This window comes from Sturnira hondurensis, unplaced genomic scaffold (genome assembly GCF_014824575.4).
Source record: "Sturnira hondurensis isolate 20B ecotype Veracruz unplaced genomic scaffold, ASM1482457v3 Scaffold0020119, whole genome shotgun sequence".
Lineage (NCBI taxonomy): Eukaryota > Metazoa > Chordata > Mammalia > Chiroptera > Phyllostomidae > Sturnira > Sturnira hondurensis.
In genome coordinates, this window is record NW_028092750.1 from 3,615,307 (window position 1) to 3,685,289 (window position 69,983).

The 69,983-nt window shown below is 55.1% G+C and overlaps 1 protein-coding gene across 1 annotated transcript; it reads left to right on the top strand.

Annotated features, from left to right (window-relative positions):
* Nucleotides 1-5,061: 5,061 nt before the first annotated feature.
* Nucleotides 5,062-57,102, top strand: LZTS1 (leucine zipper tumor suppressor 1). The gene is made up of 4 exons (XM_037028852.1): nucleotides 5,062-5,257; nucleotides 48,786-49,262; nucleotides 50,323-51,123; nucleotides 53,512-57,102. Exons 2-4 carry the CDS (start codon nucleotides 48,918-48,920, stop codon nucleotides 54,166-54,168), a joined length of 1,803 nt encoding a protein of 600 aa, XP_036884747.1. The 5' UTR covers nucleotides 5,062-5,257; nucleotides 48,786-48,917; the 3' UTR covers nucleotides 54,169-57,102.
* Nucleotides 57,103-69,983: the final 12,881 nt, after the last annotated feature.

Here is a 69,983-nt window from a genome sequence, read left to right on the forward strand (position 1 = left end):
CGACAGACAGCCAGGAAACCACCACCCTGGGGGCAAAGCCTGTGCTCCCGGGGCGTCAGAACAAGAAACAGAAAGACCGGATCTCTGATGACATTGTGAAGCCAAGGTATGAAGTAACCTGGGGGTTGATCTGTTAATTTATTAATTCATGAGATTTTTTTTTCTATTGTTAAGTCAGATCGATTAGGCTTATTTGTTAGCTGTAAACAGAAGCATCTTTCCGATTCATAGCTTTACACAAACTAGCCCAAATCGTGGGAGAGGTGGATCCCAGAGCAGGTGCCGGGCCAGGACCTCCAGAGCTAGGATGGTGAATTACAGACAGCCCGTCGCGCCCTTGTGAAAGCGTGTTTGGGGGTGGGAGAGTCACGTTAGAATACTTCCTTCTCATTCTCTGCCATCTAGTTCAACTCCGCCTTGACATCGAAGGGCTTGCTAAACGGTGATCACATGAGCCCGGTCAACTGGTGGCTACACGAAGTCCATCCGCACTAGAAGCTAGTGAGTGCCACTGGTGTCCTGGCTGTGTGACAGCCAATGCGTCCGGTTCACAGTTCTCTGCTCAGGGGAGAGCTGCCGGCCTACGGTCTGCGCCACCCAAACCAAACCACGTCACGGCACTGCGTCAGTCACACGGTTTCCGAGGCAGATATAGGTAGGACACAGGCTTAGAACCTTGGGGTCCCAGCTCCAGGGAACCTGGGCCCATTTCTTTTCTTGCTCTTGGACTCAGTTTTCCTCACTCAGTAAAAGAGTGAGGTGGATGTATTTCCTAAGGTAACTTGAGCATGTTAGTTGGGATGAGTCATCCTTGGACAGGAATTCTGAAGTCAGTGAGTTTTCCCCAGGGCACCTAAGAATTTGCTCCCTGCACCAATTCCCTGGTCGCCTGAACCTGAATACAGGTTAAGTACTTAGCATACCTTTATAGATAATCATGCTACTGATGAGAAGGATAATGGCAATGATAAACAATTCCTTGAAGTCAGGTAGTACTTTCTAGGAAAGCAGAGATACTGCTTGAATTTTATCTCATTTGAAACCCAGAGAAGTGAGGGAAGAGACGTACTTCCCAGGGCAGAGGAGAGTTTGCGGAAGCCCAGAGATAAGAGGGGAGGTGGCCTGGGACTTACGGGCAAGAAAGGTGAATTCTGGTTCCTAGAGCTACACCTCCAGGGCAGCTCCTGGAGAACTGTTCTGTACCCTGGAGAGAGGCAGGACCCTGACGGGAATCTCAAAGGTCAGAAGGCATCGCCGTGACCTGCAAGCGAAGCAGCCTTTCTGTACTTTCTCAGGGGAGTCGGGACAGAACGTGCAGCAATGGCAGCCTATTGCGAAAGCTTTTCTCGATGACCTAGCATTATAATAATTTCTCACCTACTTTTGAAGAGAGTTCAGCCTCACTTAACTGTAGTCAGCCTTTCTTATCTCCCAACACAAGGCTCTGGAATTTCAGACTTACAATAAATTAAACAATTATTTAACCTTTTTTACTTGTCTTATCACCTTCAACTTTATTAATTCTTTGTATCTGTATGTCGTCGCCACAAGACAGGGCAAATGTTTTGGGGGTCGTCTTACCAATGAGTCTCCAAAAGGTTGTGACAAGAGCATATGTTTCAAGAGGGGTGAGCACGTGTGGGTCATCTGTGTGAGTCCATTCCTCTCTGAAACGTCACCCTGTCCCCGCCATAGAATTCACTCAGGTATTTTTTGAGTGTTTGCCAACCATTTGCTGGGGATTTAATGCTAAAAAAGAAACAAGTGGTCTTCGCCCTGGCTGGTATAGCTCAGTGGATTGAGCACGGGCCTTGGAACCAGAGTATCGCGGTTCAATTCCCAGTCAGGGCCCATGCCTGGGTTGCAGGCCAGTTCCCAGCGGGGGACCCACGAGAGGCAACCATACATTGATATTCTCTCCCTCTCTCCTTTCCTTCCCCTCTCAAGATAAATAAAGTCTTAAAAAAGGAAAGAAAGAAACAGTGGTCTTGAATGAGAAACTGGCAGAAGAGTTGAAGGTGAACAAGGAGACAGCCGGTTATTTAAATCGCGATGGTGGAAGTCCATTGCAAAGGCAGAGGTGTTTCTAGTCCCGACCAGCTGCTGGGTTGACTGGCCCATGGGCCTGGGCCTCCTACATGGCCAATCATAGGTTCTGGAGATGAAGGACAGAATGATAAGCCAGGACAGCAAGCTACTTGACTCTCGGGTGGTGAGTAGATGAGGATGGCAGGGAACTTTTTATGAGAGCATGCTTTCTGAGCCAGCTTTCTAGACTCAGCTCAGACACCAGAGAGCCTGACCAAGGCTAGACCAAGGAAGAGGAGCCACACTGAGACTCCCCCAGGGCTTTGAGGGGTAGACAGACACACCCAGCCATGGCAGTACCGTACTCAACAGCTGAATCAGGGAGCTAATTATGGCTTGGTACTTCTGGAGACCACATTCCTGAGGCTTTTATGAGCACGCACACATTATGCCATCACAGGTCTCCTCTCCCCAACTTACTTCCTTACTTCCACCTCCACTGTCAACACGCCCTTTATCCCTGAAGCACCCCCCTTGCATGTGTGTTTCTGTTGTTCCATATCAGATCCGGGTTCCACCCCTCATACCACGCCAAAACACTGCCCGTACCCTCTGCCTCACTCAGTCATTATAAGAGGGCTGCCTGTCGGGCCCTGTCTTCTATCTCGAACACCTCTGGCAGAGAAGCACACAACTCCAGTGCTGGAGGGCCCTTTGAGAGTCTCATTCAAACTACCCACTTTGCAGATGAGAAAACTGAGGCCTATCCAGAGACATGGCTCTTCCAATGGTATTTAATAGTCATTGGCAGGGTTGGAAACAGGAGCACCAGGCCTCCAGAAGCCTTTTGCCCCTGCATGGAATTCCACACCTGAAGGCACACAAATGAGTTTGAAGTCTGGAGCCCCCTGATCCCTTATTCCACCTTTCAAGAGCCTACTCTTTGTTTAAGGATCTGGGATGTTTGATCGATATCCACCCATTTAGCAAATATTCCTGAAAACTCTCAGCTGGGAGGCACCACATTTGTCTCTGGAGAGAGGTGTAGGACCCCGTCCCTGACCCCAGACCACTCACACTCTAAGGAAGCAGATCTACTGCCACAGCCACCACACGAGCAAGAATGCACAAGCTGTGTCGGTGAACGGGCCGCAGGAAGCACAGGGCTTCAGAGACAGGAGCCGTCCTTCTGCCTGCGATCACCAGAGAAATAAGGGTTGCATGTGAATGAGGACTGCATTTCAGGTCTCAGATTGTGACAGGTAGAGAAAGGTTTTCAAGCTAAGGGACAAGTACATACAAAGATGGGTAAGAGGAGGTGAAGTTCAGAGGACGCTGAGTAGTCTTTGGGGTTGATACAGAGTTGCTGTGTTACTTGTAATAGCTACCACATGTAGGTACTTACCACATGCCAGGTATTCTTACTTAATCCTCTCAGCAAACTATAAACTGTGAATTCATTATTTAACAATATTTATTGAGTGCCTACTACAAGCCAGGAAAATTGTAGGTGTTGGGGATGCATCTGTGAAGAAACAAGGCCAAGAATCGCAGCCATAAACACAAGAGAACAAGGTCCTTGCCCTCAGGAGTTGGCACTCTAGGAACTGTCACCCCCATTTTATACGTAAAAAAGCTGAGATGTAAGGCAGTTAAAACACTGCTCAGAGTCACACAGATAATGAGTAGAAGAGCCTGTCTGTGCTTTCAAACGCTGTGCTATGCTGCCTTCCTGGATGCCTAGCATTGAGAGTTGGGAGTCTTCGGTTTCAGTACCTGGTAGTGAGGATCTGCTACCAGATATAGTGAGGTTTTGAGCAGAGGGTGGCAGAAACAAAGGGATTTGCTTCCGTTAGGGCTGCTTCCCTCCATTCTGCTTATAATCAGAGGTCAGCCACCTCAATCTTCCCACTACAGACACACACACACACACACCCCTTTTGTCTGATGCTGCCTAGCCAGAGCCACACCTGGGTTTTAGAGGTTTAGCCACACTGCACCCTCAGGACCAGAGCATCATGTAACACCTGGCACCGTGTTTAACTGTCCAACCAAAGCTTATAAGCTTGATTTTCCTCCTAGCTCAATTGCTGAAAGTTGAAAGTGAGCATAGCAGAGAAAATAATAGTGTTAGAAAGGTGCAGGGCAAGATTAACAGCTATAAACTTGAAACAGGCCTCAGCTTTTCCCTGAAACTCAGTCCCTGGGAGGGAACTGAAAAAGTTTGCCTTTGAAATGTCTTGGGAGTAGGAGTGCCAGTGTTCTGCATCCTGATCTATAATCCTGTCATGGGGAAACAATGCCCCTCACTAGGTAGCTGGTCAAGTGTTTGAATCTAGAAATCCAGCCTTTTTGCACGGTTTGGGGACTGGAGTGAGATAACGTAAAAGGAAAAAGGACACTGGTGGAAAAAAGGGAAGAAGGAGAAGAAGAGGAGGAGGAAGAAGGGGAAGGGGAAGAGGAAGAGGAAGTAATAAGGAAGGGGGCAAATACGGAAAGAAAAAGAAAGAGAAGGAACCCCAAAGGAATAAGAACAAAGTGCTTTATAAAAGAAAAAAGGGAGGGGATAACAGTAAGATGGGAACAATCGAGAAAGGGAGAAAGGAGAAAGACCGAGCAGGCAGGGCCGTTCGACGGACTTTGCTGGAAGTGAGAACGGAGAAATGGGGGCTCTGGAACTCTGTGACCACAGCGGAGGAGCGGCGAGGTCGAGAGCAGCCCCAGCTGTCAGCCAGAAACAAAGGCCGCCGAACAGCTAGGGTCGAGGCTGCCGGCTGCTCTTGAGCCAATGAACGACGCCGGCCCTGGCCCCGCCCCACCCCGCCCTGCCCCGACCAATGATAAGCCACGCCACGCCACGCCCGTCGCAGCTCTGCCCCGCCCCTGCCAATGAGAGGCTCTGACACCAGCCCCTCCCAGTCCCTCTCGCGGCTCCGCCCCCGTCCAGCCGGACCAATGAGAGACGTTGGCCCCTCCCCTCCCCGCCCTCCCTTGGCCCCACCCGCTTGCCTGCCAGTGGCTCTGAGACCGCGCGCAGGCTGGCTTGCTGAGAGCGAGCGAGCGAGCGGGCGAGCGGTGGGCAGCGCGCGGGTGGAGCGGCTGAAGTTTCTCTGCCTGCCTCGTCCGGCGAGCCAGAGCCACGCCGCAGCTCTAGGAAAAAACAGACGAGAACAAACTGCAAGACACACTGAAAAATAATTCTCAAGTCAGCCCGAGGCGCAGGAGGCAGGTACGGTGCGATGAACGAGGGTCTCGCTCCCTTTCGTAAGGGTCTGCAGCCGCGGAGGACTCCCAGGCTCTGGGGACACCAAGCTCCCTGCGGCGTGCAGCGCGTCGGCGCGTCCGTCGATCTTTGTCTGTCTGTGCCAGGTCTTTCTAGGTGTCTTTGTCTCTGCACGTAACTGTCAGGGTCCCCCCTCTGCCAGGGTGGGTGCTGCTGGCTGATCCCAACCCGGAAGATAGAATGGTACTTCTGTCCTGTCTTCGTCGCTGTCTCCTGCAGACCGGGTTTATCTACTCCCAGCCCGAATCTGATCTTGATAGACATAAGTGTTGGGTGACACTGGTGTCAGAGATTGAGGAAGCCAAAGGCAACCGTGAGGCCCGAGGGGCCCTGGCTCTAGACAGAGGGTTTGACAGCTGGAACCTGGCCACTGAACTTGGCCATCTGGAACTTTGGTAATAGGCTGTGTCCACCCGGGTGGCAGGGACAGTGGTGCGGTTAGGGGCTTGGAATATTTCACTGAAGGAGGATGCCACACTGGATGAGGTGGGTAGAGGGGTTAGTGATGAACCCCAGAATTTAAGTGGCCGCCTGGTGCTGCCAATCCTGAACATACAATTCAGCCAAAGTAACACACACACCCCACATTCATTTCTTGTTCTCACCCACTGCAGGCAGCCAGCTCCTACTCTCCCCACCCCTACACTCACACACACAACCTTCCACATGCTGAAGGCACCAAAACACCAAGAGCCACCAAGCGATCTTTCTCTTTCCTGTTCCAGGCGGAAAGGATTTGAACTGTGGAGCAAATGAGTGTTCAACTCGCCCACGAGTGTGTCAGCCCTATAAGAGCGCCTCAGACTTGTTAGCCTTAGAGCCCTCAATTTCCCAGGAACAAGGAGTGTTTAGGGATGTGAGCATCTGAAGTTCCCAGGTCCTTTTCCTCCCCTCCACCGCACTCTCCTGCTGCCCTCGGCCCCTCTGCTCTGGTCCTGGGTGCTGGCAAAGAACTGAGGAGGCACTGAGTTCTGAGGAGCTCTCGGCAGGAGCTGGGCCAGATAAGGGTCTCCTGCTCTGCTGAAGTGCAGCCTAATTACAATCATGGGAGCAGAGGAGCCCAGCCACAGCGAGATGAGCTCTCTGCTTGGCAGTTCTTGAGAGACCCTTGAGAACAGTCTGTGGGTGGGAGCAAGAGTGTTTGTAACCTGAGCTTCCTTGAAGTTCAAAAACAATTTTCCGTGGCCATGCTGGGGAAAATACAGGTGCTGGAAGAATGTATGTATATGTGTGCATGTGAAAATGGCTATTAGAGACAACGTTTGCAGAGGGGAGGGTGTTGGGGCTCTAGGGTGGAGAAGAGCCAAGTCTGTGGGTTGAAGTCTGTGGGCAGCCGCACACATATTATCCAGGCGTGGCGCCTGCACCTTGTATTTATCCAGCACCTTTCTTCTGAGGCACTTTCTGCACATCGCAGACATTATCTCCTTTGGTATCTCCATCGTCCTCACAACATAACTACCAGGTTGGCATGAAGCACGGTTAACTCTCTGTGTTTACCAGTGACGAAACTGAGGCAGCAGAGGGACAGGCTTTCCCCGAGGTCCACAGCTAACATGAGCAAAGGTAGACTCAGCAACTGGGAGTTCAAGTACAAGGTCTCAGCTGGATACATGTGAGTGCAGGACACTCACTCTGCTTGAGGTGAGGAGAAACTCAGATGGAGAAAGAAGGATGCCTCTCAGAGGTGTCCGTGAGCGAGCAAGAGGGAGGACGGGATGTTTGAGATGGTTGTCTTTCAACAGGTATGATAGCCTCTGCGTGCCTCTCAAGGTACCCCGTTTCATCCATTCAGCTGGTGCATGTGTGTCTGTGTGTGTGCCTCTGTTGACGTGGGGTGGCTGCCATCAAGGGTGCGCTGCTATGTAACTAACGTGTGTGTTGGGAGAGCCCGGGCTCTGGGCCTGTATCAAGAGGAACTTTTGCCAGGCAGTTTGAGAAACCATGTGTCTGCCTGCATGGGTCAAGAGGTAGATGGGCTCAAGCCATAAAAATGGCTTTCTAATCCCCCAAATTGATTTATATGCCTTTGCACTTATTCAGCATTCATTTAATAGATATTAATTGGGTGTCTACAAAATGCAAGGCTCTGGGCCAGGCAGTGAGTCTTCAAAGATGAGTAAATTAATGATGGCAAACCTGTCATTAAGCAGCTTACAGACAGCATAATGGGAAAGAGTTCAGAACGTCTAATAACATTCACTATATACAGTGTGTGCCCAGTACTTTCTGTGCATTATCTCATTTAATTCTCAGTGCAGCCCTGCAGGGTGGGTATGATGACTGGAGTAGGAGACTTAAATAATGTAGCTGGGACAGCAAGTGGAGGAGGGAGTGAGGATTTGAACTCTGCTCAGCCCCTGGCTCTTCCATTTTCTCCTACTGCCTTTGAACATGGAAATATGTTTCTTCTCTGTGAAGTGTCTTTGCCCACTCCCTCTCCTTAGCTAACCCCCACTTGCACTTCTGGTTTTAACCATGAGAATCAACTCCTCCAAGACATCATCCCCTCCCCTGTCCTTAAGTGCAGGTCACGGGCCATCCTCTGAGTTCCTGCCGTCATTACATACTATCCCACCTTTACCCATTGGCTCCTGAAGAGCCAGCAACGTTCTTAAGGGCAGATTGTATTATAAATTCCAGCTCAAAGGACAGTGTCTGTCTACTCTGCATAGGCCTTAATAGATGCTTGTTTAATACAGTGATGGGAGAGAAAGAACTGTCAGAGGCCCTCGGCAAGCAGCATGTTTCCCGAAGGTGGATTTGTGCAGGGGGCACGCTTTGCTGGCCTGGCCTCTGATGCTCCTGCCTCTGCTATTGGGCCAGCTCCTTCACAGGCTCTACCCAGAAACGGGCTTCTTCATCCCAGCTCCACCTGCAACCGTTTGGGAGCCTGAGGAAAACCTAGCCCCCACCCGCCCACTCTATCTGCTCACCCACCCAATCTCCAGCTCCATCAAATGACAAGTAAAATGATGAAGTAGGAGGTGCTGGGTGTGATCTAGACTTGGGGTTTTTTAATTGTGCACCATCCAGGGCAAAGATGAGGTCTTTCTGGGACTTCGCCAACAGAGAAGTGTCCAACAGCCTGGGGAATCATTAGGCAATTTACATGGTAGGTCTTTGAGTTTGCTTTTGAATAGATCTTTGTGTTGCTGCAGTTTGAAAACCGCAGCTGTAAATTGGACACTCTTGCCCTGCTGGTGGGAGTGTGAATTGCTACCATGTTTGGGGAGGTAATCTGGCCAGGATTTGCCCAAGGTCACAGGGTCACAGCCTGGTGGCTCCCTTCCCAAGCCCTTTGGACCACCCCACTATTTCTCATACCAGGGTGACCACATGCCTCGTCAGGGAATGTGATGATTCTAGTTTTCCTTTCAAAGATTATCACTCAAGTTTGAAAAACTCTGCGTTTCATCTGCATTTCACTGTTCGTTAAAAGTCTTATCCATGCAAGGCACCGGGTTGATGGGAAGATACTTTAAAAAATGGCTAAATAATGGTTTGAGATTAAAACTTGGTGATGAAAATTGGGAAGGGGATGCAGCACCTGTGAATCAGTGACGAGGACACCTGAATTGTACTAACTTTGAACACAACAGCTGCCCAGCAGGAGGGAGGTGAGCTCCAGCCAGGGAGGAGGAAGTCTCAGACAAACCTAGAGAAGGTGTAAGAGAGTAGGTGTGGCAGCAGCCCAGCCACAGCTCCAGGATGCGAGCTGAGAGCTGAGGGGAGGGGGCTTTCTCTTCCAGGGAGGGACCCTGCGTGAGCCTTGTGACCTCCTCCCCTGCCTCAGCCAGTCACCCTGACCAGACAGAGCAGGGAGCAAAGGGTGGGAGAGCTCACCTCTTACAAGCGCCCCCAGCCAGATAAGTGTGCAGACTGGCCTTGACCTTGCCTGCAAGGGTTTAGAGCGATGCGTGGGGATGTGTGGACCCCAAGCAGAGCTGACCTGGGCTGCGGGCGAGCTGCTGCCTGGCACTGCTGCCTGGTGTCTGCGATCTCCATCCTGCGTCTCTCACTCTCCTGCTTCCTGCCAGACAGCGACTTCCACCAGACGATGAACACCATCCCTAGACTTCCTTTAATAATGATTTTAATAGCCTTTTTTATCTGTCCAGGACTTTACACTTTAAAAGAGACATCATTATTACCAACTTTGTAGAACGATTTCTTCTACAATTTGACAGATGAGAAAACTGAGTGAGCCTGTCAGAGGTAAAAAAGCTTACCCCAGATTTTAAGTGGAACACAGGGATTTGAACCAGCTGTCCTGACTCCCAGTCTGAGGTTACCGCCACCCCACCGTCGGGACTCACCAATCAAACAGATTTAGGTTCGCTGAATTATTCACTGGTGTTTAATGTGCAGGGAAAAAAAGAGAGAGATTTTTAAAATTAGTATAAAAACTCAGGCACTTTTGTAATTATTGTAATTCAAGCATGATGAGAGTCAGAGTTTTCTCACTTTTTCTATGCCTCCTCTTCTCCCTAAGTGCTTGTTATGCACATATGTTAAATCCATACATAAGAAACCAGGGAGTGTCTGTCTAGCATAATGGAATGTCTACTTGAGACTTACTTAAAGAAATGAACTTTATCCCATGTTGGTTCTTTATAGCTAGTCAATTCATAAGGTTTAGTCCCCTCCACATTGAAATTGTAGCAAACTTTGCCCTCATAGAACCTGAACGAATGAACCAATTTCATTGGAATACCAAACGTTATCCCATTATTTGTTTCAGCGTTTCCACCTCTTCAGGGGCAAGTAAGTTCCCACCTGAAGTGGGCCAGCAGTCTCTCCCCTGTGATGGGAGCGGCGTGTGGAAACCAGATGTGGGAGGCAAACACGGGGGCTGCTTCCCACAAGGAGAGATTTCGATGCGGGTGGGGCGAGGGGGGTGCAGCCGGTGCAGAAGGCGATGGAAGAGACGGGACAAACAGTGCGTGTGTCCACGGGTGCACTCCCTGACAGCCAGGACTAATTGTTCTTGTAATTAATCCAGCAGGGAGGTGATTTTCTTACTAAGTGACAGGCCAAGGTGGTGTTTGAGCAGATGTGATGTGGGTTATATCTAGTACCTGGAACAAAGGCAGGGAATAGCCACCCCTTCCGGATCACCCATAGGTTTGCTCCCTTGTCAGTTAGTCACTGTGGGAAAAGGTAACTGTCCTCAGGGTGGCTGCCAGCGCGGCTCACACACACCACATTCATTCATCCAGCCTTGTCACTTCTCCCGCTGAGACGTGCTCTCCTCTGATACCACACTCACAGTCATGTCCTGTAATGGGAACCCCAGGGACCCCAGATGGTGGCACCTGGAAGGCCCACACCCTCGGGCCTCCCTGGGTGGGCCTCCCTGTGGCTTGAGCTGAAGTGTGCTCGGGCAGCCCCCCCCTGCCCCCCGATGCTCCAGAACCTCCGTTTCGGCCATGCCCAGTCGGTGGTCGGGTCGCCCTCAGCCCTTTAGAGCTGCAGATGCCTGCAGGCCGAAGCAGAGGGGGAAATGTCTCAGTGAAACTCCCAGCCCAGGAGGCGTACCAGAAAACAGCCCCTCAAGGGTGTCAAAAGTGGAGCAAAGATCAGGGTGGGGGGTTATTGCTCTGGAAATCCACTCATGTCTAAGGACAAACCCAGCCCTGCCGGCGAATCTGGCCTTGTGCACCTGGCCTCGTGCCCCTGGCCTCGTGCACAAGCTGCGGGTGGCCAGAGAGGCAGTGCCTGCTGCCCAGCCAGGCAGTGCACTCAACCCGCTGGCTTCGGGGCATCTGCACTCTCCTTGCTGAGGCAAAGCCATGTGCTGCTCAATCAGCCCCCTCCTGGCACCCTGGACTGCTAAATTGGTCTCAACTTGCTGTACTTCCACCCACCACCTTAGTCATTATTCACTGGCAGCGTTCAGAGAGTGGGTGTGAGGCAGCCGAACATTATATTCCTGTTGCAAAGAGAGAGAGCTGAGTGTGGCAGGCAAGGAAAGGAGAGAGGGAAGGAGCCCAGAGAAAGAAGGAGGCAGGGAAACAGAGCTTGGATTTGCCAGCACTTCCCCCCCATGACCCCGATTACCCTGGATGGTGGGGCAGGTGGATGATAGGTGTGTGGGTCCTGGCTCAGCAGGGGGAGAGGCAGGGTTCTCGGGGTACACTCACTACTGAGGGCCAGCAGCTGCCTGGTCTAGAGGGAGGGAAAGACCTCACCTTCCCTCAGCTCCCTGTTCCTTAAATTCTCCAGTAGGCGCTGTCACGCCCAGTGAGCATCTGTTCCCTCCCTCCTTCCTCCCTGCCTGTGGATAAGCCCCTTGACAGAGAAAGTGTGTCATCCCTGGACATAGTCAGGGCTCCTTCCCACCCCACCACTTTGTGCTGTCACTGGGCCTGGGAACCAAGGCAGCCAAGGGTGGAAGGAAGGACAAGGGAGCTTCCGGGACTTCAGGGAGGGAAGAGTTCCACCACAGAAGAACAGGCCGGCTAGGGAAGCAGACCCTCAGAGGCCTCCGACCTGGGGCTGGCAGGAGGTGGGGGAGAGTGGCTCTCCTAGCAGACAGGAGAGATGCATCAGGCAAGGGCAGAGTGACCTTGACAGGGGTTGTCTGAGTCACTGATAACATTTGTTTGGGCTCCCAGGGAGAGGGTGGAAGGGGAGCACAGCAACAAGCCAAGCTAGCTTGGAACCTGGTGTCCCCCCTCCCTGCCCTGCACCTCCAACCCTGTTTCTTCCCTCCAACCCTCTTGTCCAGCAAGATAAGGGGAAAACCCTGAGAACAAAAGCTGCCACACAGCTAAGGAGGCAGGGACACTGGGGAACTGCACTCCAAATGTCAAGGGTCAGAAGTCTAGGGAGTGAGCCCTGGAGCAGCTCTTGACCTCCTGCCAGCCACTGACAGGCAGACTGTCTGAGTCTCAAGGATGCCTGTGCAGTCTGCCCTCCACCTGAGCAGGGAGGTCCAGGCTGCAGGGTTTCCGAAGGACACTTGAAGCATTCGGGAGCCCCCCCCCCACCTTTTATTTATAGCAAACTTCAGACTCTGCAGCTTGGGCTCCCTTCTGCTCTCCCCTACCAAAGGGCGTTTCAGCAGTGCAAGAGGAGGAGGGACGGATTAGACTGGGCTCACATCTTGGGGAGACAGCCTCCCCCTCCTTGCTGATCAAATTCCCCCAGCCCCAACGTCTGGGTGGCGCCAGTAGACAAACCGCACTGCAAGCAGGTGGGGGGAAAGAGAGCCCCAGGCAGCCCCCAGCTTCCACCTGCCCTGTAAAGGGAGCTGCGCACAAGGCCAGGAGGGCTTCCAGCTGCCTGCCTCCTCCCTGGCTGGGCTGCAGCTTCGCCTCTCCAAGGCTCTGCACCAGCTGGGGGGGCACGGTGGGGGGCGGGGAGGGTGCGGGCGCGGGGGACAGGATGCTGGGCTTTTCCTGACGCGACATTTCCTCATCGACCTGGAAGCACCAGGCTTTCGGCTTCCCCGGGCCCCCTGGCATCGCCTGAGCCATCTGTGGACTTAGAAACTTTCCCTTGATGATGGAGTTACTTAGATGCTAGAGCCGGCTTTGAAGAAATGACGATACTCTGCAGAGAAACACAAAATCTCAGGGTTGAAAGGATGTTTAAATCCCATTCTATCTGCCTCAATCCACCCTGCCGCACCCCAAAGTTCTCCCCCAAGTTGTTGTTCTTTCCCTACTTACCTCCGAGAACTGCTGTTCTGGACCCAGGAACCCAGCTCTTTGTCTTTTAGTTCAATTTCTTAAAGTCATAGAATGCTGTGTGCCCGTCAGGCTCTGCACTGCTCCTGGAGGAGACCCTTCCACGAGGCGCAGCTGGGCTGGAACTGGGAGGGAGGTAGAACCTTGCAAAGTGTGTCGCTGTCGTGCTGGCCCGTGTGGCTCAGTCTGTTGGGTCCCGCAATGCAGGGCGCGTACGGGAGGCAGCCGATCCATGTTTCTCCCTCACACAGATGTTTTTCTTCCTCTTTTTCTCCTTCCCGTCCCCTTTCTCTAAAAGTAAATCAATAAAGTAATTTTTTAAAAATCACTGTGCAAAGCTAAATTGGTCTAAAAAGTCTTTATGGAAGATATAGACTTTGAGAAGGACTTTGTGGACTGGGTGTGATTTTAAGAGATGGAGGGAGAGGGTAGCAAAGGTGGGGACAGTAAGTGGCCGGGAAACAAAGGCAAGTGGAGTCAAATGGAGGACAGCCCTGCCCGTCCAGTGCGGGGTTCTCGTGCTGCTGGTGGTCAGCGGGCGACAGGGACTCATAACAGAGGACTGGCGCGTAGCAGGCCTGGGTTTCGGGAAGTGCACCTGGCAATGGAGTACAGAATGGCGGTGAGGGTGGCGAGACTTTCTAGAGATCACATGACTTATTAGAACACCTTTCTAGCTGCCCTGTCTGCTAGTTGATAGCACGTGCTCCTCGAGACCCCGTGCAGCCTGGAAACGTGGGGGCGCCGAGGCCCCAAGGAAAGGGGAGTTCCTAGTCCGAGGTCAAAGATCAGGTTAATGTGCCGTGTGGGGGACTTATTTACAACAGGACACGTGGCTAACACCTGGCTTTGGACCTGGAATGAATCACAGGAGGCTTGCGGTTTTTGTTGTTGTTGTCAGTTTTTTGTTTGCTTGTTTGTTTGTTTTTACGGAGGAAGACACAGAGGCCAGACTGGGAGACCCTAGCTCAGGTCCCAAAGCCGGTCAGCGGCACAGCCAGAGCCGTGCTCCCACGTCGGGACTCTTTCCTCTCACGCCCTGGAATCGTGGACGGGGGGCTGCAGGGCGGGCAGAATCCATCAGACCCTCAGCCCTGAGTGCTGAGCAGGTGTGCCCGGGGTCACACGAGGGCGTGTCGGTAGTGGGCGCTCTCAGTCTGTGGACCTCGCCCCACCCGGTCAAGGGATGCCTGGACATCGGGAACAGCTGATGAACATGACCTCCATTTTCCTCTCCTGTCTTCTTTCTCGTTCCCTAGCTGTCTCACACCTTGTATTTCCCTCTGTCCCTCCGCCTTCTCCTTTGTTCTGGGGGCTCTGAGAAGTTCCCAGCAACTGTGACCGTGAAGATTTACTATGTTAGTGGCAGTTGCCATGAATTGGCGCCTTTCAGAAGTGAAAAACCAGTTCTCTGGCTCTGTCTCTTAAACCTGCCTGGTTTAAACCAAATCCAAACCAAATGCAAAGGCCGTGGGTGCCGGTCAGCCTCGCTCACCGCCCGGGACACAGATGTCACATCAGGAGAGGTTCCCGGACAGGAGGCAGATCTCGCCGAGCAGGGCCCTCCTTTACTGTCAGGAACCCATGGTGCCAGGGGTCGCCTGCCTGTAGCCATGAAGCTCTCAGAACACCGTTCCCATCTTCTTCTGGAAGGTTCCTCAGCCTGGCACCCGCCCAAGAGCTTCCTGTCTGCCTGCTAACAACCTTTGTAGTAAAGGGGTAGGGGGCCGCGGCAGGGCAGTGTCCTGTGAAGTCTCTGGTGAGGTGACACCTGGACACAGCACCTTCCTCCAGAAATAATGCAGCCCCTGCCATGTTCCTGGCAACTCAGAGCCCTGGCAAAGAGAGCAGGCACGTCCTAAAGGTGAGGCATGGGCTTCTTCGTGCACGCCAATCCCATGAAACTAGTGTGGGCGAGTTTGGGTGCAGACAGCGGAAAGAACGTGGTTTTGGGAACCCGAGAGTCCAGCATTTGGATCTCAGCTCTATTACAGATTAGCTGTGTGGCATTGGGCAAGTCACTTAGCCTCTCTGAGCCTCGTGTTTCTCATCTGTAAAATGTATTGTGTCCCATACAGAATTTTTATGAATTTCCATGAGCCAGTATAAGTAAAAGGAGCTCCATTCATGTTGCCTCAGCCCCTCCCCATCAGCTCCAGTGGAAGGAAACTGGGCATGAGAGTTCTCTGCTCAGGAGACTCCAGAGCCCATGGTCCAGGGCCATGTCTGGGGGTCAGAGAGGGACGTCTTTGGCGCCAGGCAGGGCTCTCTGTGACAGCTACCTTCTTATCTGCTTACTCTGCAAAGGGAGACCATCGTAACTGAAAACAGTTTCTGACCTGGGCCAGTTCACCCCTCCTTAGGCAACCTGGTGCCCCCCCACTCCCGGGAGGTCACCATAACGACGCCGAATGTAGTGCGGACACCCGACCGGCAGAGCGCACTACAGCCCAGAACTCCTGGGCTCGAACCATCCTCCTGCCTCAGCCTCCCGAGTAGCTGGGACTACAGTTGCGTGCCACCGCGCCGGCAACACAACTGAAAACAGTATGAGAGGGAACCAGTCCACTTTTGTCACTGTGGGTGTCCATCCTCCTTGTCAATGTGACAGAATTAAAATTGACGTATGATATTCTGTAGAATCAGTGTGTGAGACATCATCAAATGTCCCAGGTGGAGACTTGGGCTCCTGCCATGTGGGTGAGGAGAGGAGGAGGCGAGAGGTGGGCTGGGAGGCCAGGGCTCAGCCGGCTGCTCGTTGGGCCTCAGGGAGCAGCCTACAACGTTAGCTCCAGGGCTTGTGTGGAGCAGAGTTTAGGGAGGACAGTCCCTCCCCAGGGTGAAGGGCTGGATGGAAGAGGTGTGTGCTGCGTCTCTTTCTTCCTTCCTCCTGCCTCTTGCTTCCAAGCCAATGTCTTTCGCGTCTGGATCGTTTTCTGGATTATGTAGCACATAAGGTCAGGAAAGAGGGGGAAAGAAAAACAAATAAAATGAAGTTTCTCTGTGCATTCGGTGCAGGGGGATGCGCAGATGTGAGCGGGCCCAGGTCCAGCTGCATCCCATCGATGTAAACGGCTGAAACCGACTCTGCACTGGGAAATTGGAAGGTCATCTATCCCGTCTGATGGTGTTCAGCCAGGCTCGGGCAGGAGCGTGGTGGGCCAAGAGGAAGCTGCTTCCCTTGTGTGTGACACACAGTCCCCACCAGGGACACGATCACGGATCCTCCCCCGTGAAACAAGTAGGCTGATGTTGGATGCACCTTCCACCTGCCTTCTCCTCTTTCTCTGGATTCTTTTTTTTTTTTTTTAAGTGGAGGAAACTTTAATGGTGAGGCCCAGACAGCGGAAGTGATTTCCTCTAAGCACACAGCACACAGCCGTTAGGTTTCTGACCAGACGAGCCCAGCAATTTCTCCATCCTAGCAAGTCGGTATCTATTGGGGAGAAGGCAGTGCCTCTACGGACACGGCATTTAGGACTGCCTGGGAGAGGGGATGCCAGCCCAGCTGCAACAGCCTCCATTGTAGGAGCAGGGGAGTTTGAAGAGATAACCAGGAACAAAGAAGTCATGGGCCCAGGGCAATAGCTGTGCAGCACCCCCACCCCACACCCTTAAATCAGGGGGGATGGTCCCACCTCCCACCTGTAGGCCTGAGACAGCCTTCAAAAGACTGCCACTGTCCCTGGGACTGTCCCTGTGAACCTCCTCTTGGCTGTGCTCTGTGGACCCAGTAGCTGACAGAGATGTGGAAGTTGTTAAAGGAACACAGGACCAGTAGGTCCCTCTAGAGGTGCACCCCAGGACAGGGAGACAGGGCCCCATTCCCCCCATGTGCACACTTCTTCCACCAGCAGCTGAGGACTGGGCTCCACTACACGAACCCCAAGCAGCTGAGGGACAGGAACAGGGAGGCAGGCAGGGATTTGGGGAGCAGTCAGTGGCAGATCTGGACTCAGCACTGTGCTGCCCCTGCCTTGCCCCGACCTGTGCCGGCTGTACAATGCTCCCGAGGCAGCCAGGATGGCGGTCTGCAGGGCACAGCGGCAAGGATTCCTGCAAACGAATCAGCTCCTTTTCCTGAGGACCAGATGGGCCTTATTATAGGATCTCAGCCTTTGCAGGCGAATGTGTGTCCCCACTGAGTCCCAGAGGAGTGCCGGCAGAAGGCAGAGTCTGGCTTCAGAGTGTGGTTGGTGACTCTGATGGTTTCTTTTGCCAGAAACCCACAGGGTGGTCAGTGTGCACCAGCCCCTGGGCAAGACCAAGCCTCCTCAGGCAAACCAGCCCAGCTGCTGAGATGAGATGACACCCTGGAGCCCCCGCACCCTATCCTCTCCTGGTCCCTCCCTGGACTCAGGTGAGAGGACCCCAACAAGAGCTCCTGTTCCGTTTTTCCCCTGAGGACACAGTGGTGAAAATGTGGGCCAAACAGCAGAGACAAGAGACAGGGCTGCAGCCCAAGAGGCTGGCAGGGCTGAGACCCACAGACATGCCTCCAGGCTGGGGTGCCATTAGCCACCTGTGGGCGGAGCACAGGGCACGGCAGGTCCTGCCGATGGCTGTCACTAAACACACCCCAGCCTCTAACCCTGTTTCAGCAAGGCCGAGGGCCAGGACTGCCCACTCCTGCTCCGCTGAGCCTCTGACTGTCGGCTCCCCTCCTGAGTGTCCAGAGAGTCCTCCTGGCGGGTGGCTTTGTGCCATGCTGCAGGACACCCATGTCCTCGGGGGCTTCCCTCTCTGCCCATTCAACTGTTTCTAAGCACTTTGAGAGTGATCCCTATAACCAGTGGATAGGTGATTACTCATCTTTATAAAAATCTAATCTCTAAAGGTCCCAAATGGAAATGCCCCCAGTTCTTCAGACAGTGAATGAAGAACAACAGAGCACAGGGACCCACCAAGTCCGAAACAATATATCAGGAGTTTGAGCCTAGCCTTAGAGCCCAGCAATGCCTTGAGTCCCCAAATCCCATATGTTCAAAAACAAAACAAAACAAAAAGCTAGCTGCCATTTATTAAGCTCTTAATTGTATCCCTTACAAGTGCCTTCACAACTAAAATTTCACCCCACATGTACAGAAGTCCTATGAGGTAGGTGCTGCTGTTAGCTCCAATCGGCAGAAGGAGGCAGAAGCTTGGAGAGGCTGCACCAGTGGCCCAAGCCTGGGGCAAACCCACAGCACAGGAGACAGTGAAGGAGGGGCCTGGCCACAGGGTGCAGTTAGGGTGAGGTCTGGAGGAATGGCAGGCCAGGTGTGGGGGCCAGGTAGTCAGATGGGGGTGCAGGGGGCCTACCACCAGTGGTGAGGTCTGCACTGATGCCACTGGAGGTAAAGAACCACAGGGATGTTGACCACAACTCGGGTTCAAAGCCAGGCACTGTGCTTGCCAAGTGCAAAACCTAAGGCCTCCTTCACTGCACCTGTCAGGCGAGGATAACAGCAGTGCCTCCCTCTTGGGGGCCCTTGGAGTGCTGCTTGCCCCAGGTGGTGTGTGTACAGTGCTCAGACCGGTACCTACGGAGCTTAAGAGGAAGCTCTTTCTTCACTCAACATCACCAGTCTCTGCTGTCCAGCAGGGACATCCTCCTCTGGCCAGAGGAGATGGAGGGAAGGGCAGCTATCCCCCACAGCCTCTCCAGGGCAGCAGGACCCCATTCCTGAGCTGTGGGAGGATGGCAATCAGCTTTCTCAGAGGAGGCTCCTGACAGCCTCCAGGTCCTGATTCCTTGGGGAGACAGAGACTTCAGAATCCCCAGCTGTGTGGGGGAGGGAGGGAAAGAGGCAGGGAAGCTTTGGGAAGGAAGCCCTGCTCAGTGCTCTGCCAACACAGCTTCCCTCCCTCTTCTATTGGAGAAAAGAGCTATAAGGCTGAGGGGGAGGGGGAGGAGACAGGACTACGCCCTCGGCACAGGAGAGGGGAGAGCTGAGCAGATGTGGGGTCTGGTGCCCTGGGAGGACCCCATGAGCATCTCTCAGGAGCAGCTGAGTACAGGAGCCCCCATGTCCCGGGAGCATGCCGAGGCCACCCTGCTACCCCCTCCTAGGGATGGCATCATTCTGCCAAGTTGGAGGCTGAGTCGGGAGCCAGGCCCGCTCAGAAACACTTATTGAAGATAAGAGTGGAGCAAGAAAAAGGGCAAGTGGGTGAGTTTATAGATTTAGCTTCCAGTCTTCCCTCCTTGAGTTGTCTTAGTCAGCGAGGGCTACTATAACAAAATAGCATAGACGGGGTGACTGAAATGGTAAACGTTCAGCTCTCACAGCTCTGGGGGCTGGGAAGGCTAAGGTCAAGGTGCCAGCAGATTCAGTGTCTGCTGAGAGCCCACCTCCTGACTTGCAGATGGCCGCCTTCTTGCTGTGTCCTCACGGTGGAGACAGAGGGCGTGGCCCTTCCTCAGCTTGTAGGGTCACGAATCGAGTCATGGGGCTCCGCCCTCATGACCTCACCTAAACCTGCTCACCCCCAAAGACTGCACCTCCAAATACCATCCCACTGGAGGTTGGGGCTTCAACATGTGAATTTGGGGTGACAGAAACATCCAGTCTGCAGTCCCGTGCCCGTTGGGCTGTAAGGCTCAGCCCTGTGCTGACAGCAATGGGAGTGCAAAGCACGGGGGAGTCAGGGCTCCTGGCTCCGAGGGTGCGAAGCCCCCTGCGGAACCGAGCTCCCTGAGGGACAGAGAAGAGCACAGTTGGCCAGTCCGGAGGCTGTGCTCGGGAACCCAGCCGGCGTGTGTGTCTGAATCCTTCCCTCCGCTTCTCCCCCAGTGGCCTCAGGCCAGCTCCTTGTTCCCTCTGAGCCCAGTCTGAATTAAGTGAATAAGGTCGAAAAAAAGAAAAAAACCCCACCTGGTGGGTTATTGCGAGAATTTTTTTAGGCGAAAATTATGTTGAAGCGTAATATACATACAGAAATACGCACACATCACGGATGAACAAACAGCCGGGTGATTTGTCACAGTTCTCATATAAATAGAACCGTGGGCAAAAGGGTCCAGAAGGGTCCAAAAGGGAAGCGAAAGGGCCCCGCCCCCAGACACCAGTATGTTTGCCTCTCCGTCAACACCTCCTTAAGAGAATCCCACACGTACACACATTTTAGGAGGGGCCCGTCCATGTGGCCGTGCGTGGCAACAGTTCTGTCATTGTCGTCGCTGTGCTGCAGCACCAGTGGTCCTGGATGGGCAGGGCTGCGGTTCTCAGGCAGCTCCCGGTCGGGTCTGTCGCACAGGATGCTGCTGGGTCTCACGGGAAGCACACGTGCGCACGTCTGCCGAGCGCACTCCTAGAGGAGGCGTTGCCAGGCACCGGGCCCACGCCAGCCTCGGTGCAGTCGAGGGCGCCGGCACCGCCCCCGCACCGTGTGGCGGCCTCACTGCCGCACCGCCTCGCCAGGCTTGAGGTCCTCGGCCTTTCCCCCTTAGCCCCTGTACTGGTTGTTTGGTTATTCAATCGTGGTTTTAAGCTGCATTTTCCTGATGACAAATCGTGGCGAGCACCTGCTTGTACATTTTTTGCTATTTGCATATCCTATTTTATGAAGCGGCTAATTTAAATCTTTTGTTCATTTGTGATTTGGTTTCTGTCTTTTCATTAGAGATTTACAAGTCCTTCTTTGCATGCTGATGGGAGTCCTTTGTCAGACAAGTGTCTGAGAAATGCCTCCTTCCACGCTAAGCTTTGCCTTTCAACTCTGATGGGAGACCTCGGAGGAAGAGAGATTCTTAATTTGTCAATATTTTTCCTTTATGGTTAGTATTTTTTTATGTCCTCATTAAGACATGTTTGCTTATCCAAAGGCCAAGAAGGGGTTCTTCCATGTTTTCTTCTAGAAGCTTTGGTGTTTTGCCTTTCATATTTATAACTTCAACTCCTCTGGAATTACTTGTGTATAGTGTGAAGTCGGGGTCAAATTTTACTTTTTTATTAATGGACACCAGCTGATCAGCAGCAATTAATAAAAATAACTCTTTTTCTCTGCTCCGCGCAGTCCCCTCTGTCATAAATCAAGTGAACATATATGCACAGGGCTGTTTCGGGCCTCTATTCTGTCCCATCGGTCAGTTTCTCTAGCTTTATGCGAGTGCCCCGTTGTCTTAATTACTCTTGCTCCATGAGTCGTGGAATCTGGTAACATACCCCCTGCAGCTCTGCTCCTCTTCAGGAGGCCCCCGGTGTTCTTTTCCCTCTGCATTCTAATGGGATTGGGGTAGGAACTGTGTTGACGGTTCAGACTGGTTTCAACAGGCTGCCCATCTTTGGAATATGAAGTCTTCTGAATCCACACACCTGACATATGTCTGCATTGGGGTAAGTTTTCCTTAATTTATTATAATAATACTTCACAGTTTGCAGTGTAGAGAGCATGTACAATGTCAGTTGTTCCCAGGCACATACGTTTTCCAAAATGGTGTGTTTTCTCATTTTTTTATTTATTTCTTGCTAGTAGATAGAAATGCAGTGACTTTTGTATATGGGCCTGGAATCCAGACACTTTGCTAAATGTATTGGGAGCATTAAATGAGATCATGGATTAACCCCAGGCATACTGCCGGGGGCTCACTCACTCTCCTCTGTGGGCAAAAGAACCGGGGCGGGACGGGGACTCAGTGCTGAATGTGCGGCCAGTGAAGGAGGGCGTCGGCGTGGGAGGGTCCGTGAGCCCCTGAGGGCAGGGTTTGCCCGGCCAGTGGAGGGAGGGAGAATCCCCTGGAGGGAAACAGCACCTTGGGTGGACCTTGAAAGAGCTTGCAGAGACCCGAACGGACTGTGGTGTGGGCACTGCTCTGGACGGTTTGTAAAGCCCCACCACACCCCCTCGGCCGAGGGTCCTCACCACACAGCTGTGAGGCTGCACGGAAGGTCTTCTGCCATTTTCAGAGATGTGGCAAGGGCTAGGGGAGGTGGGAGGCCTGGTGGGAGTCTCTCTGGGGCGAAGTAAGTGGTTGGAAAGGTTTTACCACTTAAGGCAGAGGTTTTCTCTTTTTCATTGTTTTTTCATTTTTCAGTTACAGTTGACATACAATATTATGTTAGTTTCAAGTGTACACCCCAGTGATCTTCCCAAACGATCTCATGTCCGTCTGACATCACACTTAGCTCTGAGAATACAATTGCCTGTATCCCCTGTGATGTGCTTCCCATCCCCAGGACTCTTCTGTGACAACCAGTCTGTGCTTCCCAATTCCTTCACCTTCCTCACCCAGACCCCCCCTCCCATCTGGCAACCATCTGAATGTTCTCTGTATCTATGAATCTGTTTCTCTTCTACTTGCGTATTTATTTTGTTTTTTAGATTCAGTTGTTGATAGATACGTATTTATTGCCATTTTATTGTTCATATTTTTTTCTCTTCTTTTTAAAGAAGACACTTCAGCATTTCATGTGATACTGGCTTGGTGGTCACAGACTCCTTTAGCTTTTTCTTGTGTGGAAAGCTCTTTATCTGCCCTTCGATTCTAAATGATAACTTTGCTGGGTAGAATAATTTTGGTTGTAGGTCCTTGTTCTTCATCACTTTGACTATTTCTTGCCAGTCCCTCTGGCCTGCAAAGTTTCTGATGTGAAATCAGCTGAACGGCGAGGTTTTCTAACACTGTCAGATGGTGGCGTCGGTCTTGATAAGATTGGCTATCGCAGCGGAAAAGGTTATCAGGAAGGTAACCTGGTTATCAGGAAGGTGAGCAATGAGAGTGTTGAAATCTGTGTTTGGAAGACCTTTGTGCGGAATGAGAGGCAGTAGGCCATCCTGAAGGCCTTGGCCGCAGACTGCGCCTGGGGTGGTGCAGGCTCAGGGAGGAAGGGGGAGCAGAGCAGAGAAAGGAGCCACAGAACAGGCCAGGCGCCCATGGGGTCAGGCTCATGGTCCCCCAAGTACAATGCATGCAGGTGAAGTACGTGCCTTGGGGCCCCTGGATCCCAACTTCCCATTTAAAACAAAAAAAATATGAAACTTTTGTGGCTTTACCTTTTCTCAGCTCATCTCATGATGAAACACAAAACCAAAATAAACAACAAACCACCCCCTGCATCTGCCTGTCTGGGCCCCTTCTTCCAGAGCCGTGGGCTCCCGGCCCTGTTGCACACTGACCTCGTTTGTCTCCAGCGGCCACTCCCTTTGGGCTCCCAGAGACAATGGCCTCCCAGAGACGACCAGCCTGGCTCGCACTCAACCTGTTAGCTCAGTCCCTTCAGCCCGCGACCCCCGTTTAAATGGCTCTGCTGCACTCGGGCTCCCTCAGCACGAGGCTGAACTTGGTGGCCGTGGCACCAGTAACCCTTTTCTCTCCAAGCCTGTGTGGTTGCCGACCTCACCAGATCCTGCCCAAGTGTCTGTGCCTAAGAGAGCAGTCCTGCCACCACCGGAGAGTGGGGGAAGGGGGCCCAGGAGAGGACCACTCGCTCTAGACCACACAACTACTCAGTGGTCTAGAGGAGCAAATTCAAGCCCCTAGTCCATTGTCATTTCCATTCCACCATTCGAAACAAAACAAAGCAAAACAGAGGAGGTGGGGTGTCTATAGCCTGCACAACTCTAAGATGGCCTGTGTTGGGTTAGTTTGCCTCCCTGGCCATCCAGTTGTGGACGTGGAAGTTTCCCATGGAGCCCAGCCCTAAAGGAAGTACCGCCTCCAAGTACACCCTCCTGCTTCTGTCTTCCCACCCCAGTGGAGGGGCCTGGAGCTGGGCAGGCAGGACGTGGCAGCTTCGAAGGTAGGATGTGATGAAGGAAAGGTGGGCAGGCGGCCTGTCCTCTGGGGCCTGTGGTTACAGCCGGTGTTTTGGTCCCACCTTCCTGCACCCCAGCCATGTGAGCATCTCAGCAGTGGCCCCCACACTCTCCTTGCCAGCATGAACTCTTCGTAAATTGGAGTCCTTTGTCCAGAAAGGACCATGTGTCCCCCCAGAATAGCCGGGTGGGGAGGAGGGATCAAAGCAGGAGCAGGCTGACCTTTCCGGACCTCCAGCATACCCGCCGTTTCCCACCAGACCCTTCCGAGGCACACTGAGACGTCCTCTCTGCGACCAGGGGAGCCACCGGGGAGACCATGGGCTTAGACACCTCCCACTGCATCTTCTCCGGAGCTGCTCCCGCTCCACCCACCCTGAGGCCCAGGGACCTGCAGGTGAGGACGGGCGGAAAACGGCCAGATTTTACCTAAAGTACCAAATGGAGCTAACGTTCGCTGAGCACTACCCTCTGTGTCAGACGCTTCACACGTGCTGCCCCATCATCCAGTCTTGAGAACCACCCAGGGCGTACACATGTGTGCTTTTCTACCACAAAAGATTTGTCTCCAGGGATCATTTGCAATGTCTAAGCCACGTTTAACTCCCCCAGCTAGGTGGGAGAGGGGCAAACAGTGGGTACAGGGGACATCTGGTATCTAGAGGCCTTGGATGCTGCTAGACTTCGTACAGTACACAGGACAGCCCCTTCCAGCAGAGAGCCACCTAGGCCAACCTATCAATGTGCCAAGGCTGAGAAACCCAAGTGCAATTTACAAATGCACAAAGAAATGCTGGGGTTCAAAGCCAAACAGCTTTTCTGACACCTCACAGCTGCACAGTGGCCAAGCTGCGTGCCCTGCACATCTGTCTGACCCGAAAGCCTGCGTGTACTTCTTTGGTTACAAAATGCCCTATTCGAGAGCAGCTGCCCACCAGGTCCCATCTGTCCTGGGAGAGAACAAACGTCATTGTTTCTCACTCCGCAAGCAAGCAGGCAGGCATCTGCACCCGCCGACCGGAAGCCCATGAGCACAGAAGCAGCGGCTCAGGGGCAGGCTTGGCCCTCCAGTGCTCTCGAGGGTCGCCTCTTCCCTCCAGACATTTGGGATCTCACCCGAGTGGCTGCAGTGTGTACACGTGGAGGGGCCTGGTCAGTGTCTGTTGAGGGTGTTGCCCAGAAGCCCAGAGGCATCCAAAGGACTGTGGGCTTCGGTGGGGATCAGGAATGTCACCATGGATGTCGCCGTAAGGGAGAGCGAGACTAGAGTCAGTTTGGGGAGCCTCCAGAGGGGCCTCAGTTCTGAGGGGTCCTGGCACCAGGGAGAATGAGCCTGGTTCTGAGGCCAGGCTGGGGACGCCGGAAGCAGGCCTCTAGTTTGGCAGGTGGGTCATAGAAGAGACCAGTCACTCTCTCCTGTGTCTCCTGCTTCACGGTCTGACATCTGCTTGGCTTCTTCTAGTGACTTCACCACCCTAACAGCCATCCTGTGGATCATTACCCTAAAAAATGTCAAGAGACACCGTTTCCTCTACATTGCTGAGTCAGAGCATCTCTCCTTCCATTGTGCCCGCCAGGCCCCTCAGCAGTGATTCAGAGGAGACAGAGGCAGATCACAGAAGCAAACCTGCTGGAGGGGGTAGGGATCCGTGCAGGGAGGAGACAGCAGATAAGCCTGGAAGCTACAACACTTGAGAGGCGGCTTCTGGAGAACCTTGAACGCCAGGCTAATGGCTAGGAGGAAGGCAGAGGCTGGATTCCCCAGAGCTCGCTGGTCCTGGGAGGCAGTGTCTGTCTGGAGCGATGTTGCTGCCAGTGTTTAGAGAAGGGAGCTGTCGGGATGCCCCCGCCCCTTCCTGCCTGCTCTGCGGAGGCCTCCCATTCTCCCTGTGCTTCTTGAAATAACATTAGCGCAGCAGACGCCCCAGCTATTAGGGGGGAGGGCGGACCCGCATTCAGGCAGCGCTGCCCTTTATCTCGAGTGTCCTCACTGCTCAGGGAACACGGGTCTGAACACATGCACACGCGCCTCCACGCCTGTGGCCCGGGAAGAATGATCCCAATGAATGTCAGCGAATGTAGAGGAACAATGAGGCCCAGTGAATGAACAAGTTGTAAGGGGCCTTTCATGGGGCCTGAATGACAGCTGGATTCCCAAGGAAGGGTGCCAGCCCGAGCAGTACCCACATCCCGAAAGCGAGAGGCCTTGCACGCCGGCCCGCGGCAGGAGCCGAGGGCCCTCCGGGAGCGGTTCCTGGGCGGACTACAGCGGCAGGGAGGTGTGCCCTGCCCTGCGGTGGGCGGCTCTCAGACCAGGGCCCGTTCTTGGAAGGAAAGAACTGAGAAGGGAGGCAAACCCAGCCTCATCTTTTCTCCGGTGACACTTGGTGGTGGCGTGGGTTGGGTTGGGGGTTTGGGAGTTTGAGGGGGGAGCTGGACTGGGAAAAGGAAGTTCATGCCAATAACAGCGATTTCTAAGGCAAATAGCTAGGTGTCTGCTGTTTTTTATTGTCCTAACATCAATCCATTAACGTCTCTTCTTCTAAGCTCTTTAAGTCTCTCTGGTTTCTCTCCCTCCTTCCTCCAGAGGCATTGAGCTGAGTATGTGGAGATGAATAAAACAGTGTTAGTCCTCAGGAAGCCAAAGACTGGTGTGGGGTGGCAGGTGAGGAACGAGCACTTCAAGAGAGAGGTTGGGGTTGCTGCTGCCATAGCTTCAGGCCCCCTGATATGAGACAACAGATGAAGAAGCAGGGGAGGGCTTCATGGAGGAAGTGGTATTTGGGTGGGACTTTGAAGAGTGGGTTATCATAGGCTGGGGTCATGGGGCCAGTTGTGAAAGAGATTCTTCTAGGTTGAGCCAAGAGCCTGAGCAAGGCAATAGGGTTATATACTGAGTGGTATTGAGCAAAATGGTGAAGAACCATCGGAGGGTGAATGGTGGAGCAGAACTGGAAAGAGAGGTGGGGACTCAGGTCATGCAGAGTCATGAACGCCCTGGGGGCACAGGTGTCTGAGGAAGGAAACTAGGACCCTTATTCCAGAGGGGAGAGGCTGAGACAGACCTCAGGCTGAAGTCAGCATGGGGCCGTGTTTGGAAAGGCGGTCGCACTGCTGCTGTGTGGAAGCTCTGTCTGCACTAGGAGAGACTGAGGCAGGAAGTTTGTTCGTTCATTCATTCAGCAAACATTCCCCAAGCTGCATCCCCATGCCAGGCCCTGTGCCAGGGTAGACTCCCAGCCAGTGGGGCTGTTCCCGAAGGTCTCCCGGGACGCACTGGGGACGCACTGGAGCGCTCCGGGCTGCATGGGAGGCTGGCTCACACACTGTCGTCCCGCCAGCTTCCCTGCAGCCCCAGGGTTCCCCAGCTGCACCCAGTCAGAATTGGCAATAGACACAGATAGCCCCTCTGGGGGGTTTCCAAGACGCTGACAAATCCTGTCCTTGTTGCTCTTGGGGGAAGTTCTTGGCTCTACAGTGGGTGAAAGCAGAGAAAAGGGTGCTTTTAGGGCAGTTCTGCCCAGGGTCGCTGGGGGTTTCTGGCATTCTCCCCACTTCGCTCCACTCAGAGTGACCGCCAGCACGAAAATGCCCAGTGAAAAGTCCAATTCTTTTTTTATTTATTAGGGTGACTTTGGTTTGTAGGGCGCACATTTCTGCAATTCATGACCTGCAGGCTGCACTGAGTGCCCAGCACCCGAAGTCAAAGCATCTTCCATCACCATAGGTTTCAAAGTCCAGTTCCTAACCTAAGCCATTCTTTTCTTGTTTTTGTCCTCTTAAAATTAATATCAGCCTTACATACTTTCCTTCACTCCTGGGGCTACCTTCAATAAATATCCACTCTTCGAGCCATCGTACTTTAAATTGAATGACATAAAACAAATCTACTCCAGAATTATATTATCTGTTGAAAACCTGCAGGCCTCTTTTACTTATTTTACTTTCTGTGCGGATAGTGGTGCTGATGTGGGGGAGTCGGTGGCTCCGAGTTTACAGAGGTCTCTTCCCGTTATTGTAAAGGGTGCCGCCTTCTGTTCTGCGGTCCCACCTTCTGTTCTGTGGTCCCAAGATGCCTTCCACCGCGCTAAACTGCACTCCGCCCCGCACCGCCCTGCTACTAAGCCCTGACTTAATCAGAGGTCAGCAACAAGCAGCTGATATAACCTCTGCCTTTATCTCCACCCCGTTTCGCTGTTTCCAAGTTTCCGAAGGGACCCTCACCCTCCGCACTCAGCTCCCTCCCTTTCCCCCAGCGCTGTGTTTACATCACAATGAAGGCAGTCCGTCTTCCTCTCCCCCCCTTCCTCCTCCGTACCCCCCCTTTTCTCTCCATTCTCCTCTCCACCCCCACCCCAGATTTCCCTTCACCCTTTGGGGTCCCCCCTCTCCCACATCCGGTGGACCTCCTCCTGCTCAGGCGCTACCCCCACTCCCCTGTCTCTGGGTCTTTGGGAAAGCTCCATCCGGGAAGGAGAGGGGATGGGGGCTAGCCCGTGTGCTCCTCCACTCTTCCTTTTCCTTTTTACCCCCAACTTAAAGATTCACCTACCCTCTCCACGCGGCTCCCCTGCCCCAACTCCCGGCTTACAGACGCCGCCCTCCAGGAGCCCCTCCCAGCCTGAGGGGCAACACACAGACAGGCACAGAGAGACAGACACTCTGTTTTCTATCACATCACCTCCCAGGGAGCCACTCAGCCAGGGGCCAAGGGTCAGGTCAGGAGGTCACTGGGGCTAATTCAATCTTCTTTTGTACTAACTCCAGCTTCCTACTACCCATGGCCACCCACTCCTCCCAGTTTTCCTGGACTTTCCCTGTTTTAGTACTGAAGTCTCACATGCCAGCAACTCCCACCATCCCGAGCTAATCTGGGTGGCTGGTCACTCTGTGGGTCCCAGACTCTTGGCACAAAATGCAGCTCAGAGCACAGATGACTTAGAAAAGCCCATGTCCAAACGTGCACCCCCGCAGGTCCAGTCATTTAGCTGTGTTCCTACGGCACAAGTAAGGTCCTGCACAGGCCTGCGGACCCCAGCACCACCAGCCCCTGACCAGACGCTCAGACGCTCAGATGTTCAGACCAGGGTGCCAGGGAGGCGCAAGTGCCGCACCAGGAAGGTTTTCCAGGGGGCTTCTCCCTGGAAGAAGTAGTGGTTCTCCAGGCTACCTAGGTGGCTCAGGGAGGCCCCTGGGGTGGGGGCCAGGGCCAGAAAAGTTTGCAAACACCCATTATATCGTGTTGAGCTAAGAAAGGGTGCTGCTCCTGGAACCCACGGGCCACAGGACAGAATGTGAGCTTTAAAAACGTGCTTATCCATTCCTTTCACAGACATTTACTGACCTCTGGGCCACGCACAGTGCTGGAAGTCAGGGATGCAGCGTGGAGCAAAACACTCCCTCCCGGCATGTTGGGAGCCAGAGTAGACTGGAGAGGGCCTGTGCTGCGCCCTGGTTCGCGCTGGCGCAGGAGCAAGCGGAGGGTGTGCAGAAGGCACATGGGAAGGCCTCCCACGGAAGCCCTTCTGAGCAGAGCCCCAGCGGGCAGGCCGAGGGAGCAGCAGGCACCCGGGAGAGGGCCCGTGGGGACCACTGCGCATTCACAGAGCCCCCATGGGTCAGCAGGGCGGAGGCGGTGTGGGGGGAAGGTATGGCGCCAGGCAACAGGAAGACACGTAGACAAACAGGGAATCTGGGGAGAGCTCAGAACAAAGCAAACAACAGGCCTATCAATATCCGAAGGGAATATGGTGGAACTTAGACTAAGGCAGCGGCAGCAGAGTTGTAGGGAAATGCTGGTTTTGAGAAACGTCAGCCATGAGACAGAACTGAGTGCTTGCCGGGGTGTGGGGGTGAGGGAGCCGAAGGAGTCGAGGCACCATGGCCTGGTCACATTCCCTTTGTTTTCCCATTACAGTTGACATACACTATTATATTAGCTTCAGGTGTACATCTTCGTGATCAGACATTTATATAACCTGTGAAGTGAACACCCCGATAAGCCTAATGCCCAACCGTTGGTCAGATTTCTAGATTTCTGGCTCGGCTGCACCACTCACTAAGCCTCAGAGCCAGGAGCCAGAACGTGCGGGGGGAGGACAGGGCAGGGCAGGGAAGGTGTGTTCCGTTTTGGACATGTCAAGTATGAGACGAGGTGGCCCATTTGAGGGCAGATGGCCAGCAGGCAGGCAGCTGTCAAGGTCTGAGCTGCAGACTCAGACCAAAAATTGTCACCATGTGGATGCAGCTGAAACTAAGGGAAAGGACGGGCCACCCAGGCACAGAGGACAGACGCAGGATGGAACTGGGAAGAGAACCAACACTTCCGGGTGACAGGGGTAAAAGTGACGGAGAAGGAGAGGCCAAGGGGAGACTGTCTCAGAAAGGACGGAGTTGAAAAAAATACGGAGCCAATAAGAGGTCAAGTTTGAAAACAATGCTGGACATAAGTTCTAGTGGGTTGGTAGGGACAGCCGTCAGGCCTTTGTGGGCTGAGGACAAATGAGGAAGGAGCAGGTGGCAACAGTGAGTCTAGCTGCTGTCTCAAGAAGTGTGGCTAGGAACAGGAGAGAAGAGGGCTGTTCGGGGGCGGGGGGTGGTGGTGGAGTTTAGGAGTTGGTACGTTGCTTTCAAGTTGGCAGACTTGTGCACATTGAGTGCTCATGGGAGAGAGTAAGAGATGCCGAGACCTTGAAACAGAAGGAGGAGAGCGTAGTTCTTGGAGCAAGACCCTGGGAAGGTCGGAGCCCAGCCGACAGAGTCACAGTGTGGCTGGCAGGATGACCAGAGCAAGGACACATGCGGCTGTGAGAGGCACGGGAGAGGGGCGCTTCTGCTGCCTTCAGGAGCTGAGAGAGTCTCTTGCAGCATTTGCAGTTACCCGTGTGGGGACAAAGCCACCCACGGGCAGGCAAGTGCACAGGTGGGCGCGGCCTTGCAGCGTGGCGAAGGTAATGGATTTGCCTTGAGAAATACAAAGGCGGCAGTAAGAGCCCAGGCTTGCTGGGACATCGTGGTTCTCTGGTATGCCCAGCAGACTCTGGGCTCCAAAGGAGTTGACTTTTTAGGTGAGAAAAGCAATGCAGAGTCTTCTGAGCAGCAGAAACCAGGAGCAATGGATCTGGAAGAGGGCGAGGGGTGGTGCAGATGGGAGGAGGTGGTGGAACAACAGTGTGGAGAAGGGAAAGAGCTCGGTGGGCCCCTGAGAGCACGCAGGGTGCTGGCAAGGAGGTCACGCTAGGTGTCGGACGCCACCCTGAATGTCAGTGACCCTGTGTCCTGGACCCACTGGGAAGCATGCCTAGTTGGCATAGCTTGCGATAGTGGCGGGTGAGGTGAGAGGGAAGTGTGGGGTTGGACTGTGCAGGGCCTGGAATGCAAGCTGGGATAGTCACTTCCGGAGACAGCGGTCCGTGTCGATAGGAGCAGGCTCTGCCCTGCTCACTGCTCCGCCCGTGGGCCCTGACGGTGACCACAGGCAGTAAACGCTCGCCAAACACTCAGGAACAGGGAACAGAGGCACGCGTGCTCCAGCAGCTCACCCTACAGTGACAGGTCTCTCTACCTGTCCAAGCAACTACTGACATGTGTCCTGGGAGGTGACACACAGCTGTGCCTGCCCCACCAGGCACATCAGTCCTGCTTTCGCCTTGCTTCCCCCTTGCTTCCCCCATGCTTCCCCCATGACTGCACGGTGCAGGCCATGGATGAGCTCTGGCCAAGGAGCCAGAAGCCCTGGGCTCCAGAACCAGCTCTTCTAGCTGTGACCCTGGATCTCTGTTACCATACTTGTCCAGGGTTGTGGGGAGGACAGAGGACATAAGGACCCAGTGTGAAGGTGCGTGCAGTACAAGGTGCCACAGCATCTTATGTATCCCCGTAGGCAGAGTACCTGGTAAGTAGTCCGTGTAGCTGGACTCCCTAGTTCCTAGTTGCTTTCCATTCCTTGTCCCATGTAGTCAACTGAATGCTAAGTGGCTGAGGGAAGTGGGTAGGGGACTAAGAGACCCCATACCTCCTTCCTCAACATCCTCATTCCTGGCCTGGACCTCGTGGGAAGAAACATGGCTGATAGGTAAGGTGACCACATGTCCCAGTTTGTGTTGGCTGTCCTGGTGTAATTAATACCAGTGCTCCCCATTCACTCTTTAAAGCATCCAAATTATGTGGTCCCCTGACTGATAGTCTGTGCTGCGTTCAGAGAGTCTGCATCCCGGGGAACACTGCTGTTCACAAACCAGTGGCTTTGGTCGGGCGCAGGGAGAACCAAGAGTGGCTGGCAGCTTAGCCAAACCTCGCCTTATGCTGCGTGTATGTCTCCTTGGCCACGGTCACCCCCATCGTTTCGTTATTCTGCCCACAGGACATGGGGACAGAGCCCCATAGCCAGCCCAGTGGCAGCAGGGAAGGTATCAAAGGGGGTTCTCGCACCCTTGGCTCTCTGCCACCTGGCTGTGATGCCATGGGTTACAACAAGCAGGCTGCTGGGGTCCTGGAAGGCGTCAGCGTACAGGGGGATTAGGACCAGACTCCCTGGCCCTGCTTTTGCATTTTGAGAGGACAGCTCCCTATCTTATACACCTGATCCCAATTTTTTAAAGATTTTATTTATTTATTTATTTATTTATTTATTTATTTATCTCTAGAGGGGAAGGAGAGAGAGAGAGAAACATCAATGTATGTTGCCTTTTGTGCATCCCCTGCTGGGAGTTGGCCTGCAGGGAACCCGCCTGCAACCCAGGCATGTGCCCTGACTGGGAATCGAACCGCGATCCTCTGGTTCGCAGGCCTGTGCTCAATCCACTGAACTACACCAGCCAGGGCCCAACTTAAATATTAAGAGTTGCCTGACACTCCAGAAGTGCCCTCCACCCTTAGTCCACATTGTCATTTTCATGAGCCCTGAGTGGCTATCTTGGAAGAAGGGAGGGAGGAAAGAAGGAAGGGAATCTTCCTGAGAGAGGGTAAGGTTTTCCCCAGGACGATGGGTGGATGGGAAGGTTGAAGGGATGGGGGTGGGGGGCAACCTTAGGAATTATTCAAGTGAATTCTATTTAAAGTGTTCATCAAACTCAAAGTCACAAGCGTTTACCCAACATTTCCTCAGAATGTATGACAAGGTCTACCTCTCAAGGAGCTTATAATAATTTGGGTCAGGCTATGATCAATACAATGATAACACACAAGGAAAATGCCAAAAACAGTGATTTTCAAGCTCTACCCTGCGTCAGAATCCTCTGGAGGGCTATGAAAACCCAGACTGTCAGGCCCCGGGAGTCTGGATTGGGTGGGCCTGAGCATGTGCGTGTCTCACAAGGTCCCTGGGGACACTGCTGCCACAGGCCTCAGGGTCATACCTTGAGGATTGTTGCCTATGAGGATCTAGAGGCCGAAATGCCTCGAATTCACATGGGAAGCTCCATAGAGGAGGCAGCATTTGAGGTGGGTCTGGGCAGCCGACTGGGTTCCAGGCACCAAATGGGGAAGCTGACAGCTCTGAGTGCTAATGATGTGCCGCACGCCGATGCCCGTATCAACCAGCATTATTCACTTCATCCTCGTAGAAACTGGAAGAAGTAGATATGGTTATTGTCCACACAGACACCGATTAGAGGACTCATTGTGCCATGCCAGCTCCAAACAGCATTGAGGGCACAGAGCACAGGAGGTGTTGCTGAGGGCCGCTTAAGACACCCCCCCCCCCCCCCAGCTAGAGAGGTCCCTGCTTCTTCCCAGATCTCGCTTCTGCCCCAGATCTCCAGCTGCTGTCATGTGCCCAGTCCAGACTTCAAGGAATGGGTGGGTATCTGTGGCCTTGGATTTGATTTACTAAAGGGCATGGGACTGGCATTGATTCCTTCAGACACAGTGGAGAGAGGAGAGGTGCTGGCATACCTTTTCCTGAGAAGCGGCCAAGGTCAAGGGAGGTCCTTCCTGGCAGAGGGCAGACCGCACGGAAAAGTGCCGAGAGGCAATTGGGTGAACCAGGCGCCAGTGAGCATCCCTGGAGCATGAGGCACAGGGAGGGGCAGGAGTGAAGCTGGTGGGACCTTCCAGTCCCAGCATTTCCATGCGGCTCTCCAGAGCCTCTCATGCAACTCTGGTTGTGTCAGAGGGTAACTCCTACCGGTTAAAGTATCACAGAGGTTAAGGGGACGGTATTGAGGGACTGCAAGGGCAGCTGTTGGCCAGCTGCATGGGATCCCTGGGCTTTGCAGTAATTATCTCACTGACTGCTTTGCTAAACCCAAGGCTTCCAGTTCCCTGACAGGACCGTGCCCTGGAGGAGGAAGCAGTGAGGGTAAGATATCCGGGCAGAGGTGACACAGAAGTCAAAATTCCCTGGGCAGACACATGGGAGAGGATTAACTCAGGACCTGCAGAGACTCGTCTGGGAGAGTCATGGGTTCCCGTGTTGTGCACACAGATTCCATCAGTCAGGCCGTGACTTTGAGCACAAAATACACTCAGGCACACACGGACGACTCTAGACACCAAAAGCCACACCCGCTATGGGACCAGCTAAACTCTTTAAGTCATTCTAGGTCACTTCCAGAGTCCAGAGTCAAGAGCCTGAGCTTTGCCCTCTGCCAGGGCCTCTCCAGCCCCAACCCCTCTCCTAGTACTGTCAGCTGGTGGTCACTGGTGCCAGTCGACACCAACAGGAATCTCCAGTTTAAAGTGTGGAAGAAGGAGACTTGGTTCATTCGAAATAGCTCAACTGTGATACAGCAAGGCTGTGAAAGCAGCACAACTTTTAGGTGGACTTTGGGCCAGGTGGCCCTAGGGCAAAGCCCCTAGACAGCTCGGCTGTGCTCCACTCCACTCCACTTTTCTCTGCTCCCATCAGGCCAAACGTCTTTGGTGGGGAAGTGCAGCCTTCACTGTGGAAAGGAAAGGGAAAGTGCCCTGGGGAGCCAGAGGGGAGCTGGCTTACATAGACAGATAATCCCAACCCCTGGTTTCTGATTGGTCCATCCTCATGCAAATGAGGACCCCCCAAATCCTCATAGTTTCGTTTGTCCAAAAGGCACTGTCCTGATTGGTCAGAATGGAGCTACTCTGATTGGTCAGCAAAGATGCAGATGGGGGAAATATAGCTAGGCAGCTCCGATTGGATGGAGGAAAGCTCCAGTCCCATTGGTTGAAATACAATTCCAGGAACTCCTTTGTAAGAGCTGGCTCAGATGGCAGAAACACAGTGTAGGTGGGCAGTTCAGTGCAGAGGCCAGTAGTTCTGTGCAGACTTCTCCCCAACGTGCAGTTTGCAAGTAGAAGTGGCTGCTAGGCTCTGGGGGTTTTTTTTGTTTGTTTTTGTGTTTTATTTGAGCCCAGTCAGCCATCAGGAGCCCTTCTTAGTAGGTATCTTCCTTCTCTGGGTCCACAGTTCCAAAAACCACCAGGACACTACCGCAATACACACACTCACACATACTGGACATACTCAGGGGATACAAAAGCCAGCCTGTGGTGGGAATGAGGGACAGGCAAGGAGCAAAGCGGGGCTCTTTAGGACAAGCACTCTCTCTCCCATACTTCACCTACCCGCCATCCTTCCACACCTGCCCACCCTCTGGACTAGTCAGCGCCCTCTGTTGTGAGACCTCCCTGTTCTGTTCCAGAAGCAGAGCTCTCCCAGGGATAGAGGGCTTTCTACTCCACCTGCTTCTTTCCACTCTGTCTTGTTGCTTCTGTCCCTTGTCACACTCTCACACCAACCAAACTTATGAGCTCCACCTCCCACTGGAAAAAAATACCACTTACCACCTGGCCTCAGCCCGGTCAAGGCTGGTGATGACAATGCAGTCACAGGCTGCTGGGATGTGGAGTGGGGACTCAGCGGGGACTTTAGTCTAGCTACTTCAGTCTGAGTGACTTTAAAGCTGTGCCTCCCGGCTTAGAGTAACATGGTCACTGTGCCCTTCTTTGCCTCCTGTTGAAGGAAGACAGACGTGGGGAGAAGGCTGTCTAGGGAGCCGGGAGGAGAGGCTTCTGCCCCAGCTCTGCTCCCGCCTTGTGTGGGCCTTGGACAAGTCAGCTCTTTGGGCCTCAGTGGTCTCTTATCACAGAACATTGAAGCAACACCACCTCCGGTTTTAAAAGCCTTTCTCCTTCCTCTGGCCCATCTGTGATCTTGTGTCACCTTGTTTCTCATCCCACTGACTGCCCAGGGCTCCTGCCCTCTTAGGATGGGCCTCATGCACAGCTGGGGTGATTAGATGGGTGTCACTGTGATGCCCTCAAAGGGGCCTGAGACCCCTTTCACTGTCCAGGTGGTGCACCATCAGTGAGAGACTCTTTCCTGGGACCAAATGGAATGGGAGGCAACACGCCCATTGTGCTTTCTTCTGACCGAGGCACTCGTTCTACCCAGTGAAGAGGACAGGAATGTGAAGCTGGGGACAGGTGAAGGAAGGTCAGAATTTTGGACAGATGGAGCCACAAAATCATTCCGCAGAGTCAGAGAGACCCTGAAGCAGCTTGAGACACCTCCCATCCAATGTGAGATGATGGATTGTTTGATTTTCCAAAGGCTAACTAGGTACCAACTTTGGTACTTGAACCAGGGAGGACATGTCGCTGTGTGCCATTCCCTTCCCCCTTCCCCAAGACCATGGCCCACATCGCTTCTCTGCTGACCCTGAACCTGACCTCAGAATACTGTAGGTAGTCATGAAGATGGTGAGCAGGTAAAAACCTATTGGTTCTGGCTGTCAGTTACTCAGACACAGACCTGGTGTCTTCACATCCATCCACCCAGGGTGTACCACTCAGTTTGTACTCTAGGGTAGTGAGGGTTTGACAAGCAGGGGGCCATCTGTCCCCTGCTTTCTGGTCTCCAAAGCCCTAACTGGTCCTGGGCTCCTCACTCTGACCAGCTGAGATAGGAAGGAGTCCAGCCAGATCCTCAGCCCTGCTCTGGACATCACGCGTGTACACACACACATACACACACACACACCTTGAAAACCATTCTCCAGAAGCTAAAGCAGGAGAAGTGGGCCCTCGTGCCCTGTGGCACCCTTGGCTTGGGCACGGATGAGGCTCACCGTTGTCTCACATGGGAGCAGCCGCTGCACTAACAACTGCAGGGGTGAAATTTGCATGAGATTCCCATGTAACTGTGGCTTAAATTTGGAAAGGAGAAGGGCAGGTCTGGATTGGTGGGTAATCATGCTCCTAAGGAGAACCGTCAATCAGCCCTGTTAAGACATCTACTGCCCACTGGGGACAAGGAAGTCTCAGCCACCATTGACCGCTGAGAGCTGCATACAAAAGGCAGCCAGGAAGAATGGCTTTGACTCCTCCCAGCAGTGGGAAGCAGAATTGCTTCCGATTGTTCTCACCCATGGAATGACTCAGCCTGCCAGTGATTTCCCTTTCACTTTCTGCCTTTCCAAGGAACCCCAGTGCACTTAACTGAAGCTGCGTGGGCCGCTGCTCCCAGCCCACCTGCAACCTGCTCCCCCCAACCCCCCTCAGCCTCTCCAAGCTGCCCACGCTCCCCTACCTCCTTCCTCCTCCATCCTCACTTCTTTTTCATTCATCCATTCACTCAGAAAATGTGTATTGAGCTTTGCACTTGGAGCCCTCCAGGCCTCAGCAAAGCAAGCATGGGGAGGGTTGCAGACTGGGCTGAGATGATTAACCAGCTCCCAGGCTCACCCCCACCCCAGCCCTGGCCCCACATCCCATCCTCATTCAGAGTAGCAAAGGCAGAAGAGGTCAAGGATGGTAATAAAAACACTGGAATTCCAGATAAGGAAAGCTGAGTCGGGCAGTGTACTGGGGCAGGGGGCAGAGGGTCAGGAGGAGAGTCACTTCCATAGGAGAGTGGCACCGTACCCCATTGAGCCCCATCCAGGGCCCCCCACCCGGAGCCCAGGCAGGCTCTCACACTCTGCTGGCCCCACCTCTGCCTCCTGCCGGTAGACAGGCAGGCCTGGCCCAGCCAGGGAAATGGGTGGGACGAAGAGGGTGAGAGGTGGTAATCCTTTCTTAAAGACCCGTTGCTTTAATTTCAAGACATCAGATCTAGTTCTAGCGTCCTTCCACACCGCTTACAACTAACTTCACAAGCACTTTGGTGTGAATTCATCCCACGTATACCATTATTACTGTGGTCAAGCATTTTCATTTATATATACTTCATCTAATCATGTGACTACCTCCTCTCCAAGGTCGGCATCAGGCGAGCTTATCTGACACAGAAAGAAATAGAGATGTGGGAAAATTAAACCTTGTGGCAGGTGACAAACAGACCCGCCAATCTGTGAGCCTTTGTCAAAGGCCTAAGGCCATCATGCAGGTGGCACAGGCATCACGAAGGGGCCCGTGAATGGGGCCCGATGACGCCCTCCTGTGGACCTATAGCTCTACGGGCACAGGCCCTGCCCTCAGGGGGCCTGCCTGAGGGGCCAACAAGTCACCGAGGGCAGGACGAGAAGCTGAACTTCTTGCTGCATGTCCCAGAGCTGGAGCAGGGAGAACCAGAAGTAGAGCTGAGCTCCTCTGACCTCTGCTGAGCATCCGGTTCCATCGCAGGACTGTCCCCAAACAACAGCAGGTCTGAGTACTTTGGGGCAATCAGCACTGTGTAGGCAGAGAAGCAGGAGGAAGATTATAGGGGCAGTGGCAGAAATAGGGTGACCTGGGCAGCGCCTTCTGCCAGGGTGTCTTGTGAGGGGAGGGGGCAGCATCTTAGCAGGGCTGCTCCAACAAAATACCATGGATGGGACTCAAACACCACACATTTACTTCCCACCGTTCTGGAGGCTGGAAGTCCAGAATCAAGGCCCTAGAGGGTTCTGGCCCTGGTGAGACCTCCCTCCCTGGCTTGTAGGTTGCACCATCTTGCTGTGTCCCCACATGGTGGGAGGAGAGGCAGAGGAAGAGAGAGAGAGAGAGACTGAGCGGGCCGGGGCTCTCTGGTCTCCTAAGGGCACTGACCCCACCACGAGGATCCACCCATGTGAATCTCACCTTCATCCGGCCCAGGCCCTGCCTCCTGATACCACCCGTTGGGTGCGGGGCTTCAACACATGAATTGTAGAGGGGCAGAGACATTCAATCCATAACTGGCAGACAATAGAGAGAGAACCTTTACCTTACTCTGTCTGAAAGGAAGCATTTAAAACCACTCGTGTGCTGGGGGCAGAGAGAGCTAGCGATGGTCCTCAGTTCAGCGGATGCTGGTTTTTAAAACGCTTTGTACTGGGGGGGGGGGGGCACCTGTCTAGTCTCTCCGCCATCCCCTGCAAAACAGAGGCTCTGCCTTGTGTTGGGAGTTTTTTGTTTGTTTTGTCTTTGACCAAAACCTTTGATCAGGACTGGGATGCGAAGGACATATAGGAAGGTAAATTTCCTTCTCCCCGGGTGGCCACTGACTCAAATAAAGTCTAAGCTCTGGAAGTCTGGGTTGAAACCAGATAATGCAGACCTCGCTCCCAATCTGCGCGTGTGGGACCCACGTTAATCACATCTCCCCAGGCCCCAGCTGCCCTTCGCAAACTCAGCCAGGGTTCCCGGGGACCTGGTTTTATTAAAACACGCACTGCGCTCAACTCTACGAGGGACACAGCGAAACTCTAGTCTCATTGCCACCTTGGAGGAGATTGAAAGATGGTGAAGGGATAGCCCTTCACCCCCAAAGCAAGAGCTGTCCCCAAGCCTAGCACCCCGAGTGCCCAGTGAGCTGCGCACCACAGCAGCTGTATCAAGTGGAGGGACGTGGAGGTGGGGAGACCCAAGCCAGGCCAGGAAGAGGCAGGATTCATCCTGTGAAAGGAAGCCAAGGGCTCGGTGCTAGGTTTAAGTTCTTTGCAAGAGGCCCGCCCCTCTTCTTCTAGGCACGCTACTCCCTATTTGGCACGTGGTCTAAATGTGAATGAATAATAATGAATGTGTGTTCTGGAGTTCCACAGATAGACCTGAACCAAGAAAACAAACGCGTGGCTCCCCGGGCTAAGGTTGGAAGTTGTCCTGGACTGGGAGGCCCCCAGAGGGAGGGAGACTGCTGCAGACAGAGCTCCAGTCCCAGCCCAGCAGCCACGAATGGAGCTGGAGGCAGTTCAACTCCCCCATCCCCCTCCACTGGGCCCAGGCAGAGCCTGGCGCAGCTTCTTCCTCGGCCTTCTCAGGCACCGACCCCCAGGGGAGTCATCCCTTACAGAGCTGCACGCTCACAGGATGGGACCCCGTCTGGGTCAGGCAGCCTTACACGCACACTCCCTACCTACCTCCTTGCACAATCAGCAGGGAGCTGCTCGCCCTGGTCTGGAAAAGGGAAGTCAGTTAGCCCTGTCCTGTCGACAGACCAGAAAGGATAGTTCTCCGGCCCAGAACTTCTGATGTGACTGGGTAAGCCCCTCCCCCGCCTAGGGCCTCTGGGCGGCCTGCACCAGGGAACAGCTGGAGGAAAGGGTCTCTAAGGCTCCGCTCGGCTTCAGCGTTATGGAATTTGGACCGTGGAAAGTGCTGCCCTCAGTGTCCAGGCTCCCTCAGAGCAGGAAGGTCCTTTGTCACCTTCAGCAGGACACTGTCTTTGGCCAGGACTCCTTCACCTGACCCTGGAGTGACCCACGGAAATGGGATTCAGGGCTCTGGTCCCGCTCTTGCTGCCCTCCTTCGATGAACTGGCCAATATGGGTCTCAGCTGCCACCTCTTCTTGAGTTTCATTTTAAGGGGGAGGGGCTTTAAAACAAGGTGTCTTCCAAGATTCAAAGAAAATAAATCTTACAAAAATTCTCACACATGTGGGGAAGTAATCACATACAAAAACGTTTTAGCAACAAAATGGAAACACCTGAGTAGAAAGGGTCACCAAAGTGTGGTAGAACAACCATGCAGGGGGTGGAGGAGCGGAACAGGAGTGGGTCCCCACAGGCAAATGCTCAATAAGACAATCGGGCATGCAGAATGATACGTACAACGTGATCCCATTTATAAAAACGAAAAGCAAAGCATACATAGAGTATTCTCGTATGTTAAAATATGTTTAGTATCAAAGAAGCACCCAGAAAATTCATGATAGGGAGGGACACTGCCTCCCCCACCCCCGCCAGAAAGAGAGCAACAGGGAAAGGGAAGGAATGGGGAGTGGGGATTTCAACTTAAATATTTTATTTCTGAAACAAATACTATGTTTTAACAGTTGTCAGTTCTTCATGAGTTACCCAGGTTATTTTTATAGGATTTTGGTATTTTAATAAGCAATTAAATTTAAATAGAAGAAAGGTTTAATAGCGGCATGTCAGGGCTGAGGGTGAGCGTTGGTAAGGTGCCCACCCAAAGCCCACCCATCAAAGTCCAGGTGGCTGCCCCTCTGACCTCCTGACCCCTCCTTTCATTTAATGACCCCTTTGAAGTGGGTCTGAAGCCTGCCCCAGTCCTGGGAAGGGGGCTGCAGGGCCCTGGAGGCTGAGTTTGGGAGGAACGAGCTGCACTGAGGTGATACCACTTCCTTAGTTTTGCTCCCTCTGCTTGCTCCCACTTCCCCAGTCCCTGAAGGGAAGCCGGGAGTCATTAGTTAAGACAATAATCTAAAACCAAGTTATTCATTCCTCCTCAGAGCCCCAAGCTCACGCTTGATCCCCCCAGAACAGGAAATATTGGGCTTTTTAGCCTGGGTCAATCAGGGGGCGTTCCAGATCAAGTGACCCTAGGAAGTTGCAGCCAAATCTTGGAAGAGAGGCACTTCTGTGAGGAGTCAATAGCTCTCACTCTCTTCTCAGGAGGTCTCAAAGAGCCGAACTGAGCCTAGCCCCTCATGTTGTGTTGGAAACAGCCCAGGGAGCGCCCAAGGCTCCGCGACAAAGGGGGGGTTACACCTGGCACCCCGCCGTCTCTCCCGAGCATCGTGGGGAAGCTGCAGCCCTCAGACCGCTGAGGCAGTGTTGGTGGCTGGCCGGGTTGACCTGGGAATGCAGGGAATGAGCTATCTGTCGTATAACTGAATATCCCAGCAAACTTGCCTGGAGAATAATGAGAAATAATAATAATAACCAGCAGTGGTGAATTTTTCCAAATACTTGCTAAGCTGTCACTTCTTTCGTGTTCATACTGTGAGCTCTGGAAAAAAAAATGACACCAATTAAGAAGGACTCCTGGTGGCTAGCTGGGCTCAAATTTTTAAAAACAGTGTGTAGCACCCATTTCTGCATAGGGGCCTCTCAGCAAACTGCACTGCAGGAGAAGCCTCCGTATTACATCACCTGCCTCTGAACTGCTAATCTGCCCGCCTGCACCGTGTGTCCGCCCTCTGAGCCAGCCCTTATAAAGGAGTTCCTAGAATCCAATGTCAGCCAATAGGACAGAGGCTTTTCCCATCCAATCTTTGCTGACCAATGAGGGACCAGGGGTGGGGCTTCTATCAATATAAGCCAACTCCCCTGTGACTCCAGAGCTGGTTTCCAAATTTGGAGGGTGTGGTTTTCTGACACCTGCTGAAACACTGAAGCATGTGTAGAGGTTCCAGTGGCACAGACTGCCTAGCCGAGGAGGGCACTGGCCCCAGGGCGCTCTACACAGCACCCTGGAGCTGTTCCACAGCAGCCATGTTTTACACGGCAGTGCTGTATCTCTGTTAAGCTGCTTGCACCTGCAGCAGTGAGGTTTCCTTCACCACACCTGTTGGTGTTCAGTGGGCGCCAGTGACAATACAGAAGTCCTGTGGCAGGGCAGACATGGTTGCCTCCACTTCACAAGTGAGGAAACTGAGGCACAGAGTACTCAAGTCACTTGCTCAAAGTCACACTCAATCAGTGGCGCAACTGAGGTCATAAAACTTTCTGTTCCTCTAAAACCAGCCTTCTCAACCTTATCACTACCGACAGTTTCAGTCAGATAACTTGTCATAGGGACTGTCCTTGTCACAGGGGCCCCAGTCACCCCAGTCATGTCTGCTAGACCCCAGTCTTGTCTCCAAATCTGCCAAGTCACCCGATCGAGAGCCTCTGAAACACCCAGCTCCACCTGAGGCCTTGCTGCCGCCGCTCTCCCCAGGGGACCATGCTATCAAAAACGGTTGTTGGGCCACCTCTTCCTGAATGCCATCTTCTCAGAGACCCTCTGTGGGCACCTCCAGTGGAGTGGTAAACACACACACATGCGCACACTGTTCCCATCTCTTTGACTTTTGTTTCTTATTCTGTGCACTTACTGCTCTCCTCCCACCCCTGCACTGCACATACTTGGTCCTCGGCAGATGCTGAATAAATACGTACTGAATAAAGGATGTAACGAACCCCCACACCCACCCACAGCCCCATCATTTAGGCTCAGCCTGCAGATGACATTGCACAGCAGCCACTGGGACACGCCCTGCTGGGTGGGCCTGGGGGTGGGGGCACAGCTTGCCCTGGGAGCCAGGGGAGGCTGCACGAGGGAGCTGGCACGGCCTCCCTGAGCTCAGTGGGCCCCTGTTGCACCTGCTTGGAGCCACCTCCTTGGTGGGAGGGGCCAGGCAGAGCAGAGATGCCTGCAGGGGGGCTGTGGCTGACACTCCCAGCAGGACCACTCCCTAGGAGGGTGTGTGGAGAAGGAGAGATGGGGAGGGTGAAGGAGGGAGAGGAAATTGGGAGCAGGAGGGGAAATACGGGGGAACTGAGGAGTGAGGTGGCTAGAGGCTGAGCATCCTGATCTTGTGGTGAAGAGGGAAGGACAGGCCTGGAGAAGAGGGAAGGACAGATACGGACCCTCCCCGACCCCGGCCAGAGCTGCTCTTCCCTGCAGTTTGGGTTGGGAGGGTGCGTATCGTATTTCTCACCTTCCTGAGTCCAGACAGGCCCCTGTTCACCTCTGTGCCTCTGCCTCCACTTTCCAGAAAGGGACGGTCAGAGGCACGTGTCCCGCTGGCGTCAGCCCTCATTCCCTTGGGAAGGAGGTGCAGAGTGGAGGGGGGAAAGATGGCTGTGGTGGGGCAGAAACAGCTCAAAGCTGAGGGCGCCCCAGGATCCAGGTCATTGCCTGCCGGGCATAGCAGCCACAGTCGTTTGTGGGGGTGGGGTGGGAGGGGCTGGCACTGGGTCTGCAGGGAGGCCCCCTGAGTTCTCTGGGGCCAGAGTCTGAGAAGAGTAGCCAGGGGCGGGAGATTCCTTTCCCACTAGCTGTTCTCTTTTTCTCTCTTCCCTTAGTAGCTGAAGCCTAATTCTTGATGGACTCCTTTGAAATCAGTAGGAGGTCATGCAGGAGAAGGTTACTCAGTGTGAGGTTCTAAGGTTCCTTCCCTTTTTTCTCCCCGGTCCTTCCCTCTTCCTCCCCCCTGCTTGAATCTCTAAGATCCAGGTGATGGCTTATTTCCACCCTGAGTACGTACTGTGGGCCAATGGGATTTGTTTCCCAGGAATAAAAATGTGCTCCTTCCCCTGTCCTTCCTGAACATAGAGACGCAGTCCTGCGGGGCTGGGTGGGTGGGAAAACTGGGGCTGGGAACTAGGCTGGACCACAGCCAAGTCTTCTGTGATGTTCTCTCCAAGTCGAAAACAGAACAAGTCCAGACACTGAGAGGTAATTAGTTTAGCTCCAAGTGGTTCTGGGATAATCTCAAACTTCAAAGCTCCTCTGTGTCAGGATCTGGGGAGCAGAGGGAGGGCGGGGGTCAGGGGCTAAGAATGCACTCAGAGGACCAGCAGCCACCCCCCTTCACCCCCATCTCTCATTTGCTCCCCTCCCATCCGTGGTCTTTTCCTCTCAGTCCCCTAGGGCCTAGAACAGTGCTTTCGCTTCACAAGTCATCCAGCTGCCACTCCGTTAGCAAAGGGGCTCACCTGCCCTTAAAACTTCATTGGTGTCCACCCAGAAGGGAAATGAAGCCCTGGCCAGAGGCGAGGACCCTGACTGCTCCTCCAGGCTTTCTCCCTCCCCACCTAGGAGACTCCTTCACCATCCAGGACTGACCCCTAAGGTCTCTGTGCCTCCCCTACAGCCGTCAGCAGTGTGCCGAAGTGTGGGTTCATGGAACCTGGGTCGGGTTCCACCATGGCCACCAGCCGATGGAACAAGGGGCAGCTCCCCTAACTGCTCTGAGTCTCTGCCTCATTCTCCTCATTTTTGTTCTAGGAGCTAAGTCTTCGCTCTCATGGACTTTGCATTTCGGTGGAGACATTCACAACATAAATTTAAATATGAGATTATTACAGGTTAAAGCAAGTGTTACAAAAGAAATAAACAGGTTGGGATAATGGAGAGTAGTAGGGGAGCGGCACTTCTCCCAGGGTGACCAGGGAAAGCTGCCTTGCAGAGGTGACATCTGAGACAGCGTTCTGTGTGAGGAGCTGAGGGAAGAGGCTTGTCAGCAGAGGCAACAGCAGGTGGAGAGCCGCTTGGTGGGAAAGGCTTGATTCCTTCAACCAACNTAGGGCCTAGAACAGTGCTTTCGCTTCACAAGTCATCCAGCTGCCACTCCGTTAGCAAAGGGGCTCACCTGCCCTTAAAACTTCATTGGTGTCCACCCAGAAGGGAAATGAAGCCCTGGCCAGAGGCGAGGACCCTGACTGCTCCTCCAGGCTTTCTCCCTCCCCACCTAGGAGACTCCTTCACCATCCAGGACTGACCCCTAAGGTCTCTGTGCCTCCCCTACAGCCGTCAGCAGTGTGCCGAAGTGTGGGTTCATGGAACCTGGGTCGGGTTCCACCATGGCCACCAGCCGATGGAACAAGGGGCAGCTCCCCTAACTGCTCTGAGTCTCTGCCTCATTCTCCTCATTTTTGTTCTAGGAGCTAAGTCTTCGCTCTCATGGACTTTGCATTTCGGTGGAGACATTCACAACATAAATTTAAATATGAGATTATTACAGGTTAAAGCAAGTGTTACAAAAGAAATAAACAGGTTGGGATAATGGAGAGTAGTAGGGGAGCGGCACTTCTCCCAGGGTGACCAGGGAAAGCTGCCTTGCAGAGGCGACATCTGAGACAGCGTTCTGTGTGAGGAGCTGAGGGAAGAGGCTTGTCAGCAGAGGCAACAGCAGGTGGAGAGCCGCTTGGTGGGAAAGGCTTGATTCCTTCAACCAACAGGAAAGCCGAGTGGCTGTGACTGTAGTTATGAGCGAGGAAAGAGCAGGGAGAGAGATGGTTGGAGCAGCAGGTAAAACCGGGTCCTGTTCGGGGCCTGCAGGACTTGGTAAGGAGTCTGCTCTAAGAACAATGGGAAGCCTTGAAGGGTTTCCCTCAGGTGTGTGATGGTTGTGCCGCTTCAGGTGCGGAGGACGGCAGAGTGGGGGAAGACCAGTTTGGAGGCTGTCTCGCCGTGCGGGTGAGAGGAGACCACAGTGGAGCAGGAAACCACAAACGGATCCACAAAGAGCAGCTGCCTGATGCTAGCGATAACCCAGCCGTGGTCTGCGCATCTCTCGGGCAACGCCCTTGCAGTGTCCTCCTGCTGATCACACATCTGTAGAGCACCTGTCGAGTGCTGAGCAGTGCCCTTGACCTCTGTTAATGTACTTCATCCTCAGACTGGGCCTCTGAAATAGCCATGTCATCATTTGGTAAGCAAAGGAACCTCGGAGAAGTCGATTTTCCAATTCGGATCTGCCTTACCTCCCCACACTGGACATGCAGATGCCCACAGATGTACAATTGGATGGGCAAAAAGGAAGTCACCAGTTGCCCAAGGGGCATAATGTGCAGAACGCAGGAGAGGCTTCTGGCCAAACATAGCTCTCCTGCATATGGACCACAGAAGAATTCATTGCCTCGAAGGAAATAAAGTCCTCAGCTAAGCAAGAGATGGCTGACCAAGGGGATGAAAACGTATTTTTCACTGTCGCCTGTGAAGCGAGCAGAGGACCTCCATATTCCTGGGTAGCACTGTCAGGGAGTATCCCACTCCCTGGGAAGTTACAACGGCAGGGAAGTTGCCGTTGTAGAGCAAGAGCACATTCTGGAAAACGTGGCGGTGGGGGCGCATTGAGGGTAACACCGGAGTGATGAATGTCCGGTGATGAATGCTGGAGGGAGCACTGGTAATAATATAATATGGATGCCAGTGGAAGTTTAGGGAATGCCCAGCACATGCCCATTAGCTCCTGGCAGCACCGCACACTCCTCTGGCGACAGCCCTCAGGGCAGGCGTGGCCGTGCCGCCCGCCTTCCCCCTAAGGGGCCATCACCCTAACAAAAGCTTTTCATAGGAGAATGTACGTTACACTCACAAAACGCCTTTTGGTTGTGTTGTGCTTTTACTTATGAAATACAGAGCCTGTTTATTCATAACATAACCACTTTATTCTTCAGGATAACAGTGCACAGCTGAATCCAAGCCTTCCATTCAGAGCTGAAGGGTCCGTCCGCCGCGTGCGCAGGTCTCCATAGCCTGCCGGGGACTTTTCACCCCTTCAGGATCCACAGCGTCATCTAGAGCAGAATAAGGAGAGCAGGGCTCCTTCTGACTTTCTATTTTATTAAACTCATAGTTTTGTCTTTCCTGTTGGCTATCTGTTGACTGGCTAAGAAACACTCCCATACAACGCATGCCAGCCTCCCAGCCTTGCTTCGCTTACAGGTTTGCCCAGCAGGCAAGCGCATTGGCACCAGCGCCGCAGTGCCTCCTCTGTCCGGTGAGGGGCCACGTCTTGGTTACTGTTTTTGACATTTTTCATAAGATACACTCCAATTACTTTTTTAAAAAATTTAAGTGTGTTTTAGCATTAGTTCATGACACCGAAGGTTGAAGACGTTAGAGAGTTCGCCCCACGTGGCACAGCTGGCAGGGGTCGGGGAGGCACACCTGGGAATCCAGACCGTCCGTCACGTACTTCTCCACGTCCGAGGGTGCAGTTATCTCCCTCCTCTTTCTCTTTTGGACCCTCCCCAACCAGGCCTTTGTTCCACCACTCCACCAAAACTGCTCTTGCCGAGGCCCCTGATGACCTCCCCATGGCCAAATCCACTGGCCACTCTTGTCACCACCTTACGGCAGCTGTGCTGACACCGTCCTAAGTGACGATGGCTTCCCCACCTGGCTGCCCCTGGGCTCCTGCGTTCGGAGCTGCCCAGTGTCACCCCTCACACTCCTCGCCTTTCTGCCGCCTCAAACCAGCCCTCGGACCTCTCTTGTCTTGCCGCCCTCGTGCCCCTGTGGCCTCCTCCAGCCTCACAGTGGGCTCCCCTCCACAGACAACCTCCTCACAGAAATCTGCAGCCCCCGGGCACCCACCCGCCCCACTGCCCACTCCTCGCCGCCGTCACCGCACTCCTCGTTCATCCGCCCCCACTGCGTCCTGAACGGGCTCCTTTTGTGGTCTTGGCCTCCCAGTGAGTGGTTCTGGTTACCTGGGTAAAGGCAGTGGAGTCACCCTGGACCACTCTCTTTCTCTTGCTCCCTGAGTTCAATCCACTGGCAAGTCCTATCAGCTGAACCTGAAAATTACATCTAAAATTTATTCCAAAGCCACCACCCTGGCCCAGGCTTGGCAGTCACTCACCTAACATAATTGGCCCACCCCGCAGCCAGGGCCTGTGGACACCGGGCTTCTCCCCTCGCCCACCTGCCACTAACTGCTGTCCAGCAGGCTGGTCCCCTCACTGCTCCCCCACGTGCCAGGCAGTCTCCACTGCAGGGACTCGGGATGTACATGCAGGTTGCTTCTGAACCGCTTCTTTCTCCCCCACGTTCTCACGTGGATTGCTCTCTTGTTTGAGGGGTGTCTCTTTAAATGATACACCAACGGAGAGGCCTCCCTTGTGTTCCCTGTATAAACATCCACCCCCAAATTCCATCCCACGCACTCTGCTTTATGTCCCCATAGTGCCCCTGTCACTCGAGACGTGTACATTGCTCGTCTGTGGCCCGCCCACACTACACTCACCTGGAGCCCAGGAGCACAGGGACAGTGAGTGTCCCGGTCCCTGCTGTCCTCCTGCCCTCCGGGCTCAGAGCAGCACCCTCCAGGAGAGGGGAGCCTAGAGACAGGTCTGAGCTGTGGAGGTACCTGCGCCTCTCTGCCACCTAGACCCTGCAGTAAGAGTGACCTCTCTTCCAGTCACCACCGAGGACGCCAGTGACCAGCCCCAGCTGACAGCTGCCCTGTGTCTCCTTCCAGGTCTGCGCTGTCCCAGGCCCGGCGAGGCATTTGCTATGACCGCAGTCTCCTCGAGGAGCCAGGACTGCCCCTCGCTGCCGCAGCCACACCGGATTCCCGCACCCCCCCGCCTGTGCCCGGCCCCGCGTCACCATGGGCAGCGTCAGCAGCCTCATCTCCGGCCACGGCTTCCACAGCAAGCACTGCCGGGCGTCGCAGTACAAGCTGCGCAAGTCCTCCCACCTCAAGAAACTCAACCGGTACTCGGACGGGCTGCTCAGATTCGGCTTCTCCCAGGACTCGGGCCGTGGCAAGTCCAGCTCCAAAATGGGCAAGAGTGAAGACTTCTTCTACATCAAAGTCAGCCAGAAGGCCCGGGGCTCCCACCACCCTGATTACACTGCACTGTCCAGCGGGGACTTGGGGGGCCAAGCTGGGGTGGACTTTGGCCCATCTACCCCACCCAAGCTCATACCCTTCTCCAGTCAGCTGGAAATGGTAAGTAGGGGTCTCTGGAGAGGGCGGGTGGGCTGCCGAAGCAGGAGAGACCAAAATGGGGGTGGGGAGCACAGGCCAGAGCGGCTCTGTAAGGGTGGCAAGCTCCGCCGCACTGCAGAGATCAAAGGTTGGATGAGGACAGAGAAGCACCGGTCAGCCTCGGCGAGCCATTAGGCAGAGAGCAGAGGGGAAAGGAAAGGCTCTCGAGCTCCCCTGGGTGTAACTGGGCTGTGGCGGCAGGACCGTCGGCAGCGTTTGCAAGTGCACAGGGAGGAGAGGGGGCTCTGGGAGAGCAGATGGAGAGCCCGCTTGGAGAGCTGGCAGCCTCTCCCGAAGCAGACGCCTCCCTTGCAGCTCGGTGTGTGGCAGCTCCTCGCTCAGGCCCGGCCAGGAGACGTCTGGCTGGAAGACGGATGTCAGTTTCTTGCCACCATCTTTAGCAGAAATGAGGGCAAAAGAGTCCTACACACTCAGAAATCCAGTCCTCCGGCCAGAGTAAGCTCCCAGGAGGCCCACTACTGGACACCAAAAGCCATGTTCCTATTTCAGCCCCCTGCCCCACACTGGCTTTGACCCCTAGGAAGTGGCTCTGTATGTTTGCATAAAGCCTTAAGTTTTTCAAACTGAAGGGGTTATTTATAAATGGCAAAGTACTCTACCAATGAAAATGACAATTTTAAGGAAAGGGCTGTATCAAGTGATTGCCCCAGCTCTCGGGGGAAGCCACAGTGGTGTCTTCTAGAAGGGCAGCGGAGGTGAGCAAGGGGTTGACTTCTATAGGGACACCATGTCACCCAGCCCAGGGCCCCTGCGGCACCCCACCAAGACAGAGCAGAGCTGTTCATCGTCTCATGAGGCTGGGACGAGCTGGTGACAGGTGGCATTTCATGGGTGATTGTTAAGAACATCTCCAGGCACAGAGGGGTTACTCCCTGAAAGAGATTCAGCACAGCATCCGGCTGCTTCAGAGCACCAGGGGAGGTCACCCGTGGCTATGAAGGGTGCCCGGTGGCTGGGTGGGGAGGGAGCTCCGAGGTCACGCAGTTCTTCCCCTCCCCAGGCCTCAGAGAAGGGCGCAATGAGGCCCACAGCCTTCAAGCCCGTGCTGCCACGGTCCGGAGCCATCCTGCACACCTCCCCTGAGAACACCAGCCACCAGCTGCACCCTGCCGCTCCAGACAAGCCCAAGGAGCAGGAGCTGAAGCCCGGCCAGTGCTCCGGTGCTCTGTCTGACTCCGGCCGCAACTCCATGTCCAGCCTGCCCACACACAGCACCAGCAGCAGCTACCAGCTGGACCCGCTGGTCACAGCCGTGGGGCCCACCAGCCGTTTTGGGGGCTCAGCCCACAACATCACCCAGGGCCTCCTCCTCCAGGACAGCAACATGATGAGCCTGAAGGCGCTGTCCTTCTCCGATGGGGGCAGCAAGCTGGCCCACCCGAGCAAGGCGGACAGGGGCTCCTCATGCGTGCGCTCACCTATCTCCACGGACGAGTGCGCCATCCAGGAGCTCGAGCAGAAGCTGCTGGAGCGGGAGGGCGAGCTGCAGAAGCTGCGGCGCAGCTTTGAGGAGAAGGAGCCGGCCTCCAGCCAGGCCTATGAGGAGCGGCCGTGGCGCTGCCAGGACGAGCTGGAGGGCCCGGAGCAGAAGAGCAGCAAGCTGAAGGCGGCCTCACAGAAGAGCCAGCGCGCCCAGCAGGTGCTGCACCTGCAGGTGCTCCAGCTGCAGCAAGAGAAGCGGCAGCTGCGACAGGAGCTTGAGAGCCTCATGAAGGAGCAGGACCTGCTGGAGACCAAGCTGCGGTCCTACGAGAAGGAGAAGACCAGCTTTGCGCCTGCACTGGAGGAGACCCAGTGGGAGGTGAGGCTTTGGGTGGTCGATGTTTGGTGCCCAGGCCCCTCTCCTCCTCCAGGTTCTGGCCAGTGCTGTGTGGACACCAGCTGCCCCAGCATGCTGTGTTCAAGGGCCCCCAAACGAGGGGTTCCCTGTTAGTCATATCGGGGATGCTCTTAGTCTGAGCTGCTTGCCCTCTTCCTGTCTCAGTGCCTTGTGGCCCCAGAATTGAATTTATTGGCCAAGTCACTGACCAAGAGACTGGAACCATGAGGAGCAAGGCTAGCTGCCATACACGGGCCAGCTCGCTCCATCCGCTCTCAGGAGGCTCGGTAGAAGCACGGCCACACCTGGGTTCTTGCTGGTCCAGGAGCCACGAGAAAGCAGAGGATATGTTGCTTTTGAGGGAAGGACCCCCACCCACTGGTCAGAGTGACCCCTCTGTGGCAGGTCTCAGTGACAGAATGAACAGCTCCCCCTAGAGGTGCTAGTGGGACAGAGACAGGTCACGCGCACACACGTGCACTTAGACACAGCTGGAAGGGAGGCCTCCGCATCTGGCCTTGCCGTACACCTGCTCAACCCCCGCCCCTGTTGCCTGGGAGCAGCTGCTCTCCTTGGGAGGCCCCTGGAGGTGGTGCCAGTGCAGTTGGGAGCATGGGCCCAGCAGCTCTGTGGTTCCCCCAGGTTCCCTGACCCTGGAGAGGGACTGAGGGGTCACTGTGTCTGGTGGGACCAGCTCCACCCCGCTGGCAGCACAGCTACCTGTTTGCACTGAGCTCTCTGGACTTACCCTGGAGATGAGAGTGACAGTGTGACCAGGAGTGGAAGGGAAGGCTCCTGTCTGTGACAGAGACGAATGGGGGACTGGACAGGTGAGAAGGGAGCCACGTCCTGTTTGCCAGGTCTCCCCGCTCAGAAAGGATGTGGGCCACGGGGCAGTGCCTCTCCTCCCCCGCCCCCCCACCTCGGCCCTGGCTGTGTTTGTCAGCCAGGGCTCGGGACACTTTGGGGCAGCTCGGGACACTTACACAGCTAGCGCTGGCGTTAGGCATCTGTCCTTGTCTGTCCCCTTGGGACTAAGTTGGGCACTGCTATAAACCTCATTCCCATGTTGTCCAGTCAGGCTATAGAGTAAAACACTAAGTCAAATAAATTAAATTAAACATTTACAATACCATAGAATAAAACATATTTATAAAAATAGTGTGTAGCATGTTTATGAAGTGCCAGGCCCTAGGTTCTCTCATCTAAACTCCTTACCCGATGGAGTAGGCACTACTCCCAATCCTCCGTTTACAGTTAAGGAGACTGAGGCACAGCCAGTTAAATGACTTGCCCATGGCCATCCCATTATAAGTATCACAGCCAGGACTTGATCCTGACAGCTTGGCCCCAGAGTTCAGATTGTTCGTGATGATGCAAATGGTCACACAGGTCCTAAGTGGTCAGTTCAGGGTCCTGAGCCCAGCCCAGGCCTCAGCCATGGCTCTGAGCTGCTCTCTCCATGGAACGAATACCCTGGAAGGCATGCTCGGGCCCAGTCAACACTTCCAAGGGGGCTCATGTCAGCAAGGGGGCTTCTACTGTGAGAGGAACAGGGAGGACTATCAAGGAGGCTTCCAGTCTCAGTCCAGAGTCCCCCAGTTAGAGGCCCAGGCCCTGCTGCACCCCACCACCTTCCCAAGGCAGCGGGAAGCACTCGGTCCCATGACCACACTGGCCTTGGTTTTCTCCTGAGCCACTGATGCCCCCTGAATGGCCAAGACCCAGAAACACACAGATCTGCTTCAGTGCCTTAGCTTTTGTTTGAGGATCTTGGCCGACTTTGGATGGAGACTGGGAACGAAAGTAGTGGAGGCAGGGGCGGGCAGGGAGAACTCCATGGCCCATCAGCCCACGTTTAGTCGATAGGAATCGGGCCCTGGCTCAGGCACGGTGCCCATCCCGGGGGGCACACGTGGATCCAGTCTTCACCCCAGTGAAGCGGGGGAGCCAGGTATGTGCGGGGTGAGGTCAGAGTATATGTGCATGAATGTGGTGATAGAAGCGTGGCAGACACCGAGGTCAACACACCACTGGGGTTAAGCGTGGATGACAGGGGTGCCAGCAGTGGGCAAATTAAACTGCTGGTCGCTGACTGACACGTGACCAGAGGCTTGGGTGTAGACTGAGATTTGGACTCTGAATTGGGGGTGAGGGAGGCGTGTGGACTACAGAGCCAGACTACAGAATGAAACGAGCCTCAGGAGGGGCTTGGTCTTCATGGTTCAGTCACCAAACCGGCATGCCTGGGGACTGGCAGCTCTGTGTCAGGGCAGCGTCATTTTGTGAGGCAGCGAGGATGCGCCTTGCCCTGGACGATGACCTCTCACCTCTCGGCACTCTCCTTCTCTCCCACCCGGCCCTCGGCAGGTGTGCCAGAAGTCAGGCGAGATCTCCCTCCTAAAGCAGCAGCTGAAGGAGTCCCAGATGGAGGTCAACGCCAAGGCCAGTGAGATCCTCAGTCTGAGGGCACAGCTGAAGGACACACGGGGCAAGCTGGAGGGCATGGAGCTGAAGACACAGGATCTGGAGAGCGCCCTGCGCACCAAGGGCCTGGAGCTGGAGGTCTGTGAGAACGAGCTGCAGCGCAAGAAGAATGAGTCGGAGCTCCTGCGGGAGAAGGTGAACCTGCTGGAACAGGAGCTGCTGGAGCTGCGGGCCCAGGCCGCCTTGCAGCGCGACTGCGGGCCCCGGGCTGGGCCAGGGCCCGCCTTCGCAGAGGACATCCCTGCCCTGCAGCGGGAGCTGGAACGGCTTCGGGCTGAGCTGAGGGAGGAGCGGCAAGGCCATGACCAGATGTCCTCGGGCTTCCAGCACGAGCGGCTGGTTTGGAAGGAGGAGAAGGAGAAGGTGATCCAGTACCAGAAGCAGCTGCAGCAGAGCTACCTAGCCATGTACCAGCGGAACCAGCGCCTGGAGAAGGCTCTGCAGCAGCTGGCCCACAGGGACGGAGCAGGGGAGCCCTTGGAGATTGACCTTGAAGGGGCTGACATCCCCTACGAAGACATCATTGCCACCGAGATCTGAGGGGCCCCGGGAGAGGGAGAGCTGGGACCTGGCACTGGGGGGCAGGGGTGCTGAGCCTGTCTGGGGGGCTCCCCTCATCCTCTCCCCTGCTCAGTCACTGGGCCTCTGGGCACAAGCCTGGAACCCTCAATGGGAGGGAGTGGAAGGGAGCCAAGGGACTGCCACAGGGCCTCCCTCCCCCTCCCGTGGTCCAGTGTACACCGTTCTGCAGCCCTCCAGACCTCTAGCTTTCCCAAGAGGCCGGCCCGCGGTCCCAACGGTTGAGGAAGGCCTTCCTAATCTTTGGCCTGCATTCAGTACTTAGAGATGCCCTCCCCCAGGGATGGCAGCAGCAGCAGCTAGGAAAGCCAGTGACCACCTCTCCGCACATGGTCTTTCTCCCCAGGATGTCCTGGGATGCCTTGCCATTTGTGACCAGAATCCCTATAACCCGAGCAGGTCTAAACCTGAGCTCTCCCCTTTGGCCAGAGAGGTGCAGGGGTGGAGCAGGGTGTGGAGAAAAGGCTCAGATCATCAGCTCTGTCCTGACCCCACAGCCACGAGAAGGAGGGAGAGTAGCAGCAAGGACCACAGGGGCTGAGGGAGAAGCTCACTGGTCTTAGCCAGACCCTGCTGGGCCTGCTAACTGGGGGTGGGGGAGGGGGGGACAGACTCCAGGTGGCCTTTGACCTTGGTGACCACTCCCCTTAAAGCCATAGACACTGAGGATCTGGGCAGGCGCTGGGAAGGGAAGATTGGAGGCACTGGACACAGGGTGGGTGTGGCTTTTCAGTTGTCCCCAGGAGACCTTCCAGGTACTTCCTGTGGGGTCTGGAGGTGGGGCTTCCCCACCTGATTGAAATTGGCGTGTGGCTACTGTGAACTAGTTTTCTTCCCAGGAATCAAGCCTTTGCTGGATCCGAAATAACCTATATCCACAGAGACTGTTCAGGGCAGTCTGGGCAGCAGCCCTCCTTTTCCCCTTCACCTTTCCAGTGCCAAGTTCAGACAAGAGTCCTTCCTGGTCAGATGGGGTCCCCAGAGCACCAGTGGCCAGAGCCCAGGAGGGGAGAGCGAGAGGTGCAGGAACTGCCTTAGGAACATCCCCAGGGCCATCAACTGGCCTCCCTCTACCCCAAGCCCCACAGGAGCCCCGGCTGAAGAAGCGGAGGCCGCAGCTGCTGGAAGCAGGCTGGCACCTGGGGAGGCTGGGGTTTCTTTCCTGAAGGTGTGCAGGGCTGAGGAGGGCAGAAAAGGTAGAGTTGATCAGTTGCTTGTTTCAGGAAACATTTTTTTTCTTCTTCTTTTTTTCTTCTTGACTTCCCAGAAGCAAGCCAGCTCTAGCAGGCAGCCAGGCTGTTCCCCGTTCTATTTTTGACGCTACCGCAGCTGTTCTCAGGATGGCCAGCCCTTGCTGGTTCTTGTGCCTCCTGCCTGCCTGCTGGGAGGCCTCGCCCAGGCAAGGGATGTGTGAGTGTCAGGGCACTTAGCTGGTCCACACCAATCCCGTCTGTGTCCCTGACCTCTGATGTCTGGCTACAGGTCCCCTGGGTGCAAATGGGGCTGCTCCTCTTCCCAGCGCTGTCCCTCCAGGACTCACAACGTTCCTTCTACAACTCCAGGGTGTGGGCAGGGCCACCTGCTCTGCAGCTGGCTCTGCCTCCTGGTCCTGCTGCCCTTCCTGCTGCCTTCACTCAACAGAGGAGCATTCCTGGAATCTGAAGCCATGGCTTAGTCATAAGCTATGGAATCCATAGGCCCAGAGCCCCCTCCCTGCCTGGAGGCCACTACCCCTCACCAGGCAGAGCCCAGAACCCCGAGTCACAGACGTCCTGTTCCCTGTGCCACAGCCCTCCATCCCTCCATGTCCACCAGCCCATGCGTGTCTTGTTCGAGTCCTTCCTCCCAGTGAGACTGCCCCAGGCTGGAGACACCCCCCACACCCCTCTGGAAGAGCAGTCCCTCACCCGAGAAGAGGTGGGTGCTGCCCATGGTGTGACCATGCCCTGCACCCCACATCCCTGCCCTCGGCCAACCGTGGATGCTGCCCCTGGGCTGCCACCGGCAGTGGCAGCAGAGTACATCAGTGTCCTGTAACATAGCAACCTCACCACCAGCTGGTTCTTCTTCCCTTCCCCGTGGAAAAACATCCTTATCCTCCTGGACCATGCCAGACCCAGCCTCCCCTGAAGGAGGCCCTGACCAGCAGAGGCTGAGCAGGGCTGGGGAGGTCGGACGGCACGGGCCTGGGAGCAGGCAGTCTGGCTGGGCAGCGTGAGCTCGCCACCCTGCACTCTGAGTACTGCTGGCCTCCATGCTCCCTCAGTCAGACCCGACTGCTGCGCTCCCCAAAAAAGGCCCAGCCTGAAGATGCTCCAGCCATCAGCAAAGAGAGAGCAGCATCCAGCAGCACCGCTTCTCCAGGAAGGAGACTCTGCCTCTGGGACTGGGGATGACCAGACTCTCAAAGGTGCCCACCCCAGGAGTCTCCTGTGGCCACCAGTGTCGTTCAGGGACTCCTGCTGGGCGCAGTGCACCCACTGTGAGCAGTGAGCTCTATGGGGACCAGGGGCCATCTCTCCCTAAGAAGCAACTGCTGAGCCCCTGCCCTTGTCCCGCCCAACCAGGGCTGCCCAGGAGTCTGTCAGGCTGGGCCGTTGGAGCAGCAGCTTCAGGAGAGGGCCTTCCCCGCGGGTCCCAAGTTCCCTGAAGCTGGAGCATTCGCCCTGTGCAGGTGGACACTCCCCGCCCCTGCATCGAGCGTGCTGGGTTCGCACTGCGTTTGCAGGCAGAGCCAGACCCCCCGGCCGAGGCTGCCTTTGATCAGAACAGCTTTTGGAAGAATATGTACACAGTTATTTTTCTCTTGGTCATTTCTTGTTGTTTGATTTGCTTTGCTTTTGACAGCTTCATTTTATTTTATTTTTGATGCCCCTTTTGGCCATGTAAACTATTTCTGGTGATTTTATGTTTTTATTTATGAATAAAGAATGCCATTTCTCATGCCCTCCATAGCCACTTCTGTTTATCCACATTGCCTTCCTTCCCCGGCTGTGGCCCGGCAGCTTCTGGGAGCCTCTCCATTGGGAACAGGAAAGGTGGCCCCACCCCCTGCACCAGGGAAGGAGGTAGGACCACCCTGATGAGGTTGGTGTCCGCTGTTAGGAAAGCACGGGCCTTGGTGTCGGCTGGACTTCCAGATGGACCCTGCTGCTCGCCAGCCCTGACTTTATTTTTCCATGGGCCCGGGGCTGACACTGAGGAGGGATAAGGAGACCAAGGGACAGGGTCCTCTGCAAAGCAGAGGGTCCTCTCCGAAGGAGAGCCCCTCCCCGGCCACAGCCGCAGGCCTCCCTCGCTCACACCTTGGACACGCAGCTCACCAGCCAGCCCCTTGGTCTCTTCCATGCCGCCTCTTTGGCAGGAGCCCAGAGTGCCCACTCTGGCCACTACCCAGAGCCTCCCAGCTGGGAAGGTGCAGTCACCACAGCGGCCATCTGTCCAGCCATCCTGTGCCAGCTACCTTGTCTACCTCAACGAGGGTTACCTGCTACCCCGGCGGCAGACCCTAGGCTCGAAGGGCTGCTACTGAGGTGGCAGGTGACAAGAGGCATGGAAAGGGGGTAAGAGCACAAGGCAGCCGAGAGAGCACACAGGGGTAGGTGACAGTGCCTCTGCGATGGAACTGATCAGGATGTCCCAGAAGGGTAGTGGGCAGGAAGGGACCCCCATGGGTGGGACACAAGAGGAGTGGGGAGGGCCCAGAGCAGGCATTTGAAGCAGCAAGGGTCCCTGCCTGCCCACCCACCCACCCAGGTGCCCAGAGCACATTGGAGAGATAGCACAGCCAGGCGGCTGGGGGCCTCCAGCCCTAGGGAGATCCCACACCAGTCAAATGCTAGGGCCCCAGCATTGGGCAGAGGGGTCTGGGGTAACCCTACTCATTCTTCCTCCCCAGGCTTCTAGGGTCTTGTAGGGGTGACACCCCTGAATATGCCTCCCACCATTCACCCCGCCCCGGCCGTCCCTGCCCCTTGAGTTCAGGTAGACCCTGGGACTCACTCACTCCGACCTTCCACTGTTACACTCTTGGGGGCCCTGATCGTCCTTATAAGAAGCCCCCAAGTCTAGTAGGAAGACCCATGGGGCAGCAGGTCCTGCTGTCCCAGCTAGACTCCTGCTGAGTGCAGCTGAGCAAGTGACCAGGATGTAGCCAAACCCCCTGGAATGGAGGCCTGCTGCCCGCTTCCTGCCCTTTCAGAATCCCGACCCCAGAACACGCGAAAGGGCCATGTCTGTAAGCCTCAGTTCAGAGCGGTTTGTTCTGTGGCTGAGCAGTGAACAGCACCCTCTGGCAACCCCCTTGCATGCCACCCAACATCCAAAGGGCGGGAACCACAGGGAAGCAGGGGCCCTGGAAAGGGACCAGCCGTGGAAATGACTGTCCCCAGTGCAGGAGGGGCTGCCAGGCAGGCAGCGAAGTCTTTCCCCACCCCCTCCCTCAGGAGTGCAGTGTCCTCGAGGACGCAAGCTTTCCATGAGCCCCTAAACCTGCTTATTACTTCAGGGTGGGGAGAACAAAAGGGAGATGTGAGAGACAGAGAGGGAGAAAGAGAGAGAACAAGCAGCTGGAACCTCGGCGTGACCACGCAGCCCGCAGGCAGGGCGTGACCACGCAGCCCGCAGGCAGGCTGTGCGGCTGTGCCCGTGCGGAGGGAGGCAGCGGGCCACCGTCCCCAAGAAGCCATCGCAGCAGGTGCTCTCTGGGCCACCCTGTCCCCAACTCCTCTCCGACCCATGCGTCACGGGTGAAGCACCCAGCATGGCGTTTCGTTCCCTCCTGTTCGTGCACGCACGCTCACTCAGCAACAGGTATTGAGCCCTGACTAGAGGCCAGCTCCGCGCTGCACACAGGAGATCCAGAGGCAAAGAGAACAGCCAAGCCCTTCCTCCCGCAGACCTTGCACTGCGGAAGAACCAGTAAAGGGGACGACCCTCCACCCAAGCGGTGCTGCCGTCGGTCTGCGCAAGGGTGGTGCTGCATCTGCAGAGTGAGGCCGGAAGATGCGGGCACAGGGCAGGGAGGCTGGAGGACGAAAGTGCCCCCCTATTTCAACATTTTGGGTGACTGTGCTAGTCACTGTCCTCTCCTAACTTGGGCCTCCCCCAGCCCCGCCACCACGTGCTCTGTCCTGGAGACCTCACCTTCCCCAGGGCCTCAGCAGGCACTTTCTAAGGGGGCCGCACAGCCGCACAGCCGTCCTCCAGCCTCGGCCCCTCTCAGCACCATGCCCGCCATCCGTCCTCTCCCACAGCCCCAGCACTCCCGGTGAAGACCACTGACAAGCCTGATGCGTTAAACATGGCTCCCCTGTGTGAAAATTAAAAACAAAATTTTGCAAAGTGGCATAATCCTCATACAGATGCCAAAGGTAAAGTAGCATCTCTCTATGTGACTTGACTGAGAAATGCTCCATTGATTTATCCACCTGTATGTACACATTTTTTACTGTCCATTTGCCTGCGCGGGAGGGGTCTGCTTCCCTGGGGCTTCAGTGGACATGTGTGCAGCTCACTATATCGTCTGAATCGTTCCCCAGGAGCGCTTTATTCCGCCAGTCCCGTCTAGCGGTGGGAGCCGCCGTTGGCCCCCTGCCTTTCCCACAGACACACGAGAGTCAGGTTCACCCCCATGCTGCTCCCACAATGCCCTCCTGTGCTCAGGCCCTGAAGGGGCTCCCTGCTGATCTCAGAATAAAGTTCAATGCCCTCAGCTGGCTCCAGTCCATGGTGCCAATGCCTACCTTGGCAAACCTGAATCTAACCACCACCGAAGTAGAGTCACTGAAACATCACATCTGCCATCAATCTAAGGTCAATAAACACGGAGACGCTCCCAGGCAGGATCTTGGGGAGAGAGCCCCACTCGGCTCTCTGTCCTGGCTGCTCCACCCAGAGGCTGGGGTGGGGACGGGAGGGGAGGCGGCTCCGCAACGGCCCAGGGCCCAGGGGCGGGATCGGAGCTGCTGTGCCGCTGGCCTTGACTAAGTCCTTAGCCCTGTGCTTCAGAGGGTTGCTTTGACAATTAAATGAGGTAATGCCCAACAAAAACAAGCTAGCGTTGCTGTTATTATTACTACTTTCCTAATTCGTTAGCCAAGATTATTATTGTCTGTTCATACAATGACCCTGCTTCAAGGAGCAACAGCCGAGCCCGGGCTCCAGCAGCCCCTGCAGCCCCAGCCCTTGGAGAACAGCTGACTTTATTCTGGTCAGCTGTCTCCCCCACCCTGCTTCTCCCTGCTCTCAACTCCAGAAGGCTGGCTTGTAGGGACAGCCCCCGGGGGAGAGGGTGCAGCTGGGGGGAGAAAGGAACAAAGAGGAATTTGCTAGGGGGCGTGGTGGAACAGGCCTGGGCCTGAGCCAGCCTGCGACACTGACCAGAAGCCCCACCAAAGGGAGCAGTGAGCAGTGAGCAGTGAGCCTTCACCACCCCAAGTGCCACCTCCCCCCTCCCACGGCTCCTCCCACACTCAGCCCTGCCTCTCAGCGCCAGCCTGAGCTCACACACGCGCCCATGCACACATGCACAGACATCCCCCTCCCTTCCCCCCTCCTGCTCCCCTGCCCCCCCATGCCTCAATCGGAGCTAATTGAGCAGTAAGCTAGAGACAGCGTTTATCATCAGTGACAGGTGAGACAAATGAAATCCCTACACCAAGAGTAACAGTATGATTCGCCTGCTGTGATCCATCACTGGTGGCACCTTCTTGGGCCCAGCAAGACCCCGTGCATGTAGCTTGTGGGTTCAAAGTCAAGGTTCCCTTTGCTCAAGTGGTTCTTCCAGGCAGGAAGACAAGGACACAGCAGAGCAGGCCAGGAAGCACAGTGCACTGCCCACACCCAGAAGAAGGGAGGTTAACAAAACCAGGCAGGGGCCAGATGACACCTCAACCTTTTGCGCTTCACACGGGAAGATGCTGGGCTAGGGAGCCCTGGCTCCCAGGGGTGTGGGAGGTGTGGCCTTTGAGGCCTGGCTGTGGCCATGGAACTGACACCAGGCTGCCTCTTCCTTCCACCCTGATTCCAGCCCCCAACACACGGTCCCTGACAAGCCACAAAGGCTGTATTTGAGCTTCCCCTCCCCGCCTGCCCGAAGATGAAGAGAGGCCTACCAGTGCTGCCCTTCCCATCACAGGGTCCTGCGATGCCACTGTTGGAAAGACAGGTCTTTGGGCTGAGCTTTCAGAAGTATGAACATCCCAGGGTCGTGGCCCCAAGGAAATGAATGGGATTCTGAAGCGTTTCCCAAACTAGAGAAAAATGGGAAAGTGTGAGACGGCTGGGCTCCAGGTGGGGGAGCCAGGCACGGCAAGGCAGGGGAGCAGCAGTGAGTAGACGGAATGTCAGCCTATCCAAGGTCACCTTGTTTCCTCTCCCCACCCCTCGGAGTGGCCCAAGCTCTCTGGGGCCACCCAGCCCCTGAAGACACCAGTCTGAGCAGCTCAGAGCTTGGTCTACGCCGGCCCCAGCTTTGGCTACTGTCAGACTGAAGGGAGCAGGCCACCCACTCGGGCCTCAGGACCATCATCAAATCCATTCTGGGTAGTGGACCAGGCCTGCAAGCAAAGGGAGTGAGAAGGCAGCTGAGCACCTCTGCCTGCCCTCCAGCCCCACCGGCCTCCTGTCCAGCTCCCCGGGCTGGCCCCTGTGCAAGCAAACACTTTCTGGGGAAATTCTGGCCTGGGCTCCCATCCAGCTGGGCCTCAAAGGCTATACTTAGAAAGTGGGAGGGCCCTTGCTGGTGTGGCTCAGTGGATTGAGCGCAGGCCTTCGAACCACCGGTTTGATTCCCAGTCAGGGCACATGCCTCGGTTGCAAACCAGGTCCCCCAAAGGGGTTGCCCAAGAGGCAACCACACATTGATGTTTATCCCCCTCTCTTTCACCCCCCTTCCTTTCTGTAAAAATAAATAAATAGAATCTTTTTTAAAAAGAAAAATAAAAGAAAGCGGGAGGGGCCACAACAGTGCCCATGGCAACTCTGGTCCAGAGCGGGCATCACAGAAACGCACCGCCACAGGAAGACGGAAGGACTCCCAGCCCCGGGCCCTACCTTCCCAGTGGGTTACCAGCTCCCTTCTGAGGAAAGCAAATGATTCGCAGTCAGGTTCACACTGCCACCTCGAAATACCTGACTGTGGCACAGTATTTTCCTATTTACGATTCCCAAAGGGCACAACTGTGTAGAAAAGATAAATGCCGAGCCAGCTGCTTTTCTTTTCTTACACACACCACTCACACACACACGGGGCAGAAAACGCTCCTTTTCTCTAGTTTCCACACATCTGGAAGTTGATGTTGAAAATTAGGGCTGCTCCTGTGCCCGCGCCTCAACCCCAGGAGCTGGAGCCGAGCAGGGAGCCCAGGCCCCACACCCAGGCCTGGACCATGCATGGGCCCCAAGCCCTGGGGGTCACCAGGCCTTCTGAGCCTGGACACCCGATAGTGAACATGAACCACACCAGCCTGTGTGGACTCGGACCCTGGAGTCTTGGAGCTAGGACTGCTGGTGTCTGGGGACTCAGGCTTGGCTCTCAGCGGACCCCAGGGTCCCCAGGTTGTCAGCCCCTGAGACACACCAGCCTCAGCGCTGCTCCAGGCCCCCAGGTCTTGTCCTGCAGCCCCAGTCCGCAGCACCACCAAGCCCTGAGCTCCTCCTACCACCTGGAGGGCTCGCAGCCCTGGCCTGGGCTGCACCAGGAACCTGGATCCTGGGGGAAAGCTTGTCCCTTGACCCTGGCCAGAGCATTGAGCCTCATCCAGAAGGTCCCCGGCGGTGTGGTGCGTGTGCGTGTGTGACTACACAGGAAGGGGCTGGAGGGTGCATCCATATGGGAAAGGGCACTCCATCTCTTCCATTTCATCCCCACCCCCACCTGCAGGGGGGAGGGGGGGTCAGCCTCCAGAAAGTGCCTCCCACACCAGGGAAGTTCCTCAGGAGGCTGGATCTAGGGCAGACCCAGGCAGCCTCTTGGGGGTGGGGGCAGCTGTCCTGGCCTCACCTCAGGGTCAGGAGGCAACAGAACCTCAGAGAGGGAAGACCTGACCGTGAGGCTCAGCCAATCCGCACACAGTGGGGTGAGAGGGCTGGGCCTCTACACACCCCTCCCTGTCCCCACACCCAGCCACAGCCGGTGACACCCCCTGGGAGGTGTGGCTGTGGGCCCAGGGGCTCTTGGAGCTGAGGGCAAGTGTCAGGGAGGCTCAGCCAGCTGGGAGCTGCAGCCACCACAGAGTATGAGCCTCCTCCTGGAGGGCGTGTGGCCCCCCCACAGCCCCTCCCTCTCCCTCTCCCCCTCCCTCTCCCGTCCTTACTCCCCTCTGCACCCTGACTCTGGCCTGCCCCCACCTCTGAACCCTGACTGCAAACTAAAGCCATTCAGATGGGTGTCTCCATCCTAGCTCTCACCACCCCATCTCCAAGTCCTCACAGGAGGGCATCAAGATCACACCGAGAGTCCTGGACAAAACTGCAGAATGACTGACATGCACCACACCCCTCTTCCTGTCTCCAAAGACAACTGTGTGGACACTCAGGAACGCTTGCTGCCAAGACCCAAACTTGTTATGAACTTGGACCAGTTACAGAGAAGGGACGTCCGCTGAGGATCTCCCGCAGCCCCATGGCAAGACTTCGGGCACGTGCAAGACAGCTGGCGCCACCAGAAGGGGGGCTGGCAAGGAAAGGGGGCTGGGGTGCTGCACTGTGTTGTCCCGTGAGTCTCCCAAGAGCCAACCCACCAGTTCCTCTGAGCAGTGGCCCCGACACCCTTGGCCACAGTGGGGGCTCAGTCATCGGTTCTTCCCTCAGCTGCAGGGGGGCCATCTCAGGCAGTAAAAGTGGCAGAGGAAGGGGCCATCTCCAGGCTCCTGAACTCTACAGAGGACAGGCTGGAGACCAAGGGCTGTAGATGGAGAGGGACTGGCGTGGGGAGGGGCCCCGCTTCCTGTCCCAGGCAGGAATTGCGCAGTAACTGGCCCTCCTTCTCTGAGGCTCCGTCCTCAGGGAAAGCCCGCTGGCTGCATGGCTTCCGTCTCTGTCCCGTAGGAGTCCTGGCGTTCCTGTGCTGTGACACGAGGCACTCCCCGCCTCACAGGCTCCCCAAAGGCCAGGACATAGCCAAAGGACAGTGCAGAGCCTCACCAACAAGATCAGCAGCGGGGACAGAGCGGTCACGGCATCTGAGCCCTGCGCCGGCTGGGCCTCGGCGCCCACCGCCTCCTGAGGGCTGACAGCACCCAGCAACTCAGGCCGGGGCGGAGTTGAGACACCCTTCCTTCACCGTTTCCTCCTGACCGTAAGCTCCTCGGGGGCGCTCATTCCTCTCACATCCCCACCAGCACCTAGCACCCAGCACCCAGAACAGGAGGCACCCAAACACCGTGCGCGCGTGCTGAGCGGAGTGAGAGGGGCGGGGCCAGGGCTGAGCCCCGGCTGCACTTAGGAGGCCGCCGAGCACACTGGGAGCTGGGAGGGCTGAGAGGAGGAGGATGCTCTGGCTTCTAGTCCAGGCTTCTTTCCATCTCATAAGGGGGGCCAGGGCCCTGGCGACACCTGACCACAGGGCCGGTCTCCCCTCTCCTAGCCACTGCACCGGGAGCCGCTCCCTATGGGAGTGGTGGAGCCCAACCGCCCCCCCCCCCTCGCCGCATCAGCGCCCCGCCCCCAGCGGTTGGGGAGCTCGCAGCCGGTCTCCTCTGTAGTTTAGTTGGAGTGACACCACCCACCTTTCAGGGTTCTGCCAGTGTTCTCGGGTCGCCTAACAACTACCACAGACTGGGTGTCCTGAAACAACCGAAATATATTGTCTCACATTCTGGAGGCCGGAAATCAAGGCGGGGATAGGCCGAGCTCCCTCTGAAGCTCCGAGGGAGGGTCCTTTTGTGTCCCTGGCTCCCGGTGGCCTCAGGCGTGCCCTGGCTTGGCTGCAGCAGCGCCCTTCCGACCCTCGCTGCAGCTTCCCCTGCCTCTGTGTGTCTCTCTCCTCTCCCTGTAAGGGTGTCAGTCATGCTGGATTAGGGACCAACTCACTTTAACTAATTGCATCTGCAAGGATCCCATTTCCTAACAAGGATCTGTTCTGAGGTCCTGGGAGTTTGGACGCCAACGGAGCTCTGGGAGGGACAGGGCTCAGCCCGTCCTGGGGGCCTGAGAGGAAGAGGCCACGATGGAGGGCCCCTGTGCCCAGCGCTGGCCCGTGGGGGGCAGAGCTGCCAGACAGGGCAGGGCCAGGGTGGGCAACTCACTCAAGGCAACTTGAATTTCCTCAGAACAGACCCAGGTCCCGAGAGTGGGGAGCTGGGGCCGACCCCTTTGAAGTGCAAATGCAGGCCCCTGGGGGGTGCCTCCCCCCCACCCCACGCTCTGGCCCGACATCTGCGCCGCCACCGGAAGTGCGCCCGCCAGCTGCTCCGGCTCTCCCGGCCACCGGCGGCAGTCAGGTGGCTGCAGGATCAGGCCCCAGGCGGCCGAAATCACCACTTAGCGGAGGGGATTAGGGGACCGAGTGTTCAGTGTGCTGGCGGCAGCTGCGCCTGCCTCCCCATTTGCTGGGATACCTGCTGTCCCCTCCAGGCTGTGTGATGACGGCGGGGGAGGAAGCAGGCCACAGGGGCCCTTTGTTTCCCAGGCAGCCCTGTGGGGCCTTGGGGCTCCATCAGAAGAAGGGCTGTGATAAGAATCACTGAGTGAATTTGGGGGTGAGAAGGGACAGAAGTCGCCTGTGGTATAAAGCGTCCCAGCTGGCTGCTCCAGGGACACTGTTCGGCTTCTCCTCAAACCCAGGGCCAAAGGCAGCATCCAGAGGAGGCGTGTTCTGCTATGAAAGGCACTGGGCTTGTGCATCAGAGCAAGCAAGGTGGAGGCTGCTGCTGGTTCTGAGCCTCTGGGGGCTTAGGTCCAGTCAGCTAACAGGAGCCTCATCTTCCTGGTGTGTAAAATAGGAACCATAGTGCCTACCCATCAGGCACTGGGACCAGCATGAGAAAGGGAAGGGAAAGCGCCCATCAGTAACACGGGCAGGTCTGACCACCCCCACCACCAACCCGGAAGGCAAAGGCGGCCCCGTGGCAGGGAGGAAAGCACAGGCCCCATAAGATACCCGGTGCAGAACTGACGGTTCCTTTCTTCTTCCTCCCTCTGCCCTGTGTGTCTGCTCCTTCTCGGCCCTGGGCCCTGGACCATTTCACAGGGTCACTTGCACGTTTCAGGGCCCCGTCTGGGATCTGTCTGGGCTGAGGTTAAGGCCCTCAGTCCTCAAGTATCTCCTAGCTTCAGGGTAGAGTGCCCAGCACTGGGATGGGTAGCGAGCGAGTGGGGGCAGTGAGCGGGGGCAGCAGTGGTGGCCTGGCTTGGGCCCTAAAGGCTTGCAGCTGCAGCCTGGGAGTGAGGCCTGGGCTGCCTTCCCCCTTCCCAGAGCCTCTCCTTGGGGGCAGGGCGCCCTTTCTTGGAGGGGACAGGGCTATGCCACCAAGGCTATGGGAACACCTACCTGCCTGTGCCTTCCTGGGCCCCTCAGGGCCCTTAGTCCTTCCTGACCCACAGCAGATAGATTCAGGGGGGAAGGTGCAGGAGTTGGGTCTGCACAAGTGTTCTGTGGCTGCCATGACAATATACGCAACACAAGTAACAACACACCGCTGACCGTGTGTCTTAAACAGCAGCAATGTGTTGCCTCATGGTTCTGGAGGTCCAATAATGAAGGTCAAAGTTATGTCCTCAACTCCGAAGTGGGCAGTGTTGGTTCCTTCTGAGGGGAGTGGGGGAGACTCTGTCCCTTCCTCTCCCTTCCCCTCACGCCCTGTGCCCCGAAGGTCACCTCTGGCCTTCCCCAACCCACAGCTGCGCCGCTGCAGCCTTCAAGTGACGCTCCCTGTGCCACTGTCCTCACACGGCAGTCCTTTACAGGGACTGCAGCCGCACCGCACTAGGCCCTACCCCAGCTAACCTCCTCTAATTGAACCAACTCTGTCTGTAACAACCCTGTTTCCAAATACTCGCTTCTGAGGGATTGGGGGCTAGGACTTTGGGATAGAAATTTGGGGAACATCACTTCTGGCCAAGATGGAGGCGTAGGTGGAAACACCGTGCCCCCTCCCACAACTAAATTTAAAAACAGCTAAGTTTTAGAAACAAAAACGCAGCCAAAACAGTAAAAATTGAACTGTACGTAAGTCCGACAACAAGGAACCACTCAGCCAGACCGGTAAGAGGGGCGGAGTCAGCGGTGGAGCAGGGTTGAGCTGGAAAGACTGTTAGGTCCGACCTCAGTCCCACCGACCCAGGAGCGGAGGTGGAGGTGGTTGGTGGATCCCAGGTTGGGGTGGCGACAGGCAGACCCAGTGAGGGCACAGGGCGGCTGGCTGACTGCGGTCACACATTCGCACGCAGATAAACCAAGCGAAGGAGCCAACAGTGAGACAGACCACTCAGGCTAGGGCCCCAGCAACGGGAATTAGAGCCTGAAAGCACCAACTGGAAAGACTTTCTTGGGGTTGAGGGACCAGGAGAGGCTCCCAAGCTCACAGAGAGTTTGTTGGAGAGACCCACAGGGTCCTGGAGAGTACGCAGGCCCACACACCCGGGAATCAGCACCAGAAGGACCCAATTTGCTTGTGGGAAGCCACAGAGGGGACAGAAATCTGAGAGAGAGCAGAGCAGAGCAGAATGCCATTTTTTTTCCTCTCTGACCCCGCCCCCACATACAGCATCACAACCCAGTGACTGGGTCGCCTGGCCCTGGTGAACACCTAAGGCTCCACCCCTCATACTTAACAGGTAAGAACAGACCAAACATTATGGCTCAAGAACAGATCAAAGCCCCAGAGACTATAATTCTAAGTGACCAAGAAATAGCCAGCCTTTCAGATGCACAGTTCAAAATACTGATGATCAGGATGCTCACAGAATTGGTTGATTTTAGTCACAAATTAGAGGAACATATGAAGGCTAAACTAATTGAAAGGAAGGGAAATGCACAGGAAACCAATAGTGATGGAAAGGAAACTGGGACTCAAATCAAGGGAGTGGACCAGAAGGAAGAAAGAAACAACCAAAGAGAAAAGGAAAGAAACAAGAATTCAAAAAAAATGAGGAGAAGCTTAGGAACCTCCAGGACATCTTTAAACACTCCAACATCCAAATTATACAGGTACCAGAAGGGGAAGAGGAACAGCCACGAGTGGAAAACTTATCTGAATAAATAATAAAGGAGAACTTCCCCAATCTGGCAAAGGAAATAGACTTCCAGGAAATCCAGGATGCTCAGAGAGTCCCAAAGAAGTTGGACCCAAGAAGGAACACACCAAGGCACATCATCATTACATTAGCCAAGATTAAAATGAAGGAGAGAATTCTAGAAGCAGCAAGAGATAAGGGGGCAGTCACTACAAAAGAGTGCCCATCAGACTGTCAGCAGATTTCTCAAAAGAGACCTTACAGGCAAGAAGGGGCTGGAAAGAAGTATTCCAAGTCATGAAATCCAAAGACCTCCATCCAAGATGGCTCTATCCAGCAAAACTTTCATTTACAATGGAAGGGCAGATAAAGTGCTTCTCAGATAAGGTCAAATTCAAGGAGCTCATCATCACCAAGCCCTTATTATATGAAATGTGAAAGGGACTTATCTAAGAAAAAGAAGATAAAAATATGAACAGTGAAAGGACAGCAAACTCACAGTTATTAACAACCACACCTAAAACAAAAGCAATCTAAGAGGACAGCTAGATCAGGAGCAGAACCATAGAAATGAAGAACACATGGAGGGTTAGCAACAGGGGAGTGGGAGGAAGAGAAGGGGGGAGAAGGTACAGAGAATAAGTAGCATAGACGGTAGGTAGAAAATAGACAGGGGGAGGGCTATTCTATAGGAATACTATTTCCCATAGTATTCCTATTCCCATAGGAATACTATGGGAAATACAGAATCTAAAGAACTTGTGACACATGGACATGAACGAAAGGGGGGGAATGGTCAGGGAGGGGTGTGCTTCAAGTGCTTCTGTGTTCATTCTCAGGGTGGAGGAGAATGAAGGGGGGAATGGGACAACTATAATGGCATAATCAATAAAATATATTTAAAAAAAAAGAAATTTGGGGGATATCATTCGTCCCATAACACGACTTGAGGGCAGAATAAGATTTTAAGCAGAAAAGGAGCAACCCCCCCGCCCCCACATCGTAGGACACCAGATGGTGCCACGTATTTAGGTCTTTACCAAAGAAACCAGTGTGCCCAGCCCTAGGACCTGGAGGTGGGGAGGAGGCTGCTGTCTCAGGATAATCCTGGTGGCACTCCTGTCTGTCTGCCACCTGGGAGACGGGCAAGGCCACCTCAGTCCAGGAACTACTGAGAGTTTGCCTGTGGGTAACGTAAGGGGCCGGGGAGAGAGGTGGCTCCCCACATGGCTGGGCTCTGCCCAGGTAAAGCCCTGGTTGGGGCAGGTTAACGTGACTGTTAACCTGCATTCCTCCACTGCCTCATGGGTCACACAGGTAACCAGTTGTGCCTGCACCATAGCATTGTCTCAGTAGTTAAATCAAGTGCTTCTGTGTTCTAATCTCAGCCTGGCATGCAGCAAATTCTGACCTCTGACAACGCAGAGGCACCTTTGGGTGTAGATACGCACAGGCCTATGGTGAGAACCAGGCATGGGAGGAGGACCAGCCAGGGAACAGAGGCCGGCGGAGAACCCCCACGCAGGGCTTCTCCAGGGCCGCAGGCGCTGGGCCCCTGGCCTGCCCACAGGACTGAAGTGCCACTCAGCTCCTCAGAA

Bases quoted from the DNA above. Each gene is read 5' to 3' on its own strand.
- LZTS1 (XM_037028852.1), top strand. From the start codon at position 48,918: ATGGGCAGCGTCAGCAGCCTCATCTCCGGCCACGGCTTCCACAGCAAG. The intron at 49,263-50,322 runs GTAAGTAGGGGT...TCCCCTCCCCAG, and splicing joins TCTCCAGTCAGCTGGAAATG to GCCTCAGAGAAGGGCGCAAT. The intron at 51,124-53,511 runs GTGAGGCTTTGG...GGCCCTCGGCAG, and splicing joins TGGAGGAGACCCAGTGGGAG to GTGTGCCAGAAGTCAGGCGA.